Here is a 72,089-nt window from a genome sequence, read left to right as displayed (position 1 = left end):
TATCCTCTACTGATTGGGCAATAACATAGGAACCCAAAATATAATCAATAATGGAACTGCTCTGTGGGGATTTGTTTGTAAAAGCTGCAGGAGAGTCAGAACGAAAATGTCCATTTAAGATGATGCAACAAAGGTCCCTCAGACCTTTCAGTAGGGTGAAGCCCCTTTTGTCCAACCTGATTCTAGGGGGAAATAGGATGGAAGGGATATTTAAAGCAGTTTCCCTCTCTAGATCACAAAAGGTGGAAAAAGATAGATTAGAAATTTTACAATTTAAATCCCCCATTACCAATACCTCATCCGCGCTTTCATGTGGATTAGTACAGATTGCAGAAATATGACTAAACATATGCAAAAGAGCTCTAGCATAGTCCTTTTCTGGTGGAATATACACATTTACTATTAGCATGGGGGTTTTCTTGCCATTCTTCAATATTGGATGCACTCTCACTATCGGAAACAAATTTAAGGAGACAGGCAGGCTAACGTATTCCCATTTATATTTGTTACTTAGCAGCATGGCGATACACCCTTTTGCCTGCCCTTTCTTGGAGGGCTGTGCCTTTGTACTTACGACCGAATACCCAGGATAAGTGAAATCAGATACGCTCTACGTCTCTTGGATGCAAATTAAGTCCACCTGTAAAGAGCAAATAAGATCTAATTTTTCGGAATGGTTCCCTATTCCTGCAGCATTATAAGAGACCATGGAGAGACTATGGTTAATGACTGGGTTGTGAGAACATTCCCTTCCCCCGGGTGCTATTTAGGGCCCCCGCTAACCAGCTCCATTTTCCCTCATTGGGACCTGAGAGATGTGAGGGAACATCCTCCATGAGCTTCACCACTCTTTCACCATGGAGAAGGGAAACTTTTACATTTTCTAAGGGGGAAGCAATAAGAGTGGGCATTTGTTAGGAGTTGGTACCATTTAAATATAAAGTGGGGGGACTGCTTCTGAATAAAAGGAACTTCCTTACCCCATATTGGGACCGCATCCATACCTCTACACTGTAATTGCTCACAGTTAACTAGAATCAGGCCAGTAAGAAAATTGTGAAACAAAATGGATAATCTGAATGTCTTTAAACTTTGCTGATGGCGCGAATTTGGGTGTCCCGATGCATGAATTCTTAAGAGAATACTCTCAATAAGGAGCCCATCAATGGCACTAATTAACACCAAAAAGATAGTGTTCCTATGGCACAAGTGTGTCACATAAAAAGCTTCAATCTGAGAGTTGTATGTCATTAAAACGCTTGCCTTCACCATGTTGCAAAGGTTGTTATGAGGAAACTATTTATATCAACAAGGAGCATAACTAGTTACAATGCAAGAAGTGAATTGAAATTACTTCTGAAAATATTGCGTGAGAGTGATCACTGTCAACATATGGAAACATGAGAAACAAGAAGGCATATACGTTATTTGGAGTTCATAAAGATTAGCTGTGAAATATATAGTACCATATCTAGAGGGAAGTAGTGACCTTAAGTAGCATAATTAAATAAAATAATATGACAAAGTAAGGCCTGGAACCACATTGGTCCTCTGAAAAACCCATCGGCGCATTGAGTTTTCAACATAATACACAGTACTGAAAACACCAAGCAGTATAAAGCTAGGTGCTCTCTGATGGACCCACACCCTCAAGAGTGCAGTCTTGTACTGCTAGTTGGCAGCCTTCAGACCATAGATGCAGTTCATTATATACCTTTGAGAGAGATAACAACAGATGCTTAAGAAAGAGGAAGGAGTGCTCTGGAAAAGGGAAATTTTTCATTTTCAAGTAAACGCGTTATTTGTCTCTGCTGAACTAAGTATTGCCAGGTTTTGTCAGATAGCACCGCCTAAGCTTATCGCTCTGTCGCCTACCACCTCCATATCTTCAGGCAAGTTTCAATTTTTGTCCTCATTCTTGCTGCTTCATAAATATGTTTTAATCTCCAGTGTTCATGCAGTATCTCCCTGTCCCACTGAGTTGTATCAAGGTCTGAGGAATAATCAAGGAATGATCAAGGTCAGAGGAATGGTGTAGTTTCTTGTTCCTATGTGATAGGACTCAGGGTATGGCATCCCTAGTGAATGTCCTCATCTTGGATGTGTGTAGTGTTATGCAACCTACCACATAGTCCCAATTAAATCACATATACAATGAACTGCCTATCCCAGAAATTTAGTGAGTTCAGTGATTTAATTCAACATTCTTCCCTCTCCGAAAGACTATGGGCTACAAAACGCATGTGCCATCATCTTTGTTATGGGAATGCAGTCTGTGAGTGCAATCTCCAGTTGGAATAACCAGTGGAGCATCTCTCAGACCTCTGTCCAATAATACACACACTGAACACTTCCACAGTTATATGAAAGTATCCTGCACTATTCAAAGTGCAAATTTAAATGGCTACTTTCATCAGCTAAAAGTACTAGTCCCTTGTAGACACCCAAGGTTAATGTTAATGTTAATGTTGCTTTTCATATATAATTTATAAATTCAACATTATGGGGGTCATTCTAAGTTTGGCGGGCGGTGGTTGCCGCCCGCCAAACGGGAACCGCCAATTGGCCGCTCCGCGGTCAGAAGACCGCTGGGGCCATTCAGACTTTCCCGCTGGGCCGGCGGGCGCCCGCCAAGGGAGCACCCGCCGGCCCAGCGGGAAAGGGCCTGCAACACTGAAAAGCCGGCTCCGAATGGAGCCGGCGGTGTTGCAGGTGTGCGACGGGTGCAGTAGCACCCGTCGCGCTTTTCACTGTCAGCTATGCAGACAGTGAAAAGCTTAATGGGGCCCTGTTAGGGGGCCCCAGGACACCCGTTCCCGCCATCCTGTTCCTGGCGGTGAAAACCGCCAGAAACAGGCTGGCGGGAAGAGGGTCGGAATCCCCATGGCGGCGCTGCCTGCAGCGCCGCCATGGAGGATTGGGCCAACCGGGGTTAATCCGGCGGGAAACCGCCGGACCCGGTTTTCTGACCGCTGCTTTACCGCCGCGGTCAGAATGGCCCAGGAAGCACCGCCAGCCTGTTGGCGGTGCTTTCCGTGGTCCGCGGCCCTGGCGGTTTTTACCGCCAGGGTCGGAATGAGGCCCTATATGTCAGGTGACAGTAACAAAACTTCACCACATGTTTCTGAATTATTCCATCATATTATGGTCTAGATCATAACACGCTCATGTAGGTAAGACATCCCGTTTCTACCTACATCTGGCCCCTTGTCTCTCAAGACAAAAAAGTATTAATTTGCGTGCTCAATTATTTTTGTGTTACAACTGAAGACTGTCTTTTTCCTTTCTCATACTCTCAGTTTCCAACCCCTGTACGCTTCCTTTCTTTTTTTTAAAACTCTTATTAGATTTTCAACAGGTGCATACCAAATCCAGAGAATGTATACAGAACTGCACTTTACATCAGCACCAGCGTTAAGGGAAAAGAACAACAGTAGTCCCCCACACCCTCAAACCCCCACAGACATTCAAACATATCCATAAGAATATCAATAATTTGTCTCTTTCCCCCATCATATGTGTCCCAGTCCCTCCACCCTGCAACAGTTCATGGTTTTCAGGACGCATCGAACTCCGGTGGATCCATAGTTCATACATCCCTATGCATGTAATGAATGGTACGCCATCCAGGTGCCCCAGACCCTCTCAAAGTTTTGTGGGCAACTTCTGTTTATATATGGTACCTTTTCGGCCATCATAAATCCATCCATCCCTCTCCTCCATTTGTCTACCATGGGGCCGAGCACTGATCCACAAAGACAGGCGACATCCCTCTTAGCCACCACCAACCCAAGATTACAGAAAATGAGCTTGGTTCGGGTCAAAACAACATCATTGGGGATTCCTAGTAGAATACATTTGGGGTCAAGCTTGATCTGCTCCGAGACCACACCCTACAGCCCCCCCACAATCTTCAACCAGTATTCCTGTATACCATCCCCAAATGGTATATAAAAAATTACCAATCTGCCCCTGACATTGGATACAGTTCAGGTGTGGCGCCCTCCCCATAATATGCAGACACTGTCTGTCGTAGTAAACCCTATGAAGCATCTTGAACTGGATTAGGCGCAGCCTTGACCTGATGGCTACTTCTCATGGAAAATCAATGCTGCTTCCCAGTCTATATCCTCCAGTTCCCCTAAATCAACCTCCCACTGACTACGTAGTCTGCAAAGGGTATCCACCATATTATTGTTAATGGTCCTGTACACCATAGAGACGGCTTTAGTATTTAACTGTTCTGTCAACAGTCTGCCTTCCAGTGGGGGATATTCTGGCATTCCCTCCCCTGGGAGGCCCTCCGCCCTCCATGCATGTCTCAATCGAGCACAGAAGAAGAACTCCATCTTGTTGAGCCCATATGTGGCCCATAATGATTCAGAGGGCATGAGATCCCCCCTTCTAATACATCTCCTGGGTTGGAAATTCCAACGTGATCCCACGCCTCGAAGCCTGTCAATTTACCGATATCCAGCAGCCAGCCTCCTTCCCACAGGAGGGTCACCTTGGTGGGTCTGCGCATCTATCCCAGCACCCTGGTGACCCTAGACCAAGCCCCAAGAGCCACCCCGGTAGCGGGTAGGAGCTGGCTCACTCCCCCACCTCCATATAAGTAATGAAGGCACGATTTCCCCTCCCATTGAATTCTTTCCAACCTAAAAGTAGGATGGTCTCCGGAGGCACACATCCACTCGTTAACATTGATTAGATGCACCACCCAATAGTATGCCTCTACATCTGGCATAGACAGCCCCCACTATATTGATTAGGCTGCAGCATTTTAAGCGCAATTCACGGGTGCTTCTTCTCCCACCGAAAAAGCTGTATGTCCTGCTCCAGCGCCCAGAAACCTTCAAGTGGAATCTGATAGTATGTATTTTGTAAGACATACAGTAACTTTGGTAGGGGAATCATCTTAAACATAGCCACCCGACCCATCAAAGTGTGTGGGAGGGGCCCCCCAACGCTCCATATAAACGCTCCATATCAGCCCAACAGATCCCAGCCATCCTCCCCAAATTTCGGGAATGACAAAGGTCTGCATTATGTGACATGAATATACCAAGATACTTAAATCCTTCACTCGAATATTTTATTTGACTTGGGAGAGAGTGGAGAACCGTGTCCTCCTGTGGGCGTACAACACCAATTTATCCCAGTTAATCTGGTACATAGAATAGCTCCCATGCTTTGCAAATACCTGAAGAAGTCTCGGCAGGCAATCTAGTTGTTTCGCCACATATAGAAGTATATCATTAGCGTATAAGGAGATGCGTTCCTCCTCCATCTCTTTCTCTTTCAGCCGGAAACTGTGTAACTCACGATGGACCCGAATCCTATATGCCAAGAATTCTCTTGTAAGGGCGAATATCAATGGGAACACGGGACAACCCTGTCTGGTGCCCCTTTCAATAGGAAACTCAGATGAAAGTGTCCCATGAACCCTAACTGCCGTCACCGGATTAAGGTCGAGAAGCTTTACCCACTCACGATATCGAGGGCCCAACCCAAATCTCTCCAAGGTACACTCTAAGAAGGGCCAATGCACCTCATTGAATGCTTTTTCAGAATCCAGAGCCAAAAATACGTGTAGATCCAGGCATTGCAGGACAGCATGTATCCAATTATGTGTGCGCCTCAAATGATATCACTTGGACCGCCTTGGCATGAAGCGGGGTTGGTCCCTATGAACTAGAGGGGTGATAACACCTTGGAGGCGCTTCGCTAGAACTGTGGCCAATACTATCACCACTACATTAAGGAGGGAAATCAGTCTATATGATTGACAGGACGCTCTATGTCATCCTTCCTTATGGATGACTACTACTTCCACTTTCCTCAGGTCTGGAGGGAGTGTGCCCTGGCTTCTTGCCTCCAGGAACATAGTAAGGAGCTGGGGGGAGCTAAGACATCACCCAGCCTCTTGGAATGCTCCGCTGGGAACCCATTAGGGCCTGGGACTTTCCCTGAGCACAGTCTTGTCATGGCCGTTTTAACCTCCTCCAAGGTGATGTCCCTGTCTAAAGACGCCCGGACCACTATATCTTGTAAGTATTCCCTAATCCGATGTGGATCCTGTAACTGGCTGGGCTGCTATAAAGCCCAATAGTAACCGGTGAAGGCGTCGTGATTTCTTTATTCGAGAAAACCCTAACTCCCTCCTGTGTCTCAACTTCGTCTACCCATCTTGCTTCCATTTCCTTCCTACCCAGCCAAGCCAGGTGTTTCCCTGCTTTATCTCCTGTTTCAACCAGTCTATGTTGGACTGTGCGTATCTGAGTTCTACTCTCCTTCTCTGCCGTTTCCCTATACTCAGCCCTAACTAGCTCCAATTGGCGAAGGGCGGGAGGGGTTGGAACCTGTCCCAGAGCCTTCTCTAACTCTAGGAGTTGCCACTCGCATTTTTCCAGCATTTTGAATGCCTTCTTTCTCTTCCGTAAAAAGAACAGATGATGGACGGAATGCTGAACAATGCAAACATTCACCCCCAGTCACAAAGATCTGGGTTGAATCCATAGTTTGTTTGCTCACCACACCACCCCAGTTTCGACCAAGACATATGCAAATCAGTCTTGACCCTGTTCCTCATGGTAGCAGTCCAGCCCAAACTGCCAAGCCAGGTCATCCCTGGACCGGAAACAAGCATCCCAGGACCAGTTTCAGGATATCACCCTTTATCAGTTAGACTAGCTTGAATCCAGTGCTGCAGTGAGCACGGGACCTATGTCTGGGCATACTCTTCCCACTTGGGGTGACAAACGCAGAAAGAACAGACGATGGACGGAAAGCTGAACATTGCAAACATTCACGCCCAGTCACAAAGATCTGGGCTTAATCCATCGTTTTTTTGCTCACCAAACCACCACAGTTTGTACCAAGCCATATGCAAATCAGTCTGGACCCTGTTCCTCATTGGAACAGTCCAGCCCAAACTGTCAATCCAGGCCCTTCCTGGACCTGGAACAAGCATCCTAGGACCACTTTCAGAGTATCATCCTTCATCGGCTAGGCTAGCTTGAATCCAGTGGTGTAGTGAGCACTGGACCCATGTCTGGGCATACTCTTCCCACTTGGGGTGACAAATGCCAAAAGAACAGTTGATGGACGGAATGCTGAACAATGCAAACATTCACCCCCAGTCACAAAGATCTGGGTTTAATCCTTCGTTATTTTGATCACCACGACACCCCACTTTGGACCAAGCCATATGCAAATCAGTCTTGACCCTGTTCCTCATGGGAACAGTCCAGCCCGAACTGCCAAGCCAGGTCCTCCCTGGATCGGAAACAAGCATCCTAAGACCGGTTTCAGGGATCCCCCGGGAAACAGGTTCAAGACTGATTTGCATATGGTTGGGTCCAAACTGGAATAGCATGGCAGTCAAATAAACTGATGGATTAAACCCAGATCTGTGACTGGGATGAATGTTGAATGATTTGCTCTGCATTTCGACCATCATCTCTTGTTTTTGCTTCTTTCTCTTCCGTGCCACTAAGTTCTGAGCACTGTCCCAGATCACTGTTTTGTACGCCTCCCAGAGCACCACCGGGGATTCAACCGATCCCAAGTTTTCCCGGACATATAGTTCAGTGTCTACTCATAGCCCATGTGCCACCTTATGGTCCTGCAGGTCCCAGGCCCCCAGCTTCCATCTCTGGGATCGCCCGCCTTGGCTCGCAATCTCTACTATCAGAGGAGAATGGTCCGACAAACCCTGGCCAAATAGTCCGCCTGATGGACAGCCAAAAAAATCCCCCACGGGGGAATACAGACCAATCTAGAAAAGACCCTATGGGCCCAAGAAAAGTAGGAGTATTCCCTATCGGTGGGATGGGCACGGTGCCACAGGTCAGACGGTCCCAGTGTTGCTGCAAAGCGATGCAATAGAGTATGTGAGCCAGCTCCCCCATACATCCCAGAGCGATCCCGCTCCGTCTCCATTACATCATTAAAATCACCCCAACCACATGGATTGGGGAGTCTGCCTCCAATAGAGTCTCTGCTAGCTTCTCCAGCATGGGAGCTTGAAGTCTGGGTGGGGCATAAACACTTAAAAACAATACTTTCTGTCTGTCCACTGTCTTGTGAGACAAAAAGGGTGGGAAACATAAGGATTATTATTGCCACTCCCCTGGAGCCAGAAGTATATCCTGTGTGTGCGAATGTAACATAGGGCCCTCTACCCAGAAAATTACACTTGGTGCCCTTAAAGTGTGTCTCTTGTAAAAAAACAACATCCAGGTGTAATTTCTTTATATATTGAGACTCCAAACCACGTTTGACCCTGTCCCAGAGTCCATTTACAATCCACATTAGAACAAAAAAGGCCTGAGGGTCTACTCGGGGGCCCCAAGTCACTCGTGGGGGTTAATGTAATCAAAGAAGCATTGTAATAAGCCAGGGGAGGACCTCCCATTTAGGGCTCCCGAGCACATGGTCGGGACATCTAAATTCCAGTAGTTCATGAGGGGAGACCTATTAGGCATATATGTCTGTGACTTGACTCTGGTCAACAAAAACAAGCACAAAAAAAAACCCTTCAAAACAAACTCCCCCCCACCCACCACCCCACCTCCCCCAGGCCCCTGTGAGTACTAACCCCCATTTAACAACTCATCAGGAGTCGAGAGGTCTGTATACCCCCTCACCAACTCTCTAATTCAGAACTGCAACTCACGAGTCACCTCAGGGAAGAACAAGGCTCCCTGACTCGACCCTTAAAACAGGTAAAGTTATGCTGTGTATGGAGAGCGCTCCAACACCACCTCCTTCTCCTCACACGGTGTGGTGCAAAAGCAGTCAGCCCACTCTCCTTCGTCCCCTTATCACAGCGCTGCCTCCACAGTCTGGTAGCCACCCCCAGCCCTGAGGACTGTTTCCTCAGTTTCTAGTTGATTAATGGCCACCACCAATGGATGAGGAGATCCAGATATTGTCTGCTTCCGGGCCCATCCCCTCTATGCAGGAGGCCGAACCCTCTCTTCTGGCTTTCTTTCTGAATGACCATGTCCCGACATTCTTCAGAGTCGGATGATGCTGCTCCACTCTTTGTCGATCATCTCATTCTCCATGGCGTGTCTCCATCTCCTCTTTGTCTCCTCCGGGCCTTCTCCTGGGACGTGACTAGGCCTGTGATCCTGCACCCCGGTTGTCCCTGGGCCTTATGCCCGCCTCCTGGGTACCCCTTCCAGACAGTTGAGGTCACTCCTCCAGCCACCTCCTAGCGTCCTCTGGGTAGTGGAAGAAAAACGTTTTCCCCTAAAACATGACTTTTAATTTGGCTGGGAAGAGGAGGATGTATTGTAACTGGAGGCTGCAGAGCTTAGCCTTTACGGAGTCAAATGTGCATCACTGCCTCTGGAGCTCCCTGGTGTAGTAAGGAAAGATGAGGATTTTTGAATTTTCATGACAAACTTCTCCCAGCTTACGAACTTCCGTCAAAATCATATCCCGATCTTGGAAGTCCGAGAAACCCACAAATCTCAGATTGTTCCTGCATGGCACCTCACACTGCTGACCCCGATTGGATCAACAGGACTGGCCCGGCTCCTTTCATCTTCACTGTCTCTGCGTTGGGTCTTCAGCACCTCCCTGCAGTCCCAGGGGCCAGACTGGGAGGCATACTGATGTTATCCCAGGATTTCTCTGAGGCCAGGACGGAGCTCGTTCAAGGAGCGTCCGTCCCCGGCGCCATCTTGGCTCTGCCCCTGTACGCTTCCTTTCTGTAGTTGTAACCTCACGCCTCTATTGCAAAACGTTGCAAAAAACAATTCAATATGTTTTTGCCTCATTGTAAGTAGTGTACCTCAGTCTCAGCTGTCTAGGGGAACCCCTTCCTGGTTGGAAATTTAATTCACAGATGATTCTTTTTTCTTTTTGTTAATAAACTCTCTCAGCCTATGTTTGTGTGCAATTTGTTATTCCTTAAAACTGGTAACCCCAGTATTTATTTATCCCTCAGATTTACCAGGACTTCTGGTAATGTCAATCACAGGGGAAAAAAAGTAGAGATAACTATTGGTCACTCATAATAAAGGCCTCAGTTGTGAATAGGCATCACAACACTGACTCAGTTGTTACAATACAATTTAGGATTCCTCATGCACAATGAGTAGATAACACTTCAAAGGTTCAGGATGATTCAGAGCTGAATAACTTTTCCTTTGGTCTCTTTGTTCGAGAACCATAAAGGAAAAGTACAGTCCTGACATATTATAGCCACAGGGTCAGATGACAATGGTAATGTAGAAAATAACTCTTTCAGGCTTGAGTAAAGGTCAGCAATACATTGCACCCATGAGTTTTGAATGGACATAAGGTTGGAGGTTAAACATGAGAGAGGTACATAATGTTCAGCAGGATAAAAGTAAATCTGGTAGTTAAACACCTGTAATATGTCACTGCTGAATTTATAGCTTTAGGTAGGGAGAACTAGTATTCCGTAATAACTTGACTTTAGACAAAGATGAAACTTTGCCAATTAGTCCTGTCATTGAGCTGTTTTGAGGATTTCCAAGGTAAAAAAATCAGTTAATGAAGGAGGGTCCTTTAGGGATTTCCTCATGTGTGGTTTGGAAACACTAGGCAACTCATTAATTATCTAAAACAAGTTGCCCTCAATTTGCCATTAATCTGTCAGTGAGTTTATGCTCATTCATCTATTTTTTATCCGGTGTAAAGCTTGGCTGGTGTTCTACCACAATTTTGAGTTTTTAATATTGTCCTATCAAAACATCATATACAGAATTTCAACCAATATCAATGGTATATATATATATATATATATATATATATATATATATATATATATATATATATATATATTCATATGTATATATACATATATATATATATATAGGTACATGTAAATTACTATTCTTAACTCCAAATCTATGAATATTTAATAGTAAGTTTACACTTACCTGTGTATACACTCATTTTCATAGTATGTTGGTAGTTGTTATTCTGGATTTGAGTTTTTGGCACAATGATCTTACTTACCTGAATGTTGTGACTTGCGACCATTTGCCTGTGCATGCTATTTGGGTGTCTATTAAAAGAGCTTCGTAGTGACATTAAATTGATACACTAATATGAACTGTGTCTATGGTTATCAATAGATTTGGTGGAGGTTCCACATACTGATTACATTTTGAGTTGAAGTACTCAAAGGAGGATAGGTAATTGAGAAATCATATAGGAGCAAGAGTCCATGGGCCAGATGTAGTAAATGTTTTGCATGGCACAAACTGCGAAATTCGAAGTTTGCGCCATGCAAAACGCGCATCGCGATGCACATTCCCATCTTGCGAGTCGGTACCGACTCACAAAATGGGAATGCGACTCGCAAATAGGAAGGGGTGTTACCCTTCCTATTTGCGAGTCGCACCGTAATGCAGAATTGCTTTGTGACCACGAACGCGGTCGCAAAGCAATTCGCAGCTAGCACCCATGTGAAGTGGGTGCTAACTAATTCGCAAAAGGGAAAAAAAACTGCTTTATTAAAAAAGCAGTCACAGACATGGTGGTCTGCTGTCTCCAGCAGGCCACCATCCCTGTGAGTGCAGGGAATCGCAAGGGGGTTGCAAATTAATATTAATGAGGTAGGTCTTTGCGACCCCTTGTGATTCGCACATGGTGTCAGGGACACCATTCTGCATATGGGTTTGCGACGAGCAAATTGCAAGTCGCAAACCCTTGTCTACCTCCATCTGGCCCCATGATTCTTGTTTATCTTGGAAGACTTGTGACCTGTAGTATGTTACAGCTCAGGGCATGCACAACCCTCCTTGAATTGTAGTTGTGTGTTTGCCAGTGCACTCTCGTCAACCAAGAGCCACCTGTTTTTACTACTAGTGCAGAATTGACCTGTCTGTCCAGCTTCTGATCAAAAGAACTTACCTACTGATTTGCTAAAGGAGCCTCAGAGGTGAATTATCTTTTCTCTCAAAGAATACAATAAAATATTCACCATGGATACTGTAGTGAAGGTGGAGTATGCTATTGGGGATGTCATAATTTGAGGGGTTTCCGCATGTATTCTGCCTTTGCTGTTTCCCACCTTTTATTCTGGCTCCCTCCCAACAATAGGTTCCAGGACCACAGCCTCTCCTTGGAGACATTGTGTAGTTGCCATTCAGTGCTTACCACCTCAACTCATGCGTGGCTCCTCCACTTAGGCTGAGGAGCGCCCCCCCCGCCAGGAGCTGCAAACCTTTTACCAAAAAAACAATAATACACTATGGCCCTCATTCTGACCTTGGCGGGCGGCAGATGCCGCCCGCCAAAGTCCCGCCGTCAGGTTACCGTTCCGCGGTCGAAAGACCGCGGCGGTAATTCTGACTTTCCCGCTGGGCTGGCGGGCGGTCGCCTTCAGACCGCCAGCCAGCCCAGCGGGAAAGAGGCTTCCACGATGAAGCCGGCTCGGAATCGAGCCGGCGGAGTGGAAGCTGTGCGACGGGTGCAGTTGCACCCGTCGCGTATTTCACTGTCTGCGCAGACAGTGAAATACATGTAGGGGCCCTCTTACGGGGGCCCCTGCAATGCCCATGCCAGTGGCATGGGCACTGCAGGGGCCCCCAGGGGCCCCGCGACCCCCCCTACCGCCATCCGGATCTCGGCGGTCCGACCGCCGGGATCTGGATGGCGGTAGGGGGGGTCGGAATCCCCGCGGCGGTGCAGCAAGCTGCGCCGCCGCGGAGGATTCAATGGGGCCGCGGTACACTGGCGGGACCCCGCCAGTGGTGCCGGTCCGACCGCGGCTTTACCGCCGCGGTCGGAATCCCCATTGGAGCACCGCCGGCCTGTCGGCGGTGCTCCCGCGGTCCTCCGCCCTGGCGGTCAAAGACCGCCAGGGTCAGAATGACCACCTATGTTTATTATCATTATTTGGTAAAAGGGGCAGGGCCACAGGCCGTGACCAGCACTGAGGGGGAGTGCAAAGTACTCCCCCTCACTGCTCATGTATGCTTGACCGGCCGTCTCCGGCTGGCCAAACACACATGCGCAGTAGGCTCTCTCCGGGCTGCAGAGAGCAAGCACAGGCTCCCAGTCTGCCCATTCTGCCTGGGAGCAACCTAGGTGGGTGCTCCCAGGTAATCCTAACCCTGCTCTGAGCAGCATTAGGATTGGTCGCATGGCAGGCTGGGAGCCTGTGCTTGCAGCCTGTCTGTAGCCTAGGAGAGGAGCAGTGCACTGGAGGCGGCACAGGTATGTTTTTAAAAAAATAATAATTCCCTGCCACCCCCGTGTGCCGCGGCATCCCGCCCCTATATACCTCTGCGATCTACTCCTGCCTCAACAATTTTTCCTACTTGTTTATTCGGGATTTGGGCTTACATTGTTACACTGTCTATCCGCCATGAGGTTGCTATCTTATCCCGTGTCATATTAACTTTTCTTCACATAGTGCTTCATGCTGAATTTCTAACATTTCTAAGTGCAATAAATAACAGGTGTTACCAACAGTAATTCCATGTATGTTTTTTCCACCTGATTCCCGGTTCATAAGCAGGGAAAAAGGAACACGGTATAGTACTGATCTTTTTGACATGTAAAACCACATAGTATTCCACTTACTACACTGTCTGGTTACACAAATTTCTCCATGTGACATATGAAGGAATTTTCATTTCCAAAAAACTAAAATTCAGGACCAATTTAACTAAATAGAAAACCATGAAATGTTTATTATATGATTAATTAAAATCTTTTACAATATTCTGATCACAAATTAACAAGTAAACATTGATCATAAATAAACTAGTACAATATTGGCAATGATTATACATTGATCTAAAATCAGACTCTTCTCATAATGTTCACTTTTTATGGTTACCTTTGACCTCTTTCTTTAACAATACTGAAAATTATACATTTCTGGAAAATGTCCAGCCACCGTGAATATTAATCTCTCTGTTGTTTCTTATTTTTACAGGTTATTATTGTATTTTGTTACCCTTAATTTAATTACCATAATATCTCTAGGTTAATTGTATTGTTGTAAAATTTGTGAGGACAGTTTTACTATATTATTTTACAAGTAATGTTTCTCTTACATAATTCTTTTTGGTCTCACCCTCCCTTTTTTCCCTGGCAAAATATAAAAGGTTCTTCTCCTTTAGCTGATTCTCTTTTTAATTGTATTAGACCTGTGCATTATTTAACTTGTTCACTCTTTGATGTTTATATTGTTATTTAAATAAAATATTTTTTAGAACAAAAAACTTAAAACCGGGTTTACTGTGTGGTAAAATGCCTAGTTATTAATAAAATGGTGGCCTTATTATAGCGGAAAACTGATGGCTGACAAAGTGTTAGTGACAAGAATAAAGTGAAAAAAAAGTGTCTAACGGAATTAGTATTGCTCACGGGACTGAATTCAATAACCAAGCAGGACCCTTTCCGTGCATAAATGCCTGGTGGCAGTCCGCAAGCATTAGACAGTCTAAGGCCAATATTTATACTTTTTTTGCGCCGCATTTGCGTCACTTTTTGATGTAAAAGCAGGGCAAATGTACAAAATACAATTATATTTTGTAAGTCTGTACCGCTTTTGCGTCAAGAAATGGCGCAAATGCGGAACAAAAAAGGTATGAATACGGACCTAAGTTCCAAAAGGATCTGCGCATTGTCTGGCTGCATTGAAAAGAACTTAGGGCCTTCAAAATCTGACGAGGTTGCAGTCCGTTCAGGCACTGCACACATACTATGGGCTTGATTTATACTATTTTAGCGCTGCATTTGCATCATTTTTTGACGCGAAAGCAGCACATTTTGTAAGTTTGTGCTGCTTTCGCGTCAAAAAATGATGCAAATGCAGCTCTAAAAAAGTATAAATCAAGCCCATAGTATGTGTGCAGTGCCGCTAAAAAAGTATAAATCAAGCCCATAGTATGTGTGCAGTGCCTGAACGGACTGCAACCTCGTCGGATTTTGAAGGTAGCCAAGCCAGTTCGAAGACCTTCCAATATCCATTAACAGCTTGTCAATCACTGTTCGCCTTTTTTAAGCATGTTTGTAAAAGGCTAATATATTTGTCAAATTTGGCAGCTCATTGGCCTCGATGATGGAAAACACGAGGTTCCTTGCCTCATTGCAAGTGCGAGTCCCATGCACTTGGGAAAGAGGTTTTAACAAGGTGCGTTGAGCATGCAAAAGTGCAGGGCAGTATCACAGCAGATGGTTAAAAAAAATGGATCTTAAATGCAAGTCTACAGCTCACATATTTAGAGAGAGAGAACCTTTGGGTTTAGTTATTTGATCTGTAGTCCCACCAGTCTTGAGGCCATTATTTGCTTATGGCAGATTTTGCTGAATTTCACAGTGAAGGTATGGCTGTGGGCTGAGGAAGTGTGGCTGCCTTTTGGCATATGATTTTTCCAGAGTGTAGAGGTTAAATAGCAGGGGTGCTAGCATGCACCCTTGCTTTAAACCGTTATTTGTCATCAGTTTTCTTGTTGACATTGTCTGCGATAACTTGACCCTCACCCAAGTAGAAATATATAATGATACGATTGCTTGTGATAGCGCGCCTAGTCTTTAGTAAGTAAACTTACAAGGGGACGTGTATAGGCCGATGAACCTTTTGAATCGCATGGAGTATCCTAGCCATGTAGTGACCAGTGTGATCAGTAACCAATGTACAAACCAATAACCACTAAGTTCGATAACATCAATCCACTGTTAATTCCATCAATAATTCATGAATGACCACAACTCAATATACGTTTTAGCAACTTTATTTCCCTATTGGTTACAAAACTAAGGCATAATGTTAATTCAAACTTTATTTGTTCAGCTCAATATTAGTTCATTAGTGACCACTAATAACATAAACTAATCAGAACTTGAGAAAACATTTGCTCTATAGCTTCAACATAAGCTAACAAAGATGAATTTACCAACATTAATATCAGAGTTCAGCAATCAGTTTGTTAATCATTTGTCACTGTCAGCGTAACCTAGTGTAACTTTACCTTAACCAGATTAGCATACGCATGTGGGACTTCGTGAAAAAACAATTTAGAACATGAATTTGGAAAACATCTAACTAAGAGAAAAACTATAAAACAGTGCAGTTGGTACCTAGAAGAAAAGGCACAAAAGTTAATCAGTCACATTGTCATAGCTACCAAACCACAGAATGGATTTGCAACAAAGTCAGTCTTCGTCTTCAGGTCATCAATCGATCAGCAGTGCATCAGGCTTTTAAGCGCATAAGCCCAATGACAGGATGTCGAATCGAGTCTTCTGGCACTAACAAATCTCCCCTCACATCTAAAGTTTTAGCCCCTTGGCGTGACTTTTTATTAGAGTTTTGCAGTCCATATCCCTACTTCCTAATTAGTTCACTAATCAGCAGTTATGAGTCTACCCAATAATATTAATTTTGCAAATCTATGAATTCTCATATTTCTCAGTTCACTGTTCGTTGATTGGTTCACTGTACGATGTCCTCATCATCCGGCTCATCAGGTATCGAAAATGTTCCATTTTCTTCTCTAGTCAGTGTCCCTATTGTTCAAGTTCTGGGAAAGTGCATCCAGTCTACTCTACACATAATAGTATCAACACGATTCCATCATCTCCTGTCCGTCGGTACTTTGCAGAAAATTCTAGCTAAGCAAACTTTAACATTAGTGGTTCAAGGTTAGTTCACATCTCAGCTTCAGTACAGAGTGCGATTATTCTGCTTCGGTATGAGGCCTGGCAAAACTAGGCCACAACTTCAGCTAATTTAGCTCTAGGATATAATGCAAAACATATGTTATGCATCTAATTTTGACATATTAATACATTTTTATTAATCATTTTCATTATTTTTCATATTTTTAATCATTTTTAGTATAATTCGTGAACATTGGCAGCCACTCTTCGTTGTCACATTTTCAAACGTGCACATTAATTTCTATAGACTATTCATTTTAGCATTTCTCTTTGTTATTTAAGGAATAGGAATTTGAAACTAAAAAGAACCTGACTATCCTCATGAAGAGGCACAGAAAAGAAAGCTTGTGACAAGTCAACCACTGTGAACCACTCAGCATCGCATGGAATCTGAAACATTATTACTGCTGGATTTGGCACTACAGGACAACACTTGACCACCATGTCATTCACTTTTCGCAATTCTTGCACAATGCGCACTTTCCCACACAGCTTCTTTATGCCCATTATCTGTGAATTACATGGAGTGCTCAACACTTCTTTAAAAACCCCTTGTTTCAGAAAATCTCCAATTATCTGTGCCACTTTTATCATGACGTCCTGTGCCATGTTATACTGTAGAAGCTGAGGGAACACTACATTTGGCTTCAGAGTGACTTTGATTGGTTCCACAAGCTTAATCAGACCAACTTTCTTGCCTGTCAGGTCTCACACATTTTCCTGTACCATTCCCTGCAAGTCTGCATGCAATACTTTCACCGTAAACATCAGGAAAAACTCAATCAATGGGTATTCTTCATTAATGGTTTCATTCTCAGTTTCAGGAGTTTGTTCTTCCTCATCATCACTATTTGTCTGAACCGCTATTTTAGCCATTGAACAATTGATTGAACATTTAGGCACTCATTCCGACCCTGGCGGTCCAAGACCGCCAGGACCGCGGGCAACGGAAGCACCGCCAACAGGCTGGCGGTGCTTCATTGCCCATTCTGACCGCGGCGGTAAAGCCGCGGTCAGAAAAGGGGATCCGGCGGTTTCCCGCCGGATTTCCCCTGGCTGGGCTGAACCTCCATGGCGGCGCTGCTTGGGATTCCGACCCCCTTCCCGCCAGCCTGTTTCTGGCGGTTTTTACCGCCAGGAACAGATTGGCGGGAACGGGTGTCGTGGGGCCCCTGGGGGCCCCTGCACTGCCCATGCCACTGGCATGGGTATTGCAGGGGCCCCCTAACAGGGCCCCAGCATGATTTTCACTGTCTGCATAGCAGACAGTGAAAATCGCGACGGGTGCTACTGCACCCGTCGCACACCTGCAACACCGCCGGCTCCATTCGGAGCCGGCTTCTGTGTTGCAGGCCCTTTCCCGCTGGGCCGGCGGGCGCTCCCTTGGCGGGCGCCCGCCGGCCCAGCGGGAATGTCAGAATGGCCCCTGCGGTCTTTTGACAGCGGGGCGGCCATTTGGCGGTTCCCACCAGGCGGGCGGCGACCGCCGCCCGCCCGGGTCAGAATGACCCTCACAGTCTTACACAATAAGTCTCTTCCCAATAGTGATACTGGACTCGAGTCACAAACTACAAACTTATGCAGTCCCTGGAAGTTGCCAATCTCGACCTGTACTGGATCTGTAATCGGATTTGTCAACTGTCTGTTGGCTACTCCTACAACCTGAACTGTTCTGCCTGAAAGAGACAAGTTCGGAACTTCTGCACGTCTCACTGTAGAGCGTGTAGCTCCTGTGTCTACCAAGGATGAGACTCTATGACCTATCACCTTCCCTTTCACAAAGGGTCCTCAATGATCTACTTCTAATGAAACTGCAAGCATGCATGGCTCCTCATCCGAACTAACACTCATCCATTCATCGTTTATTTCATTCTCACTATGTAATGGGAATTGGTGCACTGTGTCACTAATTCTGTCTTGTCTCTGACCTGTGACCTGCTGAATAAGCATCATCTGTTGCTGTTCCATCGGAGCTTGAGGTATCTGCATTTGCTGTTTGGGTACCATAGGAACCTGCTGCTGCATTAGTTGCAACTGTGTCAGTTGTGCACAAGGCATTTGCACCTGCTGCATGGGTTGAAAATTCTGCACTTGATTCATGTTATTCTGAAAATTCCGATTAAGTCCTCTCATTCTAGGGACCTTCACAGTTTGAAATGTATTGACATCACCACTTTGCTGAACAACACCATCCTGCACCATCAGTGGACACTCCCGTTTCCAGTGTCCCACGTTTCCGCACAGGAGACATGGTAACATCTTCTTCATCCCTTGCACATCATTCTGAACCACTACAGTACTCAAATCCGGTCCGCGATTCATATTGACTTCACGACCCCTACCTCTCATCTGAGGTTGGAACATCACAGTTCCCTGCTGCTGCGGTACCTGCTGCGCTAAAGCTCCTTGCACACCTGTCTTAGGTGACTTATTCTGCATCACCATTGCCTTCTCCTTCAACTTCTTCTGTTTCAATTTATTCTCATCACTACAGTAATTTGCATACTGCAATACTTCATCAATCGGTTTTGCTTGCCAACAAATCAAATGACTCTTAATCATCTGACCTACTTCAGGTCTCAATCCTTCACGAACCTGAACACAAAATGCTACATGTCTTTCGGTTCAATCGCTTCCTTACCACTGTACTCCTTGAACGCTTTCAGCAATCTCTCATAATAGGTATGTATCGACTCCTTTACTTCCTGCACTGTCCTGTCAATTCTCTGCCAGTCAATATTTTTAGGTGATATTCTCATCTTCAGGAACTCAATCACTTTAAAAAAAATGCTTCATCACTTCAGGTGATGGTGCACCTGTAACTCTATCCCTTTCTGGTTCACTCGTTGGGCAGTCCACTGCTCTCTTGCACTCAACCAACAAGTCAGCTGGAACCACTATCTCCAATAGTGTATTCAAGTCTTCCCACAGACATTTAGAAAGCTTCACAAATCTATCTGTCTGCTGGTACCACTCAACCAGTTTCTCTGTCAGTAGTTTTGGATAATCATTTGTGAATGACAGAATATCACTCATATGCCAGGGAACATGAGCAAACAGCCCTCCTGGAATTTCCCTCATTGGTAAGATTTTTACTGGATCCTTTTCTTTCTGCACACTTTCAGACTCTTCTTGTGAATCTCGTTTCCGTTTATCCTTTTTCTTTGACCATCTTCCTTCCCAATTCTCTAATGCTCCCCAAATCTGAGCACTCTGCAATAGCTCCTTGAGATGCGCCTTTATCCCTGCTGACCTCATGTGTTCAAAATCCTTTGCCTCAAAATCTCACCTATAGCTCCTTTTCAAATCCTTTGTTTTCTCAATTTCTATATCGTGTTTATCTGTCAGGTCTGCCAATTTCTGATGTATCTTACCCACTTCTCTTGTAATTTTCTGAAACAAATATTTCAGCTCTTCTTCTGTGTAGGATTCTAACCTGTTAACTCCCATCAATCCCTCAACTAATTCTGTTATGTCTGTAGCCAGCCTCACAAGTTCAATCTGCTCCTCAATTCTGGATGTATTACGAGGGGTATTCGGACTATCTAACCACTCGCTTAACTGTTGTGCTGTTAATCCCTGCAATGAGATATTACTGGCATTAGGCAATGGCACCTATTGTACGGCTGCACCCGGAATTTGCAGTGTCAGAAGCTTCAAGCTCTGACTTACACTGAGACCATTTACGGCAACTGGAAGCGCAACAAGTGGACTAAGATCCATTAATGGCCCAGATCCATCAAAGGTCTGACCCATAGATGGTATTACTTGCATATGGTCTCTCACCTCCTCCTCCTCACGAGGTTCTGTGACATTTCACCCTGTTCTGCGTTCGGCTTCTTTTGTGCAAATAATGGTACCACTGAACCAACAGTAATTGTCAACGATATTGCATCTGGTGCTGCTCTAGCACCCGTATTTTGTGGAAGGGCTTTCTCAGTCTCCCACATTCGCTAGCAAAATTCGACCCGCAAATTTCACTCTCAACTGACCAATGGGTCTGTCCTGGTGCACATAGGACTCTTCAAACCTCATTTGAAAATGTCCATACTCACTTAACTCGCATACTGACTTATTGACCACACCTGATCAACCTACTAAACCAGACAGATTACAACAAATAACCAAGTGTCTCCTACACTTGTCAATATACTCCGGAGTCTTAGACCATGCAGGGTCCGTACATCACCAACAAGCATGTGGACAATTTTTTAGCACAAAGCACCATACACCTATGAAGTTCGACGACTTCCCTACTCTCATACTGGGGAGTACGCACACTCCTACTAAACTTTAACTGGAGTACACAGACTCCCTACTTTAGCTCACATACATCTAGATTCACCTGCGATTTTCATAAGCCCTCGCAAGTGCAACCTACCACTTTCACACTATCATAAGAACGCCGGGAACATACCCACTCTACTAGCAGGATCCAGGATCTGGGAAAGTCATTTCTGGGTTCAAGGGGACATCATCTTTGCTACAATTGCCATTTCAGAAAAACAAAATTAAAATCTCTTAAAATAAACAACTAACCCTAACTCAAACTACTACCATACCCACTAATCACCACATAAGGAGTTCTCCAAGGAAACTAACCATCAAGCTGCTACCAAAAACTGTTAGCTCGCCTGGTCCTTCGTAAGTAAACTTACAAAGGGACGCATATAGGCCGATGAACCTTTTGAATCGCATGGAGTATCCTATCCGTGTAGTGACCAGTGTGATCAATAACCAATATACAAATCAATAACCAGTTCGATAAAATCAATCAACTGTTAATTTCATCAATAATTCATGAATGACCACAACTAAATACATGTTTTAACAAATGTATTTCCCTATTGGTTACAATACTAAGGCATAATGTTAATTCAAACTTTATTTGTTCAGCTCAATATTAGTTCATTAGTGACCACCAATAACATTAACTAATCAGAACTTGAGAAAACATTCACTCTATAGCTTCAACCTTTGCTAACAAAGATGCATATACCAACATTAATAGCAGAGTTCGTCAATCATTTGTCACTGTCAACGTCACCCAGTGTAACCTTACCTAAACCAGATTAGCATTAGCATGTGGGACTTCATGCGAAAACAATTTAGAACATGAATTTGGAAAACATCTAACTAAGAGAAAAACTATAAAACAGCGCAGTTGGTACCTAGAAGAAAAGGTACAAAAGTTAATCAGTCACATTGTCATAGCTACCTATACACAGAATGGATCAGCAACAAAGTCAGTCTTTGTCTTCAGGTCATCAATCGATCAGCAGCGCATCAGGTTCTTAAGTGCATAAGCCCAATGGCAGGATCTCGAATCGCGTCTTCTGACGTCATCAACTCTCCCCTCACATTTGAAGTTTTAGCCCCTTGTCATGACTTTTTATTAGAGTTTTTCAGTCCATCCCCCTAATTCCTAATTGGTTCACTAATCACCAGTTATGACTCTACCCAATAATACTAATTTTGCAAATCTATGAATACTAATATTTCACTGTTCACAGTTCGTTGATTGGTTCACTGTACGATGTCCTCATCATCCGACTCATCAGGTATCGAAAATGTTACATCTTCTTCTCTAGTCAGTGTCCCTATTGTTCAAGTCCTGGAAAAGTACATCCAGTCTACTATACACATAATTGTATCAACTCGATTCCATCATCTCCTGTCCATTAGTACATTGCAGAAAATTCTAGCTAAGCAAACTTCAACATTAGTGGTTCAAGGTTAGTTCACATCTCAGCTTCAGTACAGTGTGCGATTATTCTGCTTCGGCATGAGGACTGGCAAAACTAGGCCACAACTTCAGCTAAGTTAACTCTACGATATACTGCAAAACATATGTTATACATCTCATTATGACATATTACTACATTTTTATGAATCATTTTCATTATTTTTCATATTTTTTATCATTTTTAGTATAATTCGTGAACATTGGCAGCCACTCTTTGTGGTCTCATTTCAAACATGCACATTCATTTCTATAGACTATTCATTTTAACATTTCTCTTTGTTATCTAATAATGCATAACGCTCATTAATAATTTTAATTAGCATGTCTGCTTCAGCACTTGCAATAGATTATATAGAATGCTCCACCCTCTGAGTTTCCTCCACAAGATGTTCCCATCTATGTAGTCAAACACAGGAGAAAAATCAACAAAGCATACAGAGAGGGGGGGAATTGATTCTGACTAGTGGCTTGGTGGATTAAATAAGAGAGAGAAACAATGTTGTCAAGGGTTGACGAGTTTGCCCTGAATCCGGTTTGACACAACAGGATTATCTCATTTTCCTTGGCCCAGCGCTCCAGCTCTTTCAGGAGGATGAAGTCATACGCCTTTGCTTCGAGGTCCAGAAAGGCGATAATTTGCTGGATCCTCCTTATTGCCCTTCTTGAATATAGGGTGCAAGATCGAGCCTCTCCATCTCTACGTGGCCAGTTGAGAGGATAATGATGATTGGTACAGTGGTATTAACACTGCTGGCCAATGGTCAGTGTCATCTTTGAAGACCCAGACAGAATACCATTGGGACCAGGGGCGCCAGAAGGTCAAATTTTCCTTGAGATTTTGTGTATGCCATCAACGGTTAATAACACCTCTGAGTTCAGAATTTCCACAGTGGCACCTATCATACTAGGGTCTTCGTTGCTTGCCATTGGGACTGCATGTATTTTTTTCCATTTAGTATCCACTGATGTTCATCAACAATGTTTATTTCAGATGGTTCTGGGCATCTTTTAACTCGAATATACCTCCATAGGTCCGATAGGTTCTGTTTGCCCATTAAGGTATATACATGTAGCCACTCTTTGTCCACTCGCTCACGTTTTGCTGCCCAAACCAGTTGTTTGTTTAAGGATGAGAGCCTTATCTTTATTTCCACTTTACTTGTTTTGTGGTACAGTTTTTGCAATTTTATTAAAATTCCATTTACTTTTAGTAATGTTATGATTTAAAATGAAATGACCTTTCTCGGATGGGGCTTAAAGGACATCCGTCAAGACAGTGGGGTGTTTCCTAGTACCTGGTGGATTTCATCATTGACTTTGTCCTAGTTATGCAATAGGTATTTGCCACTTTGTTTTTTAAGATGTGGGCCTCTGGTTAATTTCCAAGATGTTATTTTCAGCATTCAGACTGGGCCCCATTTTACACTCCTAAGCAGCTGCCTGCATTCATATCCAATGAATCGCTCACTACTATTAGCTCTTTGTGCTTGCTGGCACTAGCTTATATAGTTGGCACAGAGAGGAAGATGGTTGCTTTCATTGTGAATGGAAATTTAAAAGTTCTCCAGGTCATTTAAGACATTGTTATTGACAAACACATAGTCCAGAGTCCTTAATCCCTTCAATCTTTTTGGGAACTTTGGAGCCAGGGGCTTATCTTCCATTGTATGCTGGAGAGATTTGAGGCTGTAGTTTGTAAGCAGTGAGCGGACAGGTGTGTTCCACTCCCTGCCAAGGTGGGGTCCATTGATTCCTCCCTAGATGCCGTGAGTTGAAATCACTGCATATTATGACTTCCTAGTCGGTATATTCTCCAAGTGCGGATTTGTGTGATTCGCACAATCGAGCCAATCTTTCGGCTAATCCTGATCCACGACTGTTGAAATAGATGTGGGCAGCAGTTTTTTTGTCTGCTGATTGTTTATGTTGAGGCTTTCCAAGGTTACTAGTTGGATTATTTCATCACATTTGTCAATATTTATTTGTTTCAGTTCTAAGCCCATGCTTGCATATATTAAGAGGCCACCTAACACCCTGTCCAAGTAGGGACCCTCACTCTATTCAGGGTAAGGGACCCACACAGCTAAGATAAACCATGCTCACTCTCTGGGTAGCTTGGCACAAGCAGTAAGGCTTATCTCAGAGGCAATGTGTAAAGTATTTGTACACACACAGTAACACAGTAAAAACACCACAAAAGTACCAGTTTAGGAAAATAACCAATATTTATCTGACTAAAACAAGAACAAAACGATAACGTTCCAACATACAGAAGCAAAGATACAAATTTTAAATAATAAAGCTCAGTAAAGGGCATATAAACACGATAGCTCTAATTAGAGCCATCACAGAGTTGTTCACAGAGTCATTCCCAACAGTCCACTGCACTCACAACAGAGTGTGGGACGGTCACAGAGTTGCACGGACACCCCAGGCACAGTACCTTTTAAATAGATGAGGGAGCAAAGACGTTGCACGTAGTCGGGGAGGTAATGTGTAGCTGGAGCCGGTGCGGCTTCAGTTCCTTACTGCTACTAGGGAGGTGAGGCATTGGTTCCTTACTGTGAGGCAGGGGAGGTGAGGCGTTGGTTCCTTACAACTGCAGGAGAGGTGCTGCAGCATTGGTGGGGAGGCATTGATTCCTTATGATTCGGTGGGTTCAATGAATCCAGTAGATCAAGAGGCGAAGTGGCGACTTCACAGTGTTGCAATCACACCACAGAGTCACAGGTGCTGCGGCGGAGTCGGGTGTCACAGACGTCGGTGACACAGCACTCAGGACTCATGCTGTGGCAGGGCTTTAGAGGCGCTGCAGCAGAGTCCGGCATGCAGCATCGGTCACAGTCGTTCCACTCAGCGGGGACCACAGCTCCAGTGTAGGCAGTGGCACTGATTGCGAAGTCTCTCTGGAGTCGATGTACTTTGTTTCTTTTGGTTACCACAGAGCTCACACCCAAGGGCCCAGGAACTGGATTTGGCACCACTTGGCAAGTCAGGACTCTCAGCAAGAGAGCCCAGATGCTGGCAGATTAAATCTTTAATGTCCCCGAGACTTCTATCAGGAGGCAAGCTCAGTGCAAGCCCTTTAAGAACCCTTGGAAGCAGGATGTACAGAGCAAAGTCCAGTCCTTTCACTCCCATGATAGAAGCATCAAGCAGCAGGCCAGCACAGTAAAGCAATAGGCAGAGTGGCAGTTCCTCCTACAGCATCTAGCTCTTCTTCCCGGCAGAATGTCCTCAGTCTAGAAGGATCCTAATGTTGTGGTCTAAAAGGTCCAATACTTATGCTCATTTCGGCTTTGAAGTAGGCAAACTTCAAAGGAAAGTCTTTGTAGTGCACAAGACTGTGCCTTTCTTGCCCTGGCCTCAGACACACTCAAGGGGGTTTGAGATTGCTTTGTGTAAGGACAGGCACAGCCCTATTCAGGAGCAAGTGTCAGCTCTTCCCACCACTCTAGCCCAGGAAGCACCATCGGGATATGCAGGGTACACCTCATCTTCCTTTGTGTGTCTTTATAGAGTGGATTCACAAAGAACTGTCATCCTGACCCAGATGTGTATTCAACAGTCAGGCAGAGGCACAGAATGGTTAAGCAAGAAAATGCACACTTTCTAAAAGTGGCATTTTCAAATTTACAATTTGAAAACCAACTTCACTAAAAGTTGAATTTTAAAATTGTGAGTTCAGAGACTCCAAACTCCAAATCTCTATCTGCTCCCAATGGGAAATAATGCTTAAAAGATATTTCAAGGCAATTCTCATGTTACCCAATGGAGAGATGGGCCTTGTAATAGTGAAAAACAAATGTTGTAGTATATCACTATCAGGACATTTAAAACACATGAGTATATGTCCTACCTTTTAAATACACTGCATCCTGCCCTTTCGGCTGCCTTGGTGACATACATGTGGTAAAAGGAAAGGTTTGGCACCCACGTTCCAGGTCGAACTGGTAGTTATTATTGCACACACAGACACTGCAGTGGCAGGTCTGAGACATACTTACATCGCTACTCATTTGGGTGGAACAATCAGTGCTGCAGGTCCACTAGTAGCATTTAATTTACAGGCCCTTGGGACACACTGAGCACTGGGACGTACTAGTAAACCAGATATGCCAGTCATGGATAAAGCATTCACCAATACCATTTAGACAGGGATACTTGCACTTTAGCACTGGACAGCAGTGGTAAAGTGCCCAGAGTCCTAAAGCCAGCAAAAACTAAATTCAGCACACGATCAAAAGCCAAAAAAACAAGGGAAAACATGCCGAGAGCTGACAGGTCTAATAATCTTCCAAAAATGTTTTTTTTTTTTTGTGGCGTGATAGAAACCAGGAAATGTTGTAGTACTTGTTGACCACGTCTCCTGAAAACATAATGTGCCTGCGTTCTTTACAAATGAGGGTGCAGATAGAGATTTTAAGTAATTTATACAGCCCAGCCATGTTCCATGATATTATATTTATATTTTGATTTCTCTTTGGACGTTTCTGAGGTGGATGTCCACTCGCGTTAGGAATAATTTTGGGTGTCGCTCAAAAGGATGATGCAGCCAGCTCCAGTCTCTTTCTTGTTTTTTCCCTTCAGGTTCCAGGGCAGTTCTGGATGGGCCAGTCTATTAGTGTAGGATTGTGAGATTTGCAGTTTATTATAGGTCAAGTGTAGTTACGAGTATCCTGCCCCTCTCAGATCCTGTGGGGATGGTCTTGTATCCTTGATGGCTCTCCCTGGTCCTTCAATAGATGCAGGTACTTGGTGCTTCGATTTTAATGACCTCAGTGCCCCACTCCTCAAAAGTTGATTTTTCTGTCAAAATGTCCTCTACTCCAGAGGGAGATTTTAGTGCTTATATAGCGGGCTCAATTCCGTCCTTACTGTTTGCCAGGAGTTTGAGTTCTACCCTCAGGATATCTTTCATAGTTGTGCTTGAACATTTGATCTATTCAGGATATCATGTTGGCCTTCATTTAGGTATTACGAAGTGAGGATCAATTTTGCCGGCGTAGCGTAATTTATAGTCTTTTCAATGGTAAAATTGCCTCTAATTCTGTCAACCAGAAGTGTTCCAGGTGTGATCTAATTAGGGCGGCTCTTTGGAATTGCCATGTTAGATAATCCTTGTGATTTTTGCTGTACCATTGTATTGTTATCTGACTTTCAGAGCCCTGTCTGAGGTGAGGGTTTGCGAGTTGTACGACCTCTGGCAGGGCTTGAGGTCAAGTATATAATTTTGACACGTCTGGTACATCCTGAGTAGATCTTACTGGGAGCACTGTTGTGTTCAGGCATAGCAGTATGGGAGTATGGGTTTGAGATGTTGCGTTGATTTCAAGCGCTCATTTACTCTCTTGGATACCGTCTTTCCCTGGAACAGTGGGTACATACTGACTTGGTTAATGTCTGCAGTGTTTGCACTAGTTTGATGCTCAGTGTTACGTGAGGTTCGCAGTTGTAATTTCACAGCTTTGTTTTTAGCCTTTTATAACCTCTTTGTTGACCTTTTGGCGAGTATTCTGGTCCTTTTGTTGTTCTGTCTTTCAGCTTCATCTTTGTTGGTCTGTACAGGTGTTGGTGAATTACTTGTCACAGAGCATGATGGAATTACTTTGTTAATTGTCAGTTCTTGACCTTTTGAGTCAGACCTGGGTGTGCCCTTCCAAGGCATGGGAAAGGCTTTGACAGATGATTCTTCAGATGGTTCCTCGTGACCTGGCGGGTGTGTTGTCTCTCCAAGCACTGATTCTTCCTGTGCAGATAGTGAGTTGCACACCATGTCTAGAGGCGTAGAGTGACTCAGTTTCACATTTCTTAAATTAATGCTTAAGTTTTCTGGGTGTTTGAGGGTGAGCTTCTAATTCCTAATCATTAAGGTTAGAACCCCAGGTACAGTGCTTAGCTTTTCAACTATTGGGTAGCAAGTGCATTTACATTTTCCCTCATCTGTTGTACAAGTGCTTTGCTCCCTTTTTTCTACTGCATCAAGTTTACCTTCCACCTTTGTGATTCATGTGGCTAGGGCATAAATCAGTTCCACTTGTAATTCTCATTTGTGCGACTGCCATGCCAGGGCATTTATTGTTGCAACCAAGGTGGAATGAATTCATCCCAAAATGTTTACCTACTCAATATGTGACCTGGAGGTGCACTGATCAAATTTACTATGACTTTCCTGTCACTCAGATAGATCTGAGGTGCTGGTTTTAATATTCGTTGTTTCCGCTGTTAGGTGATGTTGCTCTTTCTGCAGATATTACTCGTTCTATCAGTTCTCTCTTGTGTATTATATCACAGTGGATCGACTGAGATGAGGATTCCGGGGGACTCTGACATGTTCACTCCTTCATCCAAATTTCCCTCTGTGTTGTTGTATGGCTGGATATTAACCTCATTGGCCCTGGGGATGTACTTATACACCAGTGCCAATGTTGTGCAGTAAGAATGGCGCTTGCAAGGCCCTGTTTATATGAGTTCTGAAGGCCTGTTGGTGCTACTAAAGCTGGCACCCCTTTTTTGATTTATTGTGGGGGGGTTGCACGATGGCCTTTGTTATAGATTCTAGTTCCCTTAGACTACTATCAGATGACAGTTTGATGATCGAGGTGTCCCCACTCAGCTGGGGGTAGGATGAGGGGCATCTGCGACATGGGCTAAGTGGGAGCGAAAGAGTGCACTCGGTGGGTGCTTCCATGTTTATGTTGCCTACAAGTTCTGGACTGTTCTCTTGAGGTGTTTTTTCCTTGAAGAAGAACTCCACTGATTTAATTGCACATTTCTTCCTTGTTCTGTGTTGAAAGGGCTCAAACGGTGGAGGTGTGCTTGTTTCCAGTGGTTGAGTTGCTAAGGTACTGTTATACTGTTTATCACTTATTTTGGTATAGTCCAAGTAGTCGTTGTACGGTCCGAGTAGATCATCAGCAATGACAATTTCCCTTTCAAGCTGTGTTCCTATTGGCATGGACAGCCCTCTCAGAGGTGCTGATACTTGACCGGTCAATCAGGCATTTCTACTTAACTCCCTCCATTTTGCCATTGCACAGATGCACCACTGATGAAAAATCTCTGGGAGAGTTTCCACCTGAGCAGGAATGGATTAGGTAGCTTGGTTGTACCTTTATTTCTTCTTTGGAGAAATCACCGCTGTATGTGAGGCTGCTGCGCTTTTGAAGACATCCATCAATATTGATAGGTGTACTAGCTGTGCTAGCTGAATCCAGCTGCCTGGGTTAATTGCCTGGATTAGTTGGAGGGTAGCAGAGCTGCTGAGTTTGTTGTATTGCTAGTGCGTTACTTGAAGGGCGCGTTTATGGGTATTGCTTATTGGTGATTGCAGATATCTTTCTGATATCTTATTGGACAAGGAATACTTGGAGGGTGCACCACTGCCAGGAACACTTGCCAAATATCTCTACCTGCTCTACTGATTACCTTGCATTCATGCCTCCACGCACTATCATGAGAGGCATATGAGGTAGGGTTATGAGGCTTGACGGTCTCTGTGTAGGCAGTCTTTATGTAAGCGTATTTTCGGTGAGGGCCTGTACTTCGGACAGTGTACTTTGTGGACTGTTTTGACTATTTGGCCTATAATCCACCTATTGTCTTGTGGTCCTCCTTAGGTCCGTGTAGGATCTGATATGTTCTGGTATAGAGGAATCGCAGAGGAAAAGGAGGAAAGGGGGCTGCCATTGTTGGAAACATGCTGCTGCCATGGGAAACACCCAGAAGAACGAGTCCAGAACCACAAGGTTGTGAAAAACGAAAGTGAAACACCGCTTCCGTTTTCCACAACTTCTTAGTTTTGTTACCTTAACCATGCATGTCTGAACAAAGTACATGTGTGGTTAAGGTACAGAAGGGAGTCGGAGTGGATGCGGTGAAGGAGGAGGTAAGCTGGGCTGGGACTGGGGCTGTTTTTTGGGGGGGTGCTGGGGGTGATTAGGGTTTGGGGGCAGGGTTTAGGGGTGGGGGTGAGGACGCAGAGTATTTTTAGTTTTCAGGGTGGGGTGGGGGGCTGGTGGTAATTAGGGTTTGGGGGCAGGGGGAGTCAGGGTTTAGGTTTAAGGGGTGGGGTGGATGCGGTGAAGGAGGAGGTAAGCTGGGATGGGACTGGGGCTGTTTTTGAGGGGGGGTGCTGGGGGTGATTAGGGTTTGGGGGCAGGGTTTAGGGGCGGGGGTGAGGACGCAGAGTATTTTTAGTTTTCAGGGTGGGGTGGGGGGCTGGTGGTAATTAGGGTTTGGGGGCAGGGGGAGTCAGGGTTTAGGTTTAAGGGGTGGGGTGGGGGCCGAGGGGGGAAGCATGCCGGGTCGTGCATGCTGATTGGTAATGCCTTTACCAGGAATGTGTTTGCAATGGTAAAAACTTTGTAAATGCATTCGTGGTAAAGGCATTAGTGTTTAGAACGAGGTCGTTGTTCCGACCACGTTGTTGAGCCACAGGTGGCTTAGGCCCCTGTAGTTCCGACATATAACCGCTGCCATTGGTGGCATGCCAAAGACTTTGTTGGCAGATGTTACTGTGGTAGATGGCAGCTCATGGCAACAGGCAAACAAGTAGATGTAGATGCTGTTGGCCTTTTGTGGTCTCTTTCTTTTTTGGGCTGTTCTGTGATTGCCTCAGGTATATGTGTGTGAGCGGGAGGAATTACAGTGACCACAAGCTACACCTGGACCTAGCCAGGACGCCTCCATAGTGGCGGGTCCTCCCTCTGCTGGGGCATCTAAGGTCAGGTTCTCGATGTTCTCACATCCCAGGCCCAGGTGTGGGCCACTGCCTCTGACTAATGTGAGTCTCTGCAGATCAGTGGTCTGGTGGGGCTGTTGAGCTGTCCAACTTTTGGAGCTGACATCAACAATGGAAGAAAGGCAGGTGGGCGACAAAGCTTGTCTTTTTTGCAGTCTCAAAAATCAAGCGGGCAGGCTTCCAACACCTCTCTCAAGAGCTCACCCATGCAGCCGGGGACCACTGGAGTCTCAATGTCCGGGCGTCCAAGGGTGTAGTGATGCAGTGGTGCGGGGTGGCTACCCGATCACACTCCGTGCTTCATGGCTACTGAACGGGGGGGGTGAGAATCCAATGCCAATGCTTCTCACCGCCTGCTGCCACTCCCTGCTCTCTCCTCAATGCTCTTACCCACTCACCGGGCTTCTCTGTGACTCAGCTTCCTGGCATCTGACGTCAACGATCTGGGTCTGCATCTCTCCTCAGGTGTCTGCGTTTACGTGTCCTGTACACTGTAGTAAAAGTGCTGTGTGAGTCTGTCCTCACTTTCAGTGTGCACACTGGGGGTTATGCTCCCTCTCACATCGGGAAACCCTGAAATGGGATAGGGCACCTCCCCAAACTGTGCCTCTGGCTTCCTAGAGTGCACAGCGCCCTAAAATAACATGCATCCCGTGCCCGAGACCAATTCACAAATTGCATTTTAAATTACAATTTGTTGTACTACATTAGTACTACTCATGCACTACAAAATGCAATTCACAAACCAAGATGTGTAGATCTCTGCCTTCGCCTTTCCTATCTTTTCTGTGCCGAGATCACCCCATAGGTGTGGAGATTTCTGCACGTGTAAGTCTATGTTTTAGTAATAATTGTGGGAGGGAAAGGGGCGAGTGGATGGAAAATGGGGAATACTTACACTTGAATGGGAGGAGTATAGGGATGGGTATGGATGGGTTTAAGGAGGGACCTGCAAAAACAAAATACACACACACAAAAGACTAAGGCCCTCATTTGGACCTCGGCGGTCTTTTCCAAAGACCACCGAGGTACCGCCGTGCTGAAGACCACCAGTACAGGCGGTTTTCCGCACAGCGTATCATAACTGCTGGCAGCCCTCTGCCCTTTTCCGGATGGAGAGCCGCCTGTAGCCATACTGGCGGTCGGCGGTGAAGTGGAGGCTGCTCCACCTCCATCACCACATCATCAGAACACCGCCCACCGAATCACATCCCAGGATTCGGTGTGGCGGTGTTCTGGTGACGGGGAGCTGGCAGCGGAGCAGCCCCCATGGATCCCGTTCCCTCCCAGAGGATCACCGGACCAGATAAGGTTATCGTCCGTTAGGGGAGAGGAGTATGGGGGTGTTGTGTGTGTGCATGGGGGTGTGCGTGTGAGTGTGTAGAGGGGGTGTGTGAGTGTGTGTATGCATGAGAGGTGTGTTGTGTGTATGTGAAATGTGTGCATTTATGTCTGTGTGCATGTGTGTGTGTATGTGTGCGTGTATGTGTAGTAGTTGTGTGAGTGTGCATGTAGGACGGTGGGGGTGTGTGTGTCAAGGATTTGGAGGAGTGTGGAAGGGGGTCCTGCCACCTTTGGGGGGAGGCATCTGGGGAGGGAGACCCCTATCAGTTCCAGGGAATGAATTCCCTGGCACTGATAGTGTCTACCGCCATGGATTTCGTGGGGGTACAGAACCCCACGTAATCCATGGCAGTATGCAGGGTTCCTGATACCGCTGGCGGTCTAGTGACGGCTGCCAGGCTTGAGACCGAAGTCTCAAGCCCAGTGGTCGTTACCACCACGGCGGTCGGAGTGGAGAATTGGCAGCTTGGCATGGTGGTAACCACCATGCTTGTAATTTCATTTTTGTTACCGCAAGCCTGTTTGCGGTATTACTGTCACTTCTGCACCGATCGCCAGGGTCGTAATGAAGGCCAAAGTCCATTGCTTGTTATAAAATGCACTTCTAAAGTTACTATATCCAAAAAGATTCCAAAACAGTTGTGAATGTACCTCAGCCCTGGGGTAAGTCCACCATCACACATGGACACTCGCAGGTATTGCAACACACTTACATAGAAAACAATGGAGACAGGGTCTTTAAATAGAACCCCATAAGAAATAATTTTAAAATACATGAAAAATGTCCAAATTTTTAAATAAACATACACATTTTGTTTATTTACTAAACATATATTTATAATACAAAGTTATTCTATTATTAAAATGTTATCATAAAGGTATTGTAATATTAATGTTCTAATAAAACTATAAATCGGATTTTAAAGAATTATTACTAGGTAAAATAAATTCTGTACATAACATTTAAATTTTTTATTATATGTTAAATAAAAATAACAATGTTAAAATAAGTGGGATTTTTAAAAACTATTCTTCAATATATTTGAAATAGTTTATTATTTAACATGTGTTTAAGTTAATGTGCTGTAATGTTTAATTGTATTAATTCTAGATTTAAAATAAAAAATAAAATACTTAATATGAAAGACTTTGTAATAAAATATTAACAATCTTAAAAAAAGTTTAATAAACTTTGGTACATTTTCCTATACTTCAATTTAGGGAGATCTCCGCCCAGATAGGGAAAAAGTATAGCGTTTCTCCGAAGTGCAGGAGTAGATCTACCAGTGAGTAAATCTACAGATGTAAATGTGCCTTTGTGAATAAGGTCCAATATGTACACAAATCATATTCTTGGAATCGAGCACAAAGAGTATTTTTCTTGATTTCAACCTTACTGCAACCCTCCCAATGATGTAATGTGTTTCCAGTCAAGGGCTTTCATTTCACAACTTGATAGATTCTGAGAATTGTGTTCATGGTTTCCCTTACTGAACCAATTTAACTAATGCACCTGGTGGCACTGACTTGTAAAAGGAAATCCCTTCCCTGAAAATGTGGTGTCCTGATGATGTGAAGCAAAGTGGTTTTTCTAGTCTGCAACTTAAGTCCTGCCCTGCTAATTCATCTGTTCTGCTGTTTTCAGGGGACCGCGGCCCTGATTACAAGTTTGGCAGGGTGGCATCCACTGTAGTGGCGACCAACCCATCAAACCCATTATGACTTTCCCGCTGGGCTGGCGGGCAGAAACCAAGGTTTCCACCCGTCAGCCCAGCAAGAAAGTGGCAGCGGCACCCTTGTAATGTGCACAGTTTGCACAGCAGACAGTGCACATTACAAGGGTGATGGGCATGGGGACCCCTACACTGCCCATGCCACAGGCATGGGCAGAGCAGGGGCCCCCCTGTGGTCCCCTGCACCTGTTCTGTACCAGGCGTTTCATGCCAGTGAAACCGACATGAAAAGGCTGGTGGGGAACCAGGTTGTAATCAGCAGGGTGGTGCTGTGTGCAGCGCTGCCCTGGCTAATTGCAACCTGCACCTGCCGTCAGCCCGTTGGGATCACCGATCCCATCAGAGACGGTGGTACCTTGCTGGTCAGACCACCAGGGTCGTAATGTGGTGGGCAGACTGCCACAGCAACAGCGGTCCAGACTGCCACCGCGAGTCCGGCAGTCTAGTGACTCCCATACTCGTAATTAGGCCCTTAAACTCTATTGTCATGTACATCACATCTTCAACCACCTACCAAAGCACCTCACTGATGTGCATTCGTTCACACACCCTTGTTGGAGGTGGGGCAGCAGTAGAAACTCTGCCAGTGGCATTTATCTAAACCCATCCCTTCTGAAGTTCATCTACCCCTTATTGGACCTCATACCTATAGAAAAGATGGTGTACAAACCTCTTGGGCACATTCTTGTGTAAATGTACTATCATTTGCTTGGGGGCTTGTGTGGCACAGTGCAATTTGGTGCTGTGCCCATCGGCCTTTGTAATGGAAAGTAAATAGGGGCGATGTTTTGTGTTTCTTTGTGCCATGTTCAACTTTAATAAATTTACCCTGCCTTCATGGACACATAGCACTAGCCACCAGCCACACATCACAAGCAACGTTTAGTGCTTTTTTTACTGTCTCATTAAATGCAATGATGCAGCACCTTATCCAAGCTGTAAAAATGAATGTTATATATATATAAACATGCAGAATCCTTGTTGCAATATTGATCTGATACTAAAGCTTTATAGACAACCATAGCGGGCTATAGTAGCCATTAAAGGCTTGCTCCAGCATTAAAGTCCTGAGTCAAAGACGAGGGCCTTTAACAAGGATATGGACCTTTAATGGCTGGAGTAGCTCAATTTGGCTGTCTATAAGGCTATTAGAACATTTCACCCCATAAGAGCAAAATGTCCTAATTAGTAAAAACAAAAGCCTATCAGAGCCCATGGGTATTGAAACCCCCCTCTGCCCTGAAGCCTTTGTTTCTCTGCTGTTGCTGTGAATGTTCAGCAGATAACAGCCCTGCACAGGGCCATGGCCGTTAGCTGTTGAACATTCACAGCAAACTCTATTAAAAGATGCTGCAGTCGGCCTCTGGTTTACCCCGGGCTCGTCTAAACTGCTGTTCCTCATTCAGCCAAGCTAGCAGCATTCACAGTCGTCCATCCGAGGCTCCAGTGAAACTACAAGGACCTGGAGGAGTGAAGGGGGAATGCTGCTGACTGTCTTGCTGCACAGGCTCTGCCTTCTGCTTTCCCCTGCCTAGTTTATATATTTAGGAGAGGCAGGGGGAAGAGAGAGGCAGAAGCTGTGTATTAGGACAATGTAATGTTGGGAGCAGTGGGCCTATATCAGTTCATAGAAGTCACTTCTGGTCTATTGTCTTCAATGGAGCGTTCAACATTCCAATGTTCTAATACATATTAACGGTTAAAGAATAAGACTGGACTCAACTGTTTCTTCAAATTTATTGCTGTTCAAACGCTATTGTTGTGTAGCCATTTTGGCTATAGCTCCATGCACGTTATTTTAACACACTAGGCCAAGCCGCTGTCCACTCTAACCTAGATATATTTTATTCAGCTTTATTTTATTATTATTACAATAGCCACTTTTACTATCTTGTTTTATTTTCTGTTTATCTAACTGTTTTTGCCTAGGCCAGCACTCTGTTCTCAAACAAGACATTCTTGCTCACTCTGTGCTTTTTCCAAGGCTGCAGCGCGGTACATTGCTGGTGAACGTGGTAGAAGTTTAGTCTCTAACATTCTTAGAAAATACATATCCTTAATTAGGGACATTTTCTCAGAATATCAGCTGTTTTATTATAAAAAACTTCCCTGTCCCTTACACGTTGAGAGGGAGATTCCAGCCAGAGAACCACGACTGTAGGCTGATTGCTGAATGCTTTACTACAGATGCTAATGCAGACTGTAGGCCTTTGCTCAGGTATGGGGGATGATGTCTTCCCAGGGGAACCTGAAGGCCAGAATTGGGGCTTAACATGCTGTGCTCTATTATAGCCTAGGTAGGAGTTAGTCTGTTGTCTATAGTGACAATATGGTAGCCTTATTTCTATGCTTCACTCTACTCGCCACAATTTTACTACTGTTATGCTGTGTTGTCCTGGTTGTTGCAGCTCACACTTTGCTATCTAAGATGCAGCCGTTTTATTAAAATCTTTATTAAAACATATAATGCCTCTGTTTGTCATTTATATATGACACTAAGGTAACTGAGAGAAACGGAGAAGACCTGAGTGACCACGGCTTCCCTGAGAAACGAATTATGTAATTTGCTCGGCTGCCTAATCATCCCTGCCCTTGGATGGAGATGAGGCACTGCTAGTTGGCCGGAGCAACACCCTGAGTGGAGCGACAGGCGCCACCCACAGTGGGTCAGATTTAGGCCCTCATTATGATCATGGCGGTGTGGGCTGCCATGCCGGTGGTGGCGGGAAATCCTGCCATCCGGCATGGTGGCCCAGACCGCCACATAATGATGACAGGGAAGGCCGCCATAGGCGGCCCTCCTCCGCCGCCAGGCTGCCTCAGACAGGCAGCCTGGCGGTGGACGGCATCATTATCCGACAGGGCAGCGCTGCTGCCCCTCGGATAATGATCCCATTTCCACCAGCCTTTCCCTGGTGGGTTTCCCCACCACCCCACCAGGGAAAGGCTGGCGGAAAAGGTGCTCCAGGGCCCCCCTGGGGCCCCTGCAGTGCCCATGCACTTGGCATGGGCAGTGCAGGGGCCCCTGTGCAGTGCCCCATTGCACAGGTCACCACATGGAGCCGCTGGCAATGTCCCAGCCAGGCCCAGCAGAACGTTTATAATACAGCCAGCGGGGTTCCCAGGGGGCTGGCGGTCCCTAGAAAGACCGCCAGCATGAACACAGCGGTGAAAACCGCTGTGTTCATAATGAGGGCTTTAGTCTCCCACGCCTCAAGCGATTCTGCAGCTCAAAATCCAGTAGTCTCATTAGAATAATGAGAGCCTACGCGACATGGCGGCGCCAACTTTTGGTCAGGCTCTAATTTTGGGATCCTCCGGAGTATCTCTATCTCATTATATAAAATGATACCTTTACACTGTATACGGAGACGTCCATGGTACTGAGGATTTCCGCCCCAGCTACGTAGGCTATCCTTTCTGGTGCTGGAGGTTGTTCAAGGTTGAACTCTAAAAGGAAAAACCCTATTTGGTGTGCCTTCTCTGAACATATCTTGTATCTAACATGGTGAATCTGGAGCAGGTAGCAATGGCAGTCAATATGAGACAACCTCTGACTGCACATTTACTAGCAAATGGCCTAACAGCTCGGGGGGTCCAGTAAAATTTTTTGTGGAGGCCCATCCAGCTTATAGAACAGAATTCTTCTATTCTTGGGTCACATTTCCAGCAGTTGATGGGAACACAACCACATTTCATCATTATACACTTGCAAACGTACCCTGACAATACAGGGCATATGCATATTTAGAAATACCATTATCTTATTGAGTACATAATAATTGGCTTGATGGCGCCCTACCCCACACAATATTACCAGTAAGGTTAGGTCCTCTAAGTAATGATGGTCCTACCAGGCCTTTATTGGCCACCTATACACCACATCCTGCAGTAGTGAATTTAGCAGTAGCTGAGGTTCGTCGCTTATATACTGAATTAACAGCGACTTATAGACGATTAGTACAGTTTGTCATGCAAACATTAAATGCAAACCCAGCATGTGCTGCGCCAGCACAACCACATGCAGTGACACCAGGTACAAATCCTGCGACTGTACATTCGATTATGGGTAAAGCACCCACCAAATGAGAGGAAACTCCGTTTTGGCTAGCACAAAAAATAACTGCGCTGGAAGCAGTATTTCCCCACACGGAACCGCAGGATTAACATAAAATTCTAACGACGTGCTTGCCATTTGGGATGGTCCCTACAGTAGATAACTGTGATACTTGGGGCACAGTACTTGCAGCGCTCTATGCAACCGCACAAGGTACACCGACACTTGCCAATTTGCCGGAAGTGTTGAAACAAATTCAAGACGAATTCGTGGCTGCCCCAGCCCTGTACATGGGGATGCAACTAATGGGAAATTTAGCCACAGTATCCTCAATTATTTTAAGTAATCTTAAAGGGGAAGCATTGCACTAGCAGTGCGCATGCGGCTCCGTGACGTTCCTCAACAGGATCAGGAACGCAAGCTGCCTAAGTTTATCGCAGAAACCTATTCTAGCATTGGAAGAGATAGTTTAGGGGCCAGACCAACTGAACCACAATTTCAGGGCAAATCTAACAAAGATTTTTCCGAGCAAGCTCCTGAGGGTAACAAGAAACGCTGGGATAAAAAACAACTAACTCCTAAAAAAGAGAGGGGAGAATCTCCACGTACGGAGACCCCGCAGAATAGATATAATCTCAGAAATATAGATCATATAAAAATGCCTGATGGATATCAATATATTGATACACGTCAATCTGGTTCCTTTCAGGACTCATCGGAAAAACGAAATGAGAGATGTGGGCAATTCGGAGCGAAGATCAGAGTACGTGAAACCGAGACAGGAATCACAATGCTCATCGGAGGTTTCTGTTAAAAAGGAGGAGAAACCTGCCCAACAAAAACCCCAATTCAAAAAGAAAAAAGTGGCAGCGGTCGCAGTTCAACATGCCACTCAGGAAGAGGGTCCTCTTGAAGAACAGGAAGTGGGCACTAGTACTGCTAGACAGCGTGGCAGAGGTCACAATAGTTTGCCAGAGTCTTCTAGAGCATCTGGAGGTGAAAGCAACTGATGACTTTATACAAGTAGAAACTGCGGAAATGCGTGTCTCCACGCCTGATAGGGTGTATAAAGTAACGCTACAGCTAGAAGGAGACATTGAGCGCAAAATAGAGGCAATCTTTTGAGATCGCGTAGTAAACATATTTGATGTTTTGTTGGCCGACAGGATTGGCCACCTGAATTTATCCGTACCTGCCCATATGGAGAAGATGTTATTAATCCTTCTTTCTTGCCCTTTGTTCCAGAGGAACTAGCTGAAACCTATTCCATTGATTGGGCTCTGGCACAGGCACCTGCGTTATATCGCAATCACGTAGGATGGGATAAAGAATCCCCCTACCATGTAATTCCTATTAAAAATCAACCCCAACCACAAACTCAGTATCCAATAAAACATGAGGTGAGGGAAATACTCACACAACTGGAGTACCAGGGCTTAATTGAACCCTGTGTCTCCCCAATGAATAATCCATTACTCCCAGTAGCTAAACCAGACCATTCATACAGAATAGTCTTAGACTACAGACACTTAAACAGTCATACACACACATATGCCTTACAAAACTCACATAGCACAGCACTGATGAACAATATAGTGTGTAAAAAATACAGACAACACTGGACATGTCCAATGGTTTCTTCTGCCAGAATATAGCGCCTGAGAGTAGAGACTTAACAAGTTTCAGTGCACTAGGCTCCCAGAAAAAATTCTGTTGTTTACCCCAGGGGTAGAAGAACAGCCCAGGACTGTTCGCAGCTTGTGTTAGCGCAATTTTGCACGAGATTGACCCTAAAGCATTGTCCTATGTAGAATATATTTATCTTACGGATGATGAATTGCAACAACATTTAAAACGGGTAGCCCGCATTGTTGTCGGATTTGCTGAATTTGACTACAAATTCAACCTTAAAAAAAAGAAAAAAATTGCCTTCCTCAGCGTCCTGTTTCTGGGATATGAGCTGTCAAGTGAAAGAAAGAGCTTAGCGCCACAATTCTTAGAAAAAAGTGCACAACTACAGCCCCAATCACGATCAAATACTCCAATCACTATTGGGTTTCATAAATTTTGGCAGAATTTACATTTCAGACTATGCTTCACGCATAAAACCTCTATATGACTTGATACATCCTGATTTTTCAAGGAAACTTTGGACAATTGAACATAAATGCATTCTCAGAGAACTGCAGACAGACATGCTTGCAGCACAACATTTACACACAAGGGACAACAAAACACATTTGGTCATCAGAGTAATTGCTGGTGCCATCGGTTTCATGTATGTGACATTTAATGAAGGTGAGACAGTCCCAATTGCATACAAATCACACTTGTACTCAGCAGCAGAACAACGCTTTGCTCCCACTGAGAAAATACTCACTGCTGTCTTATGGATGTCATTAAAGAAAGACCTCTAGCCCAGGGCAAACACATAATTGTTGTTTCCCCAATCCCAGCCCTAGAGGCTGTTACAAAAGCCAGCATTCTAAACGCAAAAACATTACATCCACGCTGAATACAATGGGCCACGTCTTTGACAGCCACTGATGTAGACTACCTTTTTGACCCAAAATTACAAACTCAAGAATTTTTGCAGTATGAACTAGAATACCCATTTTCAGCAAATACACTCCCTTTTGAACAATACTATAGAATTATGTATACTGATGGCTCTGCACAACCTGCAATTGGCACAAAGCACCAATATTCTGCTGCGTGCGCAGTCGTAAGTGGATATATGGAGGACAATACATGTTGTTCTCTACACACATTCACGCAAACCCTAGGGGATTGCACAGCACAGTTGGCAGAGCTAAAAGCTCTGTTGATGGTGTTGAACATACAGTTTCTGCTCAGCCAACGCTGATTGTTTGTGATTTGTACTATTGTGTCCAGTCCTTCAATGAATACCTGCATTACTGGCACTAGAATGGGTTCAGATATTCTAAAGGCAACACCATTAAACACAGACTTCTGTGCGGGAAAGTAGCAGATCTGAAAGAAATGCTACCAAATGTCCATGTTGTACACACATTTGGACACCAGCGTTGGAATACACGTTGCTGGGAATACATTGGCTGATGAAGCCGCAAAGTCAGCAGTGGCTGTGGCTGCTGTTGCTGCAGTAACTCGTTTGAGTTCAAAACTGGAATGGGCTGCCGTGACAGCTACGGCGGATGGTACACCCTATCCAAAAGCATTTCCTGACAAATATTCCTACCAAATGGGAGGTATGCTGAACGCTAAAGTTAAGATACCAGGAGTAAGGGGTACAAGATATTCCCGACAGAGGTATAAGACCACAATTGATTAAAGCAGCGCATGAAGGGGTGGCATATGCCTATGCTGGAGTGGCGGCTACAATCTCAATTTTACAAGCCCATTATTGGTGGCCAGGCCTCTACAAAGAGACCAAGCAGTATGTAATTTGTTGTGACATCTGCCAACAAATGAAAGTTTCAACTGCCAAACGCCCGCCGCAGACACCCCTCTTGATTTCAAACAAACCCTTACAATGTGTGTGCTTGGACCATTGCGGTCCCCTAACACCGGATAGTGCATACAAGTATATATTGGTCGCTGTTGATTCTTGTACCAGAATTTTATGGGTGTGGCCACAACGCTCGGCTGACGCTCGGACTGTTATTAAAGATTTGCGAGTCTTTATCGGTACATATGCTAATGCGGCTTTCCACTTGGACCAGGGCCCTACTTTAGCCTCAAGGGCATTCAGGGACGCCATGGCTTTGTTGGGGGTCCAACTCCAGTACTCGTCTCCATTTCATCCCAAGGGAAATAGTGTTGTGGAGTGATTAAACCGTGATTTAAAACAATCCTTAACAGCAAGAGTCTTAGGTACGGGTCGTAGTTGGCTTAATCACCTGTATGGAGTTCAGAGAGCACTTACCAATCTGCCTAGAAGGTTCCTGGGGTGTCGTACTTCATATGAGTGCATGTTTGGAACTCAAATGTATGTTCCAGATCTTGATGGCCCTGGCGTGGAGGCAGCAGAATCACCTTTTGACATAAATGAACGTGTCACTGTCTTACAGGAATTACAACAGTTCCGTGACGACAATTCTTCTATCAGTGCTACCTCCACAGGAATCAAGGATGTACCTTGAATCAGGGATCTAGTACGTGAAAAGGTTGCTGTGAAAAAGGAATTTGGTCCTTCTTATCGAGCACCAGTCCCAGTCTTGGGGATACACAGTACCAGAACTGTAATTCTACCGCTGTTGGCAGGTGCCAAAGAAAATCGTTTTGTCTCCATCGACAATGTCAAACTACACCATGTGGCCGATCCTGCACAGCAGACCAAGAGGAACAACCAGTAGTTCCCAAGTCCCTCTCACTACTGGTCAAGAAGTCCCTCTACAAGTTGTAAGCAGCAACACCAACACCTCTCCGAGCTTGCGGAGGGTAGAAAATGATCTTGTATTGGTTCCACTAACATCAAATAATACAGAAATGATTGATAGATTCAATACAGTTTCAACACAAACGGATGGTGCTAATTATTCTGTGCCACCACGAGAAACACCACCTCCACCAATGAACATAGCTCCAGTTTTTGCACGAACTACTTCAGGATATTTTGCCGCCATCAATGATGACGTCTCAGACTGATTCGCCTCTTCGACACCTGAACTGTCAAACCCACATAAGCTAATGAACTGGCTAAAAAAATAACATACTTCATTTTTCCATGGAACTATCTGTGGCTTTCCGTGACTGTACTAGCTTTCCTACTTTGGATTGGTTTTGTCATCACTTTCTTTTTACTAATACATGGTCATTTTCTTCCTGAAAAATCAACAGTTGAATTGGTGAATGAGGTCCTAAAACCACATTTTTCATCACACAAGGTCCGAAGAGACTTATCTTTTGTGACAATTTCCACAATACCAATTCCTGATGGCATTGTTTGGGATAAATTAATATTTGATGTTTACGGTCCCACGGAGGTTATTCAGATACCATATGTATTCAAACTATCAATGAAAGATATAATCATACCAAGCATTGTTTGTGATGATTGGGATGTGAAAACAGTTGACTCTGTGATGACTGAATTGCAGTATTATACTGTATTTAAAAATGAAGATGTTTATCATTCTAAAGAAAATTATGGTGATATGTTTTGCTATCATTATTACGGACACCATTTCATACACAGAGAAAGTAGCCCAAAAACTGTTTTTAATTATACACAATGGGAACATTGTCTGACTCTACCACGAGGGAGTTCTAAATCTTATTCTGAAAAGTTTATGTATTTTTCTGGGCATGATGTAAAAAATGCTGAGTTGTATTATTTTAAATTGCCACCTACTAAAGATATATACATATTATTGACGAATACGAAATTTAAATATTTGAATCCTTTGTTTCCCGGTTGACTATAGAAGGCTATGAATATTGGCTGAAGTTGATTAACTTAAAAAGTGTATGGGGAACTAGACATTGGCAAATAAGGGGGAAGGAAGCTTTATTCAGAGCATGCCTGATACCCGTACAAATGATATTCTTAAATGAAACAGTGCAACAAACAAGTTGTTTAGGTTTAGCAAAGATTAAGGAATTAACCACGCCCAGTATACCTGCCCCTGCAAAATTTTATAAATGGCAGAAATATACAAATGCAACTGAAGGTCAGCTCAACGAATGGGTCCAGAATGGTACATTTAATGTTTCACTGACATGTCCTAGTTGGTGGTTATTGTGGCCAATAGATACCAATGGGTGTCACCAAAGTTTTATCAACTCCTCGGTTTTTTTTAGAACTAATAGGCCAGACCCTCGCTATATATCATCCGAACATGCGGGTATAGTTACAACATACAGTGTAGGGAAACTATGCCAGCAATGGTTAAGACCTTCCTCACTAGATGCGGTTAGAGAACACCTTGGTCTCCTGTCTAATAATAAAGACTTACAGGGTTTCCTGTTAGGCCCCAGAAAACACAGCAGAAAGTGTTTCTTTTATGAAGTATATCAATAAATTTGGGAGCTTTCTCAACAAGAAGCAGCTGCCCAGTTACGGCAAATAGACCAGGAAAATCTAAAAAAAGCATTAGCTGTTGTGGATAATGGGATTAATACCCTGTCCGACCGAATATACACCTTAAATAACATTGTCTCTTCTGCTATAGACATTATACAAACAGATATTTCTTCTTTTAACGTGACAACAACAACTAATGGCTAAGAAAGAAGCGACTTATACCATGCTAAACATTGAAAAATTAGAAAAGTTGCCTTTTACTGTGGCTGAAATACCATCTGCTTAGTGGCTAATACATGGGGGCATCAAACTGCTTATTTCTACACTTCAATTCACCTCCTGTGTAAAACACATTCCGGTAAGCAGATATGAAAGGCTGGGAGATAGTAACATTCACAGGTGTGGGAGCTTCCCTTCTCGTACAAATGTCTCAGTGGCATGAAAGAAGTCTTTCTTAGCGGTAGTGAGTGCGAGACTTCAGTCAGCCATTCAATGGTTTGTAAACAGCTGTCCTTCCATGGGGCGTGTAACGCATCTGCAGTGAACTTGGCTTGTTATCTGAAGGGAGTTCCAGTCCCCTTGACTAGACTTACGTTCCAGGTGCTTTCAAATGGCAGGTATGTCCTCCTCAACGGTGAAGATTGTCGTGGGATGCGAGCCAGAATAGTTTATGTTGTTTCGGTCTCTAAGATCGTTACATGCTGCGGGAACATACTTTTCCCCACACTAAGATAAAAGAGGTAGCTGACAGTTGGCCTCGTATTGCTACTTCGAATGTGAATTTTGACAAGTTAAACAGACTCAAGGCTTTATTGTTTCAAAAGCATGTGCCCTTACATCTGCACGTGAGACCTACGCACTTCAGGTGGCAAGGTCGTCATCAGAAATACAGTCCCTTTTAAGTGCAAACTTTCCAAGACACTTTGGTGAACTCGTGGGACAGATATTTAATGCGTCCAGTAAAACTGGAATTCAACATTTCTTTAAGGCTGTTGGTTCTGGTTTCATTCACACCTTATCCTCCATATTCGTTTTGATACCATAGGCCATCCACTCCATTTTTTCTAGTATTTTCAGGGGATTTCCCATAACTTAGGCTTTATTAGCTGGCATTTTGCTGTTGCAATTTTTTATGTGCAATGGCTGTCCCACCACAACAAGGAGGAATGAAAGCGCTCCCATCAGCGCAGCTGTGTCATGAACGCATGATGCAGTATTTTGGAGAAACGCTCCTGGAGCAATTGGAGTGTGGCTGGTCTCTGTCATTCAGACCAGTTCTACATTGTGTGCAGCCCGTGTTTCGGTGCCTCTGGTGCTCTTTCGAACACGGACTCGAAGTCTGTCTTTCTACGCAGTGCTTGCTTTCATTGGACGTTGATCTGTTGATGTGCTTGCTGAGGGCTCATTACCGGACATGCGCGTTGAGGTTGCGTTTGCTATGGGAAGCTACTTATGAGTTCCCCTTCCTGGAGAATGTGGCTCTCGACTCATCTTTGGGCACATCACGGAATGCCGCCTTGGCTGAGGTTGAGGCTATGGAACACAATTGCTCCTTGATCCTTCTTGGTGATGCCTTTCCAACTTTAACATTTGCAGAAGTGGAAGATTTCCTGTTCTCTATGGTCCCGGAGTCTATTAGAACTTTACCTTTTGACATTCGGTCTTTTTATGCCACATGTTCGCATTTTAAATTGTCCTTAGATATGCTCACGTGTCCTTTCGACTTGTCATGATTTACATTAATCTTTCTATATATATCTTAGGTTGAGCTTTTTGTAGCAATTTTATATGTCCTTAGGCTTTGAACCACCTTCAACCGACAAGGGGGGGGTATTGTGTAGCCATTTTAGCTATAGCTCCATACATGTTATTTTAACACACTAGGCCAAGCCGCTGTGCACTCTAACCTAGATATATTTTATTCGGCTTCATTTTATTATTGTTACAATAGCCACTTTTACGATCTTGTTTTATTTTCTGTTTATCTAACTGTTTTTGCCTGGGCCAGCACTCTGTTCTCAAACAAAACATTCTTGCTCACTCTGTGCGTCTTCCAAGGCTACAGCATGGTACATTGCCGGTGAACGTGGTAGAAGTTTAGTCTCCAGCATTCTTAGAAAATACATATTCTTACGTAGGGACATATTCTCAGAACATCAGCTGTTTTATTATAAAACACTTCCCTGTCCCTTACACGTTGAGAGGGAGATTCCAGCCAGAGAACCACGACTGTATGCTGATTGCTGAATGCTTAGCTAAAATGCTAATGCAGACTGCAGGCCTTTGCTCAGTTATGGGGGATGATGTCATCCCAGGGGAACCTGAAGGGCAGAATTAGAGCTTAACATGCTGTGCTCTATTATAGCCTAGATAGGAGTTAGTCTGTTGACTATAATGACAATATGGGAGCGTTATTCCTATGCTTCACTCTCCTCGTCACAATTTTACTACTGTTTGCTGTGTCATCCTGGTTATTTTAGCTCACGCTTTGCTATCTAAGATGCAGTTGTTTTAATAAAATCTTTATTAAAACATATACTGCCTCTGTTTGTCATTTTTATATGAGACTAAGGTAAATGAGAGAAATGGATAAGACCTGAGTGACAACGGCTTCCCTGGGAAACCAATTATGCCACGGGCTCGGCTGCCCAATCATCCCTGGGCTTTGGTGGAGATGAGGCACTGCTAGTTGGCCCGAGCAACACCCGGATTGGAGCGACAGGCGTCATCCGCAGTGGGTCAGACTTAGTCTCCCATGCCGCAAGCGATTCTGCCGCTCAAAATCTGGTAGTCTCATTAGAATAGTGAGAGCCTATGCGACACCAATTGTCCCTGTTTACTTCATAGGACAAAACTGCAAATGATATGCAGTTGCCTTTATGTTGCTCCGTTCCATAAACCCAAAAAAGAATTTGGGACAAAAGAAAAGCCATTCTTGTTAAAGTGACAGGCCCCACATGCAGCACAGAGAAAAAAGAGTTACATTGGACGCATCTATCTTTGTCTGGAAGTTGATCACGAGCAGTCCTGCTCCTCTTTTTTTATTCCTTTGGCTGCAACCACCCATCAGGATACATGCAATGTGAGTGCCCCTCATGTTGAGGCCTGGTGGCTCTCTACAATTCTGTACCATTGTCTTCTTGAACTAACTCGTTTAAGTGCTGGTGTCCGCCTCACCATACTAAAATGGATTAGTCATGCATAAGTGCAGCTCCTCTGATGCGACGAGGTGGTGCAATTATGAACAAAAGTAGCCAGCTCTCTTTTGGGTGACTGTGCTACAGTGTGCCAGAAACATCTAGGCCTGTATGCATCGCTATGGCCACAGCATAAATCCAAATCAAGTTTAAACTGATTGATACTTTGTTTATTTGGTTCCATGCCCCAAGCACAGCATGGCTTAATTGTTTTTAAAACAAACTGAAAGCTGAGGTCAGGCTTCTCCGGGTAACTCACTGATCAGCAATTGCAAGTGTGCCGGACCCAGTCTTCTATTACTTTTCCAGGCACATGTAGCTCAGATTGTTCCTGCTCTGTCTGTCTTCAAGACAGGTTTGAGCGACCCTAACAATACTGTGTGGAGGTGGTTGAGTAAGCAGCATGTGGTTGGGTGATTTTGTGGTGCGCCACGGGGCCACCACTCACATAGCTCTCCCCTCGCTCCAGCAGCAGGTAGTAAGGAAGACGGTGGGGGGGGGGGGGGGGGGGGGGCGGTGGGGGCAAGTGTGCCTCCAACTAATGATGAAAGGGTTGGGAGCAGACACAAGACAAAAGAAGAGACGCAGCAATAAGGAGCATTTGCTTCACAGGGGCACTGCATTTATTCAGCATGATGGGGTTTCCATTGTGAACTAAGAGGCAAATCAGTTTTCCTCTATGCACTATATGTAGCCTAGACTAGGCTCCTATTGTAGCTGGAGCAATTTTATAGGTGATTAAATCAAATGTAAGCCATCGAAGAGGACGTGGGGTTATGGCCAAAGCTGTCTACTTTGGAACTGAGGAACTAGGTTCCAGTCTGGGCATCTGCTCAACATCCTGTGATTTTCGGCAAATCCTTTAAACCGATAGTGACTTTGTGTAATGTCACTGGTGCTCATGTAAAGTGCTCCATTACGTTTGAGTAGACTTCGCGCTACAAGGCTACAACAATAAAAAAGCTTGTTTTTGTACAGCCCACAACTTGAAAGAACATATTTGAAATTGCTCTTATAAGTGGTAATAAATATAAAGAAAGCTCTGCGAAATAAGCTTTTTTCCTAGGATCACACAATGTTATCAAGGAGGGAAGCTGGGATTGATCCCTCTTTTTCCAGTTTTAGGCTGTACAAGTAGACCACTAGATGGGTATCTCTGACATCAGAATGCTTTGTCTAACTCTTGGAGGATAAGATTAGAGCGTAGGTAACACTGCCTGCTGCTTGACTATGGTGGGTTTTGAGTGTGACCAGTTCTGCTCTGCTCAGTTTGGCACAATACCTTTGTCGGATTACAAGCTCTCAGCGTTCAGTCTCTTTGCTCTACGTTCAGCCTTTTATTGTTACTTTGGGTCCTTACCTTCCCCAAAGGCCTAAGTTGTGGGTTCTAGCCCCATTCTGCCTTCATGTCTTCACTTGATGCCGGCCTCTGAAGCCAAGGCACTGGGTGTAGCATTACTGGCAAAGAACAAGTTGACACTCAAGGTTAATTAACCATGGCCTTGTAATTTAGTGCAAGTTTTTAGTGGTTTCATCTGTGTCTACTGCTCATTACTGTTTTGTTTCAGACATTGTGCATAACTTGGCCTATTCCATGGTTGACTTTGTTCATTGTAACGATTTTTACAGTGTCTATCGATCTGTGTATTAATACAGTCTTACTTTCTGGTATCCAGTAGGAGGAACCACACTGTTGCATATCTACGTGACATTTTGTTGCTGACTGCAAACTTGGGTATTTATCCTGCGGTATGCTGGAGTTAGTTTCAGGGCTGCTGGCACGTCTCTACTTCCATCATTCACTGGCCTCTAACCCTTAACACTGATCCTGATTTGTTTTTGTTGCATTTTTAAGAATCTCGATGGCTTTGCTTCAACTAATGTGATGATTTCTATATATATTATATTAACAAACTCACAGAGGTGCATTAAAAAATAGTCACTGCTTTGATTTACTTGCTAAAAAGTATCACTCAATATGTCACACATTTGGCAGTAGAATGCCACGTATAGGCACACTCAAACCTCTGAAATGTCACACTTGAGCTATCTGAAAATTTGACAGTTACGATAAATGTATTCATTTTTGGCCAAGTTGCTTGTAGCACCGTTTTCCTACACAGTAGAGTTTGAGTTTGGGGCATATTTACAAGACCCATATCTCAGGGCAGCGCAGCAAATGCACTGTGCCACATGGAAAGGGCAGAAATGTACAGTATTTCCAAGATACTGTGCATTTCTGTCCTTTACCCCTGCACTGGTGCACAATGGGCTGCCTAGAGCCAATGCAGGCACCCTTGCACCATGTTGCAAGGGTGTCTGCGTTGTCAACAGGGTTGTTTTGTGCAGGAAGGTGCATCTCCCTCCACAAAAACAATCCTAAGAGGCATGTTCCCCTTTCTATGCGTTCTGCATTCTGCAGCACGCATATAAAGAGGAAGCAACATATTTCTCCTCATTGCACCTGCCCTGATGAGGTGTACAATTTTGACACATTCCAACTTTACCGATCCTTGTAAATATGGGAATGCGTCAAAACCCATGGCTGTTGCGTAAGAACACCCACTGCAACGCCCATGGTATGCCTCCCTGACAGAGTGTAAGGCAATGCAGCGATTTGCATTGCATTGCCTTACGCCATATTTACAAGGCAGTGCAAAGTGGCTTTGCATGGCTTTGTAGATGTAGGTCTGCACTTTGCACCGACAAAAAGTGATGCACCAGATGTGCACGGGCTGGTAAACATGCCCATCATTTTTAAAAGAAGCAGGGGGAGATGGGGTCCAGATTTGAGTACTAGCATCAGCTCAACCTCTTGGGATTCTGGGCAAATGGCTTAACCTCCGGTGCCTAGTTACAAAAAAAAGTTTTAAAAAATCAATCTGACCGCGTTTAGGCCCGTATTGATACTTTTTTTGCGCCGCATTTGCGTCGTTTTTTGACGCAAAAACGGCGCAAACTTGCAAAATACCATTGTATTTTGTGGGTTTGCGCCGTTTTGCGCGAAAAAGCGGCGCAAATGCGGCGCTAAAAAAAGTATAAATACGGGCCTTAATGTCATCTGATGCCCTTTGAAAGCGGTCAAATTCTCTTGGCCAATGTCAATGATTTAGCGTGTCATTTTTTGCTTGCTGGTTTAACTTTATTTTGCAATACCAGGCATTTTCCAAAAGGTGGCAGCACAGATTCATTTATAGAGCAAACAGTTTGTTTCTGATTAAAACGTTTAACCATTATACCTCTTTCATTTGATTCTTCGTATGTACACATAATTTGAATAATCTCTTTTTCTTCTCCTAATTAGAGATTTATAAAGATTGCGATAAAGTGCCTTACAAACGTTTCCTCAAAACGCCCTTACAACCATCGTTGCCTTTCTACTGTGCATGTTTTGCAAAGGCACAATTTTATGAGTAAATGGGATGGGTTTTGCCAAAAGCTATATCTATTTGAATCAATGGAGGACTTAAATATCTCTCCACTAACTGCTTGCACGTCAACCATCCTAATTCCAACACGTTGTAGAAGCAAAGAAAAACGTATCTATTTTACTTTATTTTCCCCCCTGAAAACCTTAGTTTTTCTGGTACTTTCCGAATGATCAACTACCATACTTTACAACTGAGCAATCTGATTTTAATTAGAAATACTGCCACTGCTGTGTTTTTCGAATGACACAAACTCCACATAGACTCTTTGCTAATCTACGTCTTTTCTACGTTTCACTGTCACCTATTATTATCTCACTGTCCTTATATTCTCAGTTCCACCATTACCGAGCCTCTCAAAGTGTGGGTTAAAATTGGCTATGGCACACAACCCATAACTGTCAAGTGTGGCACTTTAACCAATCTCAAATGTTTAGCCAGAGTCACCTTGCATTATGAAACATTTGTGGTCAGATTTATCATTATTTGGCACAACGTAATGCACCAATACAGCTTGCTGTCTTGCATCAAATGGAGAGAGCTGAAATGCACCAAAATGACTAATACATGGTGCATTATGTTCTCTCTCTGTGCTGGTGCACTTGTGGCTGCTAAGCTGCAGCACAAGCACCCTTGCACCATGGCGCAAGGGTACCTGCTTTGCAACCCGGAGTGTTTCAGTGCAGGAAGGGACACCTTTCTGTGCAAAAACAATCCCCAGAGGCATTTTCCTCTGTCCCTAAAATTGACCTTTTGTCCTGAGTTTCTGCCTGGAATTTTAACCCTTTGTTTTGAATATTTACAGTCCTGCTTTGAATTTGCCACCATGGTAGGTGATCACCCCAATTATGACATAAAGGCCCTCATTATAATCTTGGCTGTAAATAATGAATACCCCGTGCTGACTGCCCCTAGTAAACCGCGGTATAGGCAGACATCCGTCCGCCACATAATGACACAGACATACAAATTTGACAAAAAACAGCCACAACCACAAATCTGCCAGACCCACTGAACATGATAAACTGTCGGAACTACCACCCATACTGTTATGCCACCAACACAACGCCTTCCAAATAATGCCCCCCCCAATCACCACAGCGGACATTCAACGATGGTAAACCATTGGCGGTGAACACCGCCGCGGCAGATACGGCCACCCAAAGACAAAACAAGACAACATTGGCCAGTACAAAAAACCCACACCTGACACAATTACACACACCCCACACACCTACCAACAGCACTATAAAACACCCACCCACAATCCTTTGCTAACACAAAAAGACCACAATTTCTAGCCACAAAAATCACAGAGACAACTACACACACACACACACCACAACCACCCATTCAGCCATCACTCACCACACACCCAACACCCCACACCCCACCACATTACTTAACTGCCTCTGCACAACACACACCACACAACACCCATGACCCATGTCCTCACAAAGGCACCCCTGTTTCACTGACGAGGAGTTGCTGGTCATGGTTGAGGAAATAGTCAGGGTAGAGCCTCAGCTGTTTGGCTCACAGATCCATCAGATCTCCATTGTCAGGAAGATGGAGCTATGGCAGAGGATCGTGGACAGGGTGAATGCCATGGGACAGCATCTCCAAACAAGGGACGACCTCAGGAAGAGGTGGAACGACCTACAGGGGAAAGTATGTTCCATTGCAGCAAGGCACCAGCTCTCCATTTAGATGACTGGCGGTGGACCCCCACCTCATCCCCCACAGCTGACAGCATGGGAGGAGCAGGTCTTGGCAATAATGCATCCTGAGAGACTCACTGGAGTTGCTGGAGGACTGGACACTGGTGACTCAATTTTACTACCTATCCCCCTTCCCATACCTGCATGTCACCACCACCACCACCCCTCTCCCTGAAACCCATCACTCAACTCCACCCCACACAGTGCACCACCACAATTAACTAACCTAAATGCCAAGCCCTGCATTCCATACCCACTACATGCACATCTCTTCCAGTCCTGCATGTACACCCACTACCAATGCATGCACACCATGGAGAACTAACAATCCCACAATACATCACCATACATAAACAAAGGTGGCAGGCCTACAGCAATAATATAGGGGAAGCTAGGGATGCAGAATATGTCACAGATATTTACCATAATACACCACTTACATCCCCACAGGTGCCCCAGCCAATCTCAGCAGCGAGGAAGTGCCACGGCTACCCAGTCCCCCACCAGGAGATGCCCCCAGTGATGACAGCAACTCTGGAGTTCTGGATCTGGATGAACTCCCTGACCCTTCAGGGACCACTGGTCATTTGAATACCCCAGCCCACACCCATTCCACCACAGGGCCTCCCCCCTCAGTATCCAACACCAAAGCAGCCACCCAAGGTCCCCAGACTTCTGCCTCCAGGACACATCAATCAGCAGTGTGCCCACTGGTACAGGGACCCCAGTCCACTCCTCACAGGCAAGATAATGAGGGCCCTGTCGTCAGTGGCAGTGGGCACACCATTCAGGGGACACCATTCAGGGGGCCAGGGACACTTGGAGGACAGCTGTGCACCAGCAGGAGGACAGGCCCAGGGAACCAACTGTCCAGGAGGCACTCACTAATGTCCTGGGGGCTTACTAACAATCCCAGGACAAGATGGGTCAGGTGATAGACATCATGCAGGAGAACCAGCGGCTGCAGGAGGAACACCACCAGGAGATCAAGAAAGAATTTCAGGCCCTCAACACCACCATGGTCTCCATACCAGGGATGCTGGGTGATATGGCCAACATCATTAGGGAGTACACATCACAGCAGCGGGCCCCTTCCACTAGCCAGTTAACTGACCAGCCCTCCACATTTGCTGCAGGTAGTGGACAGGAGGCCCTGTCACAGGACCCACAGGCCACCAGCACCCCTCCCCCTGCGGAAGGTGAACCACCCCACAAACATTTCCTGTGACCCAGACAGACACCAGAGACACTTGCCAAGACCAAGACCATCGCCAGGAAACAAGCCCCTCCTGAATGTCCCCCTTGTGTGCCACTGTGTCACCTTGTCCACTTTGAACTGCCATTGCTCCCGTACCTATGGCCCCTTGGATACTGGACCTATGCTACAAACAGACTGGACCACTACCCTAGACTATTCCCAACCATCACCCCACTCTATTGCACTTCCCATTTTAGAATACATTTTAATAAGCACCCTTGGACACAACTTGAGTAATAGTGCTTTATCTACAGGTAATGTACAATGTATAGAACTGTAATGAACTGCATGATCCTGTGTACATTTCCAGTTACATGTTGACCCATCCAACAAATGTATCTCAGCAGTCTGAACACATCACAGCAGTACACTGTTGGAACAACACCAACATCTGCAATAAGGGTAGATAAAGGTGACAGTCAGGTGGGGTGCAAATGGAATGACTGGCATCATGCTGCAGTCACACAGTACACCATTATTGATATACAGAGGGGATAGATTTGTATATGTCAATATATTCCAAATGAAAACATCAATTAATCATTGTGGGCATTTATTCTCTTTTTTATTTCTAATATTTATTAGTGTTTTTGTGTCTCCTTGTTTGACTTGTATCCAAGGGTGGAATTACAAAGTGAACACCACCAGACACATAACTACATCACTACATTCCCAACATTATACAAATAGAGAAAAGCCAATAAACTAAAAACATCCTAAAACCACACAGTTAAAATGAATGAAAATAAAGATCAAAATAATTTTTATGATTTTTAGCACTGAAGTCAGTCTTTCTTTAAATAAGCTGCTGAACCTTCTTCCGGCAAACAGTCTTATAACGTGAGGTAATAGTATTTGGTATTGTTTCTCTAGGGGTATTTCCTCCCAATGGTTATACATGATACCATCTCATTTCCATTGTTTCATTACTCCATAATTTCAAGAAAATTCCTCCAAAAAATGGTCGACGCGTGTCGGCCTTTCAACTTCTGGCATCCTCAGGACATCAAACACAGTGCCTTGTTTTTGCATATAATTGCCTTTCATTGAACTATTTTTTCAGGGAAAAGATTGCCATTCGTTTCATATCATCCATCCATTACAAAGTGATCCTCGGTCTTCTTTCCTAAACGGACATCATAAATGTAAAAAATGCTGCCCTTATATCGGGATTCAAGCCACACAGTACAACACTAAAATGTAGTATTGCTTAGTTCAACAGTCTTACCTGAGTGTCATTGGAAGTACTGCTGGATCAAATGTGACCTGTTGTCACATCCTCCTCTTCCTCCTCACTGTCATCATTGTCCACTGCTGCCACAGCTGCATTGCCACCCCCCTCCTCCTGCAGATAGGGTACATGCTGTCTGAGGGTAAATTGTGCACCATGCTTCACACAACAACGATTCTGCAGACCTTCTCAGGGGAGTAGCGTAGGGATCTTCCTGTCAGATGGAGGTACCTTAACCTAGCCTTCAGGAGACAAAGGTCCTTTCTACAATTCTCCTGGTATGCCCATGGGCATCATTGTACCTATTTTCAGCCCCTGTTCTCGGTTTCCTAACAGGGGTCATGAGCCAGGACAGGTTTCGGTAGCCGGAATCACCTGCAATAAGTAAGGGACACACATTAGCCCTGTACAATGGAATGGGCCCTGACTCCTGAAGGCAAACACTCACAAACATTGGGTGGGAACACAGGCTCACCTATTAGCCACACTCTGTGCCTCTGTAGTTGCGCCATCAGCTGTGGGACACTGCTATTCCTCAGGACAAAGGCATCATGCACCGACCCTTGATACTTAGCAGTGACATGGGAGATCTACTGGTCAGCCAGGCACACCATCTGGACATTGAGTAAGTAGAAACTCTTCCAATTCATGTACACCTGTTCATAGTCCCTGGGGGGTACTAAGGCAATATGGGTCCCGTTGATGGCCCCAATAACATGAGGTATATGTCACATGGCATAGAATCCAGCCTTCACAGTGGGTAAATCATCTACCTGGGGGAATGTGATGTAGCTGCACATGTGTTTGAGCAATGCAGATAAAACCCTTTCAAGCACAATAGAGAACATTGGCTGTGACATTCTGTGTAGCTAAGCCCACTGCCACCTTGAAAGAGCCTGTTACCAAGAAATAGAGCATTGAGAGTACCCCCACAAGAGGAGGGATTGCTGTGGTGCTACAGACAGAAGGTAGCAGATCAGGTTCCAATTGTGCACACAGCTCTGTGATTGTGGCCCTTTCCAGACGATGGGTGAGTATGATGTGCGAGTACTCCACAAGGGGTCTGTCCACAGGTGCTTGCCTCCTCCTATTCCTCGGCAGTGGTTGGTACCTAAGGGACCCAAATGTAAAAAAGGCATGTCAACAAGAACCATGAACACACTGCAGCAATGTACCCAGATCATGTTTGTATGTTGGATACTGGAAGTGTGTAGGTGAATACATTTGACTTTCGACTACAAAGACACACTTATTAATCTGTACATGTGTACGAACGTTAGAAAATGGCACTTGTATTCAGGGACAGGTGGAAGTGACCTCACACCGCTGGCATTGGCGTCATGGCGGAAGGTAGTCCGCACCACCGTGCAATTTCTCATTGGCTAACATGGCCCTCTAAGAAGTATGGGAACCAATGATGATTAACGCCGGCGGTGATGGTGTTCACTGCTGTGGACATGACCTCCATTTCCTTTCTAACACTTCACTTGATTCCTGATTTTCCACAGAACGACATCTTCACTGCGTGTGCTGCTGTAACCGGTGTCTGGAACCTGCCATGGCTCGTGCTACAGGGGAAAGGGCCCCAGCCTTCACATCGGAGGAGTTGGAGTGCCTCGTGGACGGGGTCCTACCCCAGTATGGTCAGTTGCATGGGCCTCCAGACCAGCAGGTGAGTACACCATGGGTTTGTTGCATGCAACATGACTGCATGGAGATGTGAGTGTGCTCTCAGTGTGTCAGGTGGGGTGGGGGTATGGCTGGTGGCAGCGTCAATGCAAGAGTACAGGGCATGTGTGTGCCTGATGAGGGGAAATCATTTTTGTGGGCCTTATGTGTGACAGGCTGGATTGTCAGGTTCATGGTGTACCGCCTTCTGTGTTTCCTCTGCAGGTCAGCACCCATCAGAAGAAGGGATGGGGGCGTGCCATCATGAAGGACGTGTAGACCCTGGGGGTTTATAGCAGGCAGACCACTCACTGCAGGAAATGATGGGAGACCCTGAGATGCTGGGCCCGGAAGACCACAGAGCCCCAGCTGGGGATGGCCTCCCAACGAGGAAGGGGTGCCCTTCGGAACCTGATCCCCCTGATGGCCTGCATACTGGCAGTGGCCTACCCAGAGCTGGATGGGTGCTTGAGGGCATCACAGCAGCCACAAGGGGGTGAGTACAGTGTGTATGCCAACCATCTCTGTTGCCAGGCATGGAATTTAGGTGAAGCGTACTAGTCAGTGAATGCCCCAATATGCCAGTTCAGATATTGCTGCGTGGTCCAGCTCAGGATAATAAGGTGTAAAGCATGTATTAGATAGCTAGGTAGGTGGCTTCCCATGTCAGGAAGGGCATAGCTGGTCCCAGCTCATGTGTAGCTAGCAGTGTTTGGCTCCTACCTGCTGTGGTACTTAGCCAATGGTATGCCAGTGTGGTCCATACTGCCCATTCGCAGTATCAGTGTGTGACAGTGATGTGTCTGCCATCTGTGCTGTTGGTGCTGAGATTGACCCTGTCCGTCCTTTCTCTCTCTCCCCCTCTCTCCTTTCGTCATCCTGTCATGTGTGCATTAGAATCATCTGGTGAAGGAGCAAGGGCACCGGAAAATGAGGGAGCTGCAGCCCACGGGACCCAGAAGGCAGAGTCCACCGACGTTGAGGGGACCAGTGGGACGAAGGGCGAGGGGAGCACTACGGTGGGTACAGGAGATGACACCACTGACTCTGATTTGTCTGCTGATGGGAGCTCCCTGGTGGTGCTGTCTGGGACCACCCCAGCTACAGGTTCACCTGCCACCCCTGTACCAGCACCTGCCTTCCAGTAACACCCCACAGAGTTGTCTGTGCCCACTCACCCAGGAGGGTGTGCATCTCCTTCGCCCCAGGCACCTCAAGCCCTGCCCCAGTCAGCCCTCCTGCCCTCAGTGGGAGGTTATTGACCTCCTGAGATCCATCTCTGTAGGGCAGTCAACACCTAGATGCAGCAATGCAATGCCTTTCTGGAGGGCATCCACGTGGTGGGCTGGCGGCCCTACAAAAATCGTTTCAGGCTCTGGTCTCTTCACTGACGGCAGGCAGTGTCCCTGTTTCATCCGTTCCCCCTCCAACTACTACTACCCAGTCCCAGTCTCCTCACCCCCAATCCATCCCACACACACATTCAGACAAGCATGCACCCAAAACAACACACAAGACTTGCACAGACAAACACAAGAAGCACACTTCAGTCCACAAACACTCACACAACAAACAGACAAATGCACACACATCATCCATTGTTTCCAATGTCTCCCCCTCCTCCTCCTCCCTCACAGTCACATCCTCACTCCCTGCATGCACTGCATCTACAGTCCCAGATCCTGCTACATGCACAACCTTGCTCACAGTCACCACAACAGCAGACCCGCAGACATGCACCCCACACACCACATATGCAGTCGCCATCACCAGCACCTCATGCAGCACACCCACCCCACTTGTAGACACCACCACAACATCCATCCACATGTCATGTTTGTCCTCCCCCACCCTGTCTGCCTCCCCTTTCCAGTAACACACACACGCTCACACTCAGACCCCAACACCCTTCCACCTTACACACACACACACACTGTACATGCACCTGCACCCAAGTCCAGCACACCCCCTCCACCTACAACCACTCCCTCTACCTCCACTCCTATCCCTCCTCCCATATCCCGCCCCATTGGCCCTAAAAAGCTTCTCCTTGTCCACCTTGACCTCTTCCCTCCCCCTCTTCCCCTCCTGCCTGTACGAGGAAGGTCAGCCCATCTCAGGCCAGTACCTCAAGCACCCAGTCTGACACAGCTCCACCTCCAACGTCTCCAGCTGCCACTAAGGGGCACATGAGTGAAAAGCCGGACACCAAAAACATGGACACTCCTCCACCCCCCCAAAAGGAGAGCTAAAGTGCTGCCCCCTCCCAAACAGACTGGCAAGACCATGGGACCACTTCCAAAAGCCAGGGCCAAGGAGGCCCCAACGCAATACCTGCCCAAGGAGCCCCCCCAAACATCCAAGGCCAAAGAGACCCCCCCAAAAATCAAAGGCCAAGGAGGCCCCCCAGAAATCAAAAGCCAAGGAGGCCCACCAGAAATCAAAGGCCAAGGAGGCCCCCCAGAAACCCAAGCCCAAGGAGGCCCCCCAGAAATTCCTGGCCTGGCCAATATAGTGGCCATGGAGGAGCATCCAGAACCAAAGGTCAAGGGGCAGCATCCGGAACCAGAGGCCAATGGGCAGCATCAATAACGAGTGGGCAGCCATACCCCCTCATCATCCCGTGGCCAGTAAGCTCCCTCCTCATCCCATGGGTAGGAAGCCCCCTCCAGAACCAGTGGGCTGCCAGCCCCCTCCTCATTCTGTGGGCAGGAAGCCCCCTCCAGAACCAGTGGGCAGCCAGCCCCCTCGTCATCCTGTGGGCAGGAAACCCCATCCAGAACCAGTGGGCAACCAGCCTCCTCCAGAACCAGAGGCAGCCAGCCCCCTCCTCATCCTGTGGACAGGAAACTCCCTCCAGAATCAGTGGGCTAGGAGCCCCCTCACAATGAGTTGCAATCCCCACCCACTCCACTACCCCAAACCCTGAGGTGCCTGCCCATTTCCAACATGATGCCCCTGAACAGTGGAGTTCCGATGTTGCCAGGAGTCATGCTGGGGCTTGGACTTTGCACTGTCGGCATTAGTGACGTTGGACTGGCCTTTGGGCCTGCATTTATTTATTTATGCAGTTGTACATATTTTTACATTTTATGTACTTATACATAAGGAATACAGTGGTTGGAACTGTCTATGTGTCCTGCTTTTCATCATTCCGGGGTTATGTCACTGTTCATTCCTGTGCATGTGTTTCTGGGTGTGTGGTGTGTATATGGTGTGTGTTGTGCATTTGTGTGTGTGTCACTCTCCACCCCCCTCTCTCCCACCCGTGTGTTTTTAGGGGGCTGTGCTCACCGTCATCATCATCGTCTGCATTGGTGCTACAGGACGGCCATGGCGTGGTATAGCATCGGCAATACTTGCAGTTCAGGTTCCATGGTGGCCGTGGACTCGTGTGTGTCTCCTTTTATATGATGTGTTTCTGCCAGGCTTTTGGTGTCATTGCTACCGCCTCGGAAATCATGGCGGTGTGCTATGTCATAATATGGTAGGCAGATCCTTGTCTTCTGCCTGCCTGTAGGTGACTACCATCGTGTTCAGTGTTCGCACCGTGCTGGGGGTTGATGTGGTACATTGGCTGTCTATGGGAGGGATCACCGACATGGTCATAATTTGGCGGTCATAACCACCAGCCTGTTGGCGGTGTTACTGCCACGTTAACCCTGACCACCAAAGTCCAGACACTGGTTAATATTATTTTTCTTTTTCAGCAGACTACTTAATCATATTTACACTGTGAATGACATTAGGCTCTTGAACTACTACTTATATCACTATTGAAATAGAAGCCACATGCCACGTGTATTCCTGGCATACATGACCTCCTGCTTGTTCTTGAATTGCTCATTAGAATGATTCTTCTTCGTCTGTCCCTTGCTTCTTTTTTAAAAGTAATTTGCCATTGTTTTCTTCAATCCCTACATCAAGATTAATAAATTAGCAGGGGTTTCATGAGCATTGACATGTTTATGCACAGTCAAATGTTTTGTTCAAACATACCTTTCTTCTCAAACTATTTGGAATTTGATATATTTGCTACAGACAATGTCCACACTCAATGTATCTCTGTGGTTTGCCTTTTTCAAGTTTAATTTTACACTTATATTTAATTGCATATCACGTAATTGGGTTATGTTCACTGTACAGTCACTCCCTTTTATGCATTTGTCATTTAAGGATTTGAGCCGGGTTATGCCACTTGGCCCATGAGACGGTGAGGTTTAGCATCAGCTGGATGAACTCAGCCACTTGGTAGAGGAATGAGAAAGCTTGATTATGCTAATGCCACTGTGTTTGCGATGTGCTAATTTTTGTTCTCTTTTTATTTAATAAATGTCTAATTTTGCCACGGAGCAGTTGTATGTTATGTACGGGTTTATTTTTAATTTTGATTCTATTTTTAATTCTCATTGAGCTGCTCTAACTATGTTTGTTTTGCACGTGACTGATGTTTTGCCTTTCCCTTTATTTTGAATGCGGGTAAATGGCTTGAATTGATTGAACTTACGCTATGTTGGGTGACTTTTATTAGTTTTTTCACCATGTTTGTAATGATGCATTTGTTTGAAGGGGAACTTGGCACTTTTCACCTTGTTGTGCGGCTTTGATAAAGGCTGGTTGAAAAGCGTCAGCCAGAGAAATAAACTTTAGCAGTTTAAACATCTTGGAGCGCTGGCTCTTACCCTGTTGGATATATATATGTATATTCACTAAGAAACCAAAACTTACAGGGGTGTTATACTTAGGTTCAGATTTTACATTCACAAAACCATATAAATGTAGCTGTTATAGTAACAGTAATTTCAAGTAACTATAACTCGTGCCCTATGGTAAGTATAACTCGCACCCTCGCCATGCGCAGTTTTCTCATCAATAATTGTACTGAAAATATTACAGTGATATCAATTTTTTCATAGAAGATATAATGAGGGATGTAATATCTGGAGTAATTAGCAGTGCAGGGCGAGGGCCCAAGTAATAGTTACCTTAGGGCACAAGTTATAGTCATTTGAAATAACTCTAACTACAACAGCTGAAATTATATGGTTTTGTTCGTGTAAAATCTGAACCTAACTATAACATGTCTGTAACCACTGTTTTATTAAGTGAATTTCGAAAGTTTTTTTTTTTTAATTCTTCTTTTCTAACTAGAATGGCCCTGTAAACCTTGATTTTTCAGTGTATTTCTATTTTTATTTTTTTAACATTAAGTAAAATGCCTATGGGAATGCATGTTGGAGGGGGGAGTTGGATGTCGGGCCTGCCCTGCCATTATGCGGCTCCCACTGAAGCTTTCTGCTCCTGCCCCTCCTCCTTGCCATTCATTGTCCATGTCCATGCCCCTGCTCCCTCATTATGACCCTGAGTGGCCATTGTTCTGCTACTGCCCTTTTCACCTTCCCTGAACAGTTAGCTTGCTGTCCCAGCCACCTCCTCCCTACCCTCTGTTGTCTGAGTCCATGCACCAGCCCATACCTCCTGGCCTGCATGGTCCGATGTGCTGCCACTGCCCTCCATTTAGCTTGATGTCCCTGACCACTCCTCCTGCCCTCCCTTGCCCAATTCTATGCCCATAATTGCCCTCCTGCTTAGCCTTTGTGCTTAGCTTGCTGCCCCTGCCCTCCTTTCCCCGCCCTCCAATGTATGTGTGCTTGCTCCAACTCCCTCATTTTTACCTACCATGTTCCATGGACATTACACTGCCCCTCCTATTTAGTATGAGTGTTCTGTTGAGCTGCCACTGCCCCTCCCACCTGCCTAGCATCGTCAGATGGCTGCCACCTGTCCCTGCCAACTCCACCCTGTCTGTTCAAGTTCCATGACCCTATTCCCTCCCCCTGTTCTCCATGGTCCATTTTGCTGCCACTCCCTTCTGCCCTCCATACTATTTTGTGTTGCAGCTGCCCCTCCTGCCTACTCCATGTGGTCTGTTGTGAAGGCCCTTCCCTCTCTTGTCTGTGTCCAGCCCCTACCCATCCCTTCTGACCTCCATGGTCCTTTGTTCATGCCCCTGCTCCCTACCTCTTGCTCACCATGGTGGTTGTGTTGCTACTATCACTCATACTTTCCATGTATAGTCTTCTGTGCTGCCACAGCCCCTCCAATCTGCCCTGTGTGGTCAACTTGCTGACCTCTCTCCCACTTTCCCTCTGTTGTCTGTGTGTATGCCATTATAGTCTTACTGTTGCCCTCCATAGTGTGTTGTGCTTCCTGTGCTAATTCCGCCTGCCCTCCATGGTGAGCTTGCTGCTCCTGCCCCCTTGCCCTCTCCACTCCGTTTTCTTATGTAGGCTCCTATCGCCTCCCTCCTGTTTTTTGTGGTTTGTTGTCGTGCCTCTGCCGCTTCCCTCTTTCCCTTCATGGTCTGTTATGCTGCAACAGTCCCTCCTGTCTGCCTGGTATAATTAGCTTACTGCCCTTGCCTCTTTCCCCCTGTTCTATGTTGCCCATGTGCATGGCCCTGTTCCCTCCCTATTGCTTCCCATGGCCCGTTGTGCTGCACCACCGTTCTGCTTGCCCTGTGTGGTGTATTGTGCTTCTGCAACTCTTTACGCTTGCCCTGTAAGGTCAGTTTGGTGCTCCTGCCCATCTCCGTCCTGACCTCTGTTATCCAAGTTCATGTCTATACCTCTTTCCTCCTGCCCTCAGGGATCCAATGTACCATACTTGCCAACAATTTGAACTTGCTAAGAGGGAGATTTGGAAAAAAAACCTGGGGAATTGATTTTCCCCATTGACTAACATTGCAAAAGAGGAGATTTCAGGCAATAGACAGATAAATTAAAGCCCTTTTGGGTTTAAAAACATCAGGAGTTTCCTGCCTGAATAGGATCTTTTGCCATTTATGGTTGTACTGCCACTGCCTCTCCCTTCTGCCCTCAATCGTCTGTTATGCTACCGCAGCCTCTCTTGTCTGTCCTGCGTGGTTGGTTTGTTGCCCTTGCCCTCCACGGTCCGTTGTACTGCCACTGCCCTCCCACCTGCCCAGCATGGTCATCTTGTTGCCTCTGCACCCTCCTCCCTGCCCTCAATTATCTGAGTCCATGCCCCTGCCATCTGCCTCCCCACAGTATTCTAATGAACAACTAGATTGCTAACATTGTATATTTATTTCAAAATTGTGGTACACCTGACATCATCTTGATGTAATAAAAACTGTAATACCTAAAGCTTTCCCTTTATAAATTATAAAAATGTGAGGGTCTTATTCCCTATTATGGTTAGTGCTAAAAAAAACTAAAATGAGGACATATTTTCTCAGTTCTCAAATAGCAACAAAGCACTTTTAAATTATTTGCTATCTTGATGTTTTTTATCCAGTTGATCACTTCATTAAATGTTACACTTAAGGGAGAGAATGTGGCATTACGGCCAGAGCTGCAAACTTTGCAACTAGGGAACCAGGTTTGAGTTTCAGCATCAACATCACATCCTGTGATTCTGGCAAATCACTTAGGCCCTCATTCTAACCGCTGCCCGCCATGCGGTAACCGCCATATGGCCGCTCTGCGGTCAAAAGACCGCTGGGGCCATTTCAACTTTCCCGCTGGGCCGGCGGGTGCTAGCCAAGTTAGCGCCCGCCGGCCCAGCGGGAAAGGGGCCTGCAACACTGAAGCCGGCTCCGAATGGAGCCGGCGGTGTTGCAGGTGTGCAACGGGTGCAGTAGCACCCGTCGCGCTTTTCACTGTCTGCTAGGCAGACAGTGAAAAGCAGGCTGGGGCCCTGTTAGGGGGGCCCTGCACTGCCCATGCCATTGGCATGGGCAGTGCAGGGGCCCCCAGGGGCCCCAGGACACCCGTTCCTGCCATCCTGTTCCTGGCGGTAAAAACCGCCAGAAACAGGGTGGCGGGAAGGGGGTCAGAAAGCCGCCATGGCGGATTTGGGCAACCGGGGAAAATCCGGCGGTAAACCGCCGGACCCGGTTTTCTGACCGCGGCGGTATGGCCCAGGAAACACCGCCAGCCTGTTGGCGGTGCTTCCGTCATCCGCGACCCTGGCGGTTTTTACCGCCAGGGTCGGAATGACCCCCTTAATCCCCTAACCTAAATCCCAAAAGGAATGGGTCCTTGTGTAATGTAACTGATGCTCACGTAAAGCACTCCAATACCTTTGGGTCAAGTCTGCGCTATATAAAACTACAAGAGAACAAAAAAATAAGTGTTTTCCTCACTTCTGTCATTGGGCTGTACGTGGGCTACATTTGGGTGATATATGTGTTATATTTGGACTCTTTTTTTCTCTGGTGGCATCTTGGGACACTTATTTGTTATGAAGCTCCCTAATCTCCTCAATTACTGAACTATCCTCAGTAGAAAATGCTTTCAGTTTTCCACTTCGATTCCATTGAGATGGCGGTCAGATGTGCCATTCCTTTAACATAAATCCAGAATATTAGCACTCTAATTGCTCATTTGAATACTGTAGTAAACTGCTGATCACCAGAGAGCTAACTGGCAGTCTGCTGCAGGTGTTGAAACTGCATATTTCAGTTTACACGTCGGAAAGTTTTAATGAAATAGAAGAGGAAGATATTTGAGAACTCGCTTAAAGCATGCCCTAATTTTTCTTTCTAGAGCACTAATCATAATTTCTATGACAAAATTAAATCCCTCATTGTGTTCCTTTCTGAATTAAATGTTTTTACGTTTTACCAGTTTGATTCAATCAAGATGGCACCAGGTGTGCAACACTTGTGTCATAAGTAAGATTGTTAGCACCCTAGTTGTTCTATAGGACTCTCAGGGATGCTGCAGTAAAACACAGGGGAATCAACTGACAGGCCGGTCCCGATGGAAGTACATGTTTTACTGAGAATGTCAGACTTCATTCTCATATGGCTGATAAAGATAGTGTGAATTTACAGAAATATATTCTCTCATTAAGCTTATGGATGACTTTCCATAAGCTCTTTGGGAAAATCATGAGGAAACATTTTTCTCTCAAACATGATTCATGAAATCCCAGCAGGGTAAAATCACCTTAGAACAGACCACAATTCCTAAAATTAGGATGGTACCATCAACAAATGAATTATATTGTAACTAAAATCTGTTAGCATTCTTTATATGTTCTCCTTTTTGTGACCCTCAAAATCTGTCATTCAATACAATCCATTCAATAGGGTGTTATCATGTATATTGGTCCCAAGATGGCTGCGATCACTTTCTGGTTGAAATACTGACAGCCAATCTGATCTCATCATGAGATCTGTGCTTAGGTCGAAGCCCAGATTTCCAAATTTATTTTTCTTTTAATATGTGAAAAACTACTGAATGGATTTACACCAAATAACAAAAAACATGCTTGGTGGACCAAGACCTACCTTTCTGACAAATTTAGTGTAATTACGTCCAGTGGTTTGGACTGCAGTGATGTCTAAAATCTCTATGGGAATTAACATGGGATATGCACAAGACCCAACTTGACACTTTTTTGGAAAATTTCATGAAGATTTGTCAAAAGGCGTCAAAGATATAGATAAGTCAAAAAACGCTTTTCCTATGGATACTAGGTTCTAACTTTAACTACCCACTGGGATCCACCATATATATATCGCCAGTGATGTAATATATATATATATATATATATAAAAACATTCATATATGTGTGTGTATATATATATATATATATATATATATATATATATATATATATATATTACAATAATATATATATATACATATCTATATACATATATATCAATCTTCACGGTATGTAGAGGTCAAATTAAGAATAGTAAATTTTACACTTGCCTATGCAAACATACTTTCATGCTATTGTATTAGTCAATATTCTGGATATGATATTTTGGCATAATACAAAATTCTGGCACTCGGTATTGTCACATACATCTGGGTGGTCACGACTATTTAGTAATCCTGCAAGGTGTGGTCACTATTGCGATTGTATTTGATATAGTCACTACTGCAACAAAGGTCAAAGCCATTAGTAGCTTGGGGTTATTTTCATTGATCAGAAGTAGCCTACATCATAGAAAAGGTTGGAGACCCCTGGAGTTGACTATGAGGAAAAAAGCACGTTATTTTGATGAACTGCATTTTCCACAGGAAGTGATTTGATTGGCTATCACAGAGTTCTTCAGATGGAATTTTTGTGGCACAATGGCATGCAAGTGTGAGGAAACTGGGAGGCCCTTATGGAGGCCTTTTAAAATGGGGAGATCTGGATAGATTTAATTTGTTCTATATGTGTTTTATAATAACGGAACTGTGTTAAGCGCAAGTTAAATTATCTACCAGAAGAACGGAAAACGTAGTAAGGCCCAAATTTATTCTTCAGTTGCACCAGATTTGCGTAATTTTTTTACGCAAATTTGGTGCAAACCTAACTCCATATTTATATTTTGACGTTAGACACGTCTAGCATCAAAATATAGGAGTTTGCACCATTTTTTAGCTGTGTGCACCTACCTTGCATCATATTTACTCCCCCCGTGCTGAAATGACACATGGGTGGATGGAGGGGCTAAATAATGGTGCAAAGCCTGCTTTGCACCATTATTTTAGGCCTGGGTCAGACCAGGCGTCAGGGGACCTGTGGACCCATTTCCATAGTTAAACACCATGAAATGGGTGCGCAGGTGCCCTCCCCAAGCCCCATGAATACCCCCACCCACACAAGAGGGACACCAGAGGATGGGGGACCCCATCCCAGGTGAGTAGGGTATTTAAAAAAAAAAAATTAAGTGCCATCGGCGGCCCTAACCTGGGGCCCCTTGCATTGCACAAGGTGCAATGGCCATGCCCAGGGGACACTTGTCCCTTGGGTGGTGGGCATGACTCCTGTCTTTTCTAAGCCAGGAGTCATGTTTTTAGAGGTTGTGCACCAGGAAATGGCGCTAGTCTGGTTAGAGGCATTTTTGTTGTCTCTAACCAGGCTAACAACATTTTTTGACGCACAACTCCTCCCTCCCTACCGCCACCCCAACTGGCTAGTATCTTTTTTTAACACGCTAGCCCAAGATTAGCTCCTTCAATATGGCGCCTGGGTGGTGCTGTGCAATGGCGCAAGCCGGGGCTATATACGTTTTTCCACAAAACTATGTTTGCACAGTTTTGCAGCAAAAGTATAAATCTGGGCCTAAGTGACTTTCATTCTTTAATATGGAGGCATTACTCAAGCTTTTTGATTAATGGGCTGTACAACGGCGAGTTCAAACAACACCGCGGAAATTTTCTAACTGATTTCATGAGAATATTATTTCACAATTCAGCAACTGATGAAGGAATCGATCGTTTGTCCAGAGCTGTTGCGAGCATTGCATGGGGAAAATATTGCAAAATAGTATGTTTGCCCCCATATTTATAATCGTGAACTGATGCAAATTAAATATTGGACACCTGATGGCACTGTGTACTGCGATGTTACAATCTAGCTTTTGCCAGTATACGTTTATTTAGCAGCAACTAAGTAAAAAAATAAAATAATAAAATAATAATAATAATAATAATAATACTGAGACAACAGAAAACGAAACTATTTAACCATGTATTCGTAGTTAGATGTTCACTTGCCCTGGTTCATCTTTTATGTGACCCTGCTTGACTTTAAGATACATAAAATTATTTACATTTATTTCTTCTTTGGCATTGTGACTCCGTACAGTATGCTCGGAAATGCCACCAAGCCAGGGCCAGCAAAATGTTAGATCGGCAACCGTCACATGCACGGCTACAATATGCCCTGAATTACCACCACAACGTCGTAGCCAAATTATAGCAGATGTGGTGTCCTGGATCGTCACAACATGTCAAGTATTTTCATTACTGTTCAATGGATGCCCACAGTGCAACAAGACTTACCACCATACTGCTAGAACCATCAGATTATATGGATTTCCAAAATGTTCCAGGAGTTGCCACAATTGTGTCAGGGTCAGCAATATACCATGGTTGGGCACTGTTGTGCAACGGATGCTCACAACACGGCAAGAGCTACCATCACACTACCAGGTTGCCCATGATGCCACTTTGCGTACAATATCTCGAGACTGACCACCATTCTGTCAGGACCAGCAATATACTAGAGATCGGCACCATTATGCCTTGGATGCATTATAAACCAGAAATTACTAAAATTAAGACAGCACCAGATTTTTAATAGGAGTGAATGGGTTTCATGGATGCTTCCACGATGGCAATACTTAGCACCAGTGTACCAAAGCAAGCTTTTCACCATGGCTCCACATCATGCCATAGATGCCCATGTTTTGAAGAATTACCACCACTTTGCGAGGGCCAGGATTTTTCTACAGGTGGACAAGGGGCATCCTCCCACTGATTCCCACAAAGTTGGCAATAAGTACAACTGAAGTGCCAAGTCCACCATTTTACTAATGTATGCCCACAAGTACCATAGACATATCTCTATTACTATTTGGACTAGTATCTTAAAAGGAATGGGCATAATGCCATGGATGCACACCAGTTGAAGAACATTACCACCATTGTAACAGGGCCAACATAGTACCATAGTAGGCACTGAGTACAACACTCTTTTGCTCCTGATTTGTAGACAAAGATCACAGGCTTACATAGACATTTGCATACAGATGCACACATGCACACATATACACAGATATGAGCAGGCCCGACCCTGCTTAGCGCTTCCAAGATCGGGTGCATTCAGGACTCCACGCGTCATGGAACTCCGCCCATGCGGAATTCCAGAGAGTTTTTTTTCAACTCTGTGGAATTCCACAGAGTCGGACTCCATCAACCCTGCATAGGGCTAGTTTATAGTCCCGCTAGACCATGTCAAAGCCAAAAGTTAAGGCAGGCCACGATGAAGCACAGGTCGGATACAAGAGCCACGTTCTGTCAGGTGGAAAGTTTACCTTCTGAATTATTTATTTTCTGGTGGAAAATTTCTTCAACAAGGTCGGCAGCGGATCGGGCTGCAGACTGGACAAGATATAGCCCTTTCTTTGTTGGCAAGCTGGGCCTCTGTAGGGTTTTGAGGGGGTGCTCGAGGCTCTAGGCAAGGACAATGGGAAAGTTCTGAGTAGGTGAAGTCTGCCCAGGATGGTATTGTCAGTGATTGGCAGCTCCTCAGTGTCAGCCTTGGTAAAATCCCTGCACGTTTGGACTTAGAAAGCTTTCTGGAAGTCAAACTTCTTTTAGTGGGGGCAAACCAACCAGTTAAATCTGACCAGCGATTCAACATTGGTGGCAGTGCCTCAGTGGTGTTCAAGTTGTAGCCTCCAGTTCTTTTTGCAAAAGGTTTGGAAACTATTTTGAAGTGTCCAGTCTTGCAAAGTCAGAGGGGAGAAGAGAGCACTCCAACAGCAGCAAAGGGTCCAGAACCTTTTGAGCACCTCTTGTGGTTAGAGTTCAATCTTACAGAAACCTCTAGCAGGGGCCATGGCAAATCCTGTTAGAAATGGTCAGCTAGGTTCAACAGTTTCTTGGCCTTCTTTTCAGGTTTTGTGTTCCTGGAGCTTAAAGGAGGCTAGCCAACAGCCCTTGGAGACTTCCTAGGTACAAGTGTGAGCAGGCCCAGCCCATGGGGTCTCTCTCCACACATTACACTAGGCGCACTCCTCTTTCTTAAGTCAGGCTTAAAGGTGCAGTCCCTCTTCTGTCTTCCACAGGATCCAGGTATGTTCTGAAGTAAGTATTCAGGGGTGCCACATTTATGCCTGGCACTAGCATGAGGGTAGTGGTAATGTACAAAACTGTAGAAATTCACCTGTTATAGTTAGAGTTATCTCAAGTAACTATCACATGTGCCCTAAGGTAACTATAACTCAGGACCCCACCATGCACAGTTTTTCCGTCAAACATTTTACTACAACTACTACATTGATATTATCAATGATGTTATCAAAGATGGCACGAATTCCGTAATTTGTGGGGTAATAAGCAGTGCATGGCAAGGGTGCGAGTTATTTTTACTTGAGATGACTCCAACTATAACAGGTGAATCTCTATGGTTTTGTACATTTAAAATGTGAGCCTAAATATAACTCCCCTGTAACCTTTGTTTTTTAAAGTGAATTTCTATGTTTTTTGTAATTCTATTTCCTAACTATAACGTCCCAGTAACCTTTGTTTTTTTCAGTTAATTTCTACAGTTTTTTTAATGTAAAGTAATTTTCATCACTATACATTATTCCAACCACCACCCCGCACAGCCTTTGGGCGTGCGTAGTGGCAGTTGGCCACAGACCCTGGCCTGTGGCCAGACCCTGTGGCCAACGCCTATAACAGCCCAACCCTGTGCGGCCCCCCTACCCAGGCTGATCTTGTACCCAGGGACTCCATCCCCTGAGGTGTGACTTAATTATTTATTTTTTGGGAGGGAAAGGGGTCCTGAGGGCCGATCTCTGCCAAGGGAACCTCATCCCTAGGGCCCAGCTATGTGACCTGAGTGCTGCTCAGGGCACCCAGTGACAATGTTGGGGACTGCGGGGAGCCCGAGTGCCCCTGCGTTTCCAGCTGGCTCCCCACCTCCTGTGGGAGCCAGCATTGCTGTCACAGAGAAGAGTTTCCTCTGTCCCCCTGTCTGTATCTTTGCAGGCAGGGAAACAGCGGAAACCATTGCTTTCAGAGAGGGAGAGCTGTTTGCCAGCTCGTCCTTGCTGTGGGCAGAGTGTTTGCTGTGGCTTCGGGCAGCTGTCAAAGCTGCGCGAAGTCACAGCAAACAGCTATGGACCATCAGTGGCTCCTCGATGGGGGCCATGTGGCCCTCTTCCAACTAAACTAGCCCCAGGGAGGTGGTGGTCCCCAGGACTGTGAGGGGGCCAAGCACCCCTCCACACACAATCTGAGCACTGCTCTGGAGAGATTCCACGCATTATATTGATTTAAGGTCCCAGGGAAGTGGTAGTTTGGGGCTGTGGGAGGGCTCAAAGAACCCCCTGCATTAAAAATGTAAATGCCCCCAGGACCCGGCCCACCTGAGGGCCTCACAGAAACAAGTGCGGGAGCCTACGCTTGTTTTTTTTAAACAAATGGTGGCAACAATTGATTAATTTAGCAAATTCATGATAAAAAATAAATAAAATGCTTTTTAGCCCTTGGGGGCACCTACCAACAGAGCTAAGGGGTCAGGGTGTCTGTACTGTGGCCCCTTGACCTTTTTGCACATTTTTTACTGGGACCCGGCTGAAGGGAGTCTCAGGATGGCTGCCAACACTTCTGGTTTGAAGTGCAGGCAGCCAATCAGAGCAGTGCATTTCCCTGCACGGACTTGTCTTTTTTTGCAAGTCATCACAAATGATTTGTGGCCCTAGATATAGAAATGTATTTTCCCTTTAATATC

This window comes from Pleurodeles waltl, chromosome 5, assembly GCF_031143425.1.
Source record: "Pleurodeles waltl isolate 20211129_DDA chromosome 5, aPleWal1.hap1.20221129, whole genome shotgun sequence".
Taxonomy (NCBI): Eukaryota; Metazoa; Chordata; class Amphibia; order Caudata; family Salamandridae; genus Pleurodeles; species Pleurodeles waltl.
The sequence above is the reverse complement of the archived record's forward strand: the minus strand, read 5'-3'. Positions refer to the sequence as shown.